Genomic DNA, 72,089 nt, shown 5'->3' with positions numbered 1-72,089 from the left:
GCCTCTCTCACGACCCTTTTAAAATTGCTCACCAAGTTCTTCTGATTCCTCCTAAATATCTCTCAAATTCACTTCCAAGTCACTGCTGAGCTCTCTCTCACCCATACAGCCCTGCCACTGCTTTCTACGTCCGGTCTCAGCATCTCCTCTGTTCCCCTCCTAGTACACCCTCAATGCTGCTCAGTTCTCTTGCGCCCCTCTCCGTCTCTTTTGCTCGTTACCCTACAAAAGTGGATAGGAAGCTAGAGAGCCTTCTTTTCCAACTCAGCGACACTGTCTTTCTTGCACTCTTGGCTTCCATCTTGTCATGTAACTGAACTCCATGGGCTGGGCAGTGATTTTTCTTTTTCTTTTTTTCTTTTTTTTTTTTTTTTGCGGTACGCGGGCCTCTCACTGCCGTGGCCTCTCCCGTTGTGGAGCACAGGCTCCGGACGCGCAGGCTCAGCGGCCATGGCTCACGGGCCCAGCCGCTCCGCGGCACGTGGGATCTTCCCGGACCGGGGCACGAACCCGTATCCCCTACATCGGCAGGCGGACTCTCAACCACTGCGCCACCAGGGAAGCCCCTGATTTTTGTTTCTTGAGCCTACAGTGTGCTCAGCCTTCTCTGTTTAGTGCTCTTTTGAGTTGGTCTCTCACAACCAGCCTGGAAAGTGGGGTTTTTGTTGGTTTGTTTATGGTGGCGGTTGTGTTGTTCTTTCAGATGAGAAAGCAGACTCTGAAAAATAAAGCCACTTCCCAGGGTCACAAAATAAGAGGCAAAGCAGGGTTCAAATCCAATTTTCGTTACTCTAAAACAGAGTTTCTCAACAGTGGCACCATTGACATTTTGGGCTGGATAATTCTTTGTTCCAGCAGCTGTCCTGTGCATTGTAGGCTGTTTAGCAGCGTCCCTGGCTTCTCCCAGCTAGATGTCAGTAGCACCACCTCCCACCCTATTTGTGACAACCAGAAATGTCTCCGGACGATTCCAAATGTACACTGGGGAGATGTAGCAAAATCTCTCCAGTTGAAACCATTGCGTCTCTAGTACAATCAGAAGATGTGGACTGGAGCTCCAGGTCTGCCCCTAAGATACTTCATGATTTCTCAGGTGAGAACCTTGCCATTTCAGGTCCTATCTCCTATTACAAAGATGGATTACATCTTGCCTTCTCTATAGACTCCGCCAGAGGAGCATCATGGAAATGATGATGTGAGGGGAACCAGAAGGTAAAGAAAATGGGGATATTGTGATAGTAGCGTTCCTGCCAGAGCTCGTCACATGATCTCCTCCAGAGGGAACATTATGTAACAAGCTCACATGCTAGAACCCTGACATGTATGAAGGTTAAGAGGTATTTTCAGAGACAACAAAGACACACGTACACAATGCCCTATTCAGCAGGGAATAAATACTTCAATGTCCTTGGTTTTCAGAACACAAACAAAATTGTATTAAATAAAAAGGATTCTCAAATCCACCTGAAAGGTTAACATCTCCATGAATTATTAAAACAAAGCCCCAAAGATTAAAAAGGGGACAAAAGGGTCTTATGTTTCCCTATGACATGTGTCATTGGGCATTTGTCTGTATTATTCAGGAGGATATTTATGTAATGTTGCAAAATATTTAAAAGTACCCTGTTGGACATTTCAGAGAATGGATAAAGGTAAGAGATTTTCTTTTCTTCAAAAAGAAAAGTAGTAAGAAAGTGACTGGTGTTTGAATAGGATCAGAAGACGCCATCAAATGTGTCAGGACTATGAATTTCACCTGACTAATGTCCATCCTATTTTGAAGTTCTCTGCTGATGGAAAGGCAATGGCTTTCCTCAGGAGGGAGGGGTGTTCTAATATGAGTCCACTTTTAACAGGGGTGGTTTACCATAGCGGATAAGAGCCTGAACACAGTGTTGGACTCCTTGGGTTCAAGTCCAAGTTCATCCGTGATAATAATAGTACCTACCTCATGGGGCTCAAAACAGAGACTGACACACGGTAGGTGCTCAGTAAGCATTATCATTATAATTTTTAGTTTTTCCATTAAAAACCTTTTCTTGGTGTCAAAGTGAAGTCTTTCCAATTGCAAGGTAAGTATATATGTTTTTTTTTCTTTTTCTTTTTTCTCTAGCTCTGTTCCTATGAAGGATAATAGTTAGGAATCTCCCAGTAATAGCCCTTTAAGCATTTGAAAGCGGTGAAGTCATCAGCTCAACATTTTTATCTCTTAATAATGTAGATTGTCTCCTTATTTTTAAAAAGGGTCTTTAATTTATCCCTTTTATTAAATTACTAAGGATTACTCCCAATTTTTAGAGTTTCCGTTTACTATTTCTAATGTACAAATTATCCTATGACTCTCTCTTTTCTCTTAAAAAGCAGCAGTTAACTGCATAGGAATTTAGTTTGGAAAACAAATATTTTCAGAAAGTAAAATATTCAATATTCCAATATGAGGAATAATTTTGGAAATTGGAAATTTCCCCCAAACATTTGATCTAAATTAATTTTGTCTGTTATGGATTACAGACAAAATAAGTTGAACAGAGTTCTGTGGAATATAAGTGAAATGTGTATTGGGAAATAATGTGCATGTGTACATTTCTCTAGGGGGAGTGGATTTAAAGAGGTTGGGGAGAAAGTTTGGAACTTATATTCTGGAGGGCTTTGAACACATTTTTTTTTTAACATCTTTATTGGAGTATAATTGCTTTACAATGGGGTGTTAGTTTCTGCTTTGTAACAAAGTGAATCAGCTATACATGTACATATCTCCCCATATCTCCTCCCTCTTGCGTCTCCCTCCCTCCCTCCCTATCCCACCCCTCTAGGTGGTCACAAAGCATGGAGCTGATCTTCCTGTGCTATGTGGCTGCTTCCCACTAGCTATCTATTTTACATTTGGTAGTGCGTGTATGTCCATGCCACTCTCTCACTTTGCCCCAGCTTACCCTTCTCCCTCCCTGTGTCCTCAAGTCCATTCTCTACATCTGCATCTTTATTCCTATCCTGCTCCTAGGTTCTTCAGAACCACTTTTTTTTTTTTTTTTTTTAGGTTCCATATATATGTGTTAGCATACGGTATTTGTTTTGCTCTTTCTGACTTACTTCACTCTGTATGACAGACTCTAGGTCCATCCACCTCACTACAAATAACTCAATTTCGTTTCTTTTTATGGCTGAGTAATGTTCCATTGTATATATGTGCCATATCTTCTTTATCCATTCACCTGTTGATGGACACTTAGGTTGCTTCCATGACCTGACTATTGTAAATAGTGCTACAATGATCATTGTGGTACATGACACTTTTTGAATTATAGTTTTCTCAGGGTATATGCCCAGTAGCGGGATTGCTGGGTCGTATGGTAGTTCTATTTTTAGCTTTTTAAGGAACCTCCATAGTGTTCTCCATAGTGGCTGCTTCAAATTACATTCCTACCAACAGTGCAAGAGGGTTCCCTTTTCTCCACACCCTCTCCAGCCCTTTATTGTTTGTAGATTTTTTTTTTTTTTTGTAGATTTTTTGATGATGGCCATTCTGACTGGTGTGAGGTGATACCTCATTGTAGCCCTGATTTGCATTTCTCTAATGATTGGTGACGTTGAACACATCTTAAAGAAGTTTATTCTTTGTTCTGTGAAAAAAAAATGGGAGTGAGAAGAAGGTGCCGGGACGATCAGATTTCCACATGCAAAAGAATGAAGTTGGATCCCTTCCTCACGCCATTAAAAAAATTTAACTCAAAATGGATCAATGACAAAAATATAAGAGCAAAACCCTTAAAACTCAAAATCCTCCACCAGCTATTCTAAGGTTCTACTAACTGATTAAGAGAAATTAAGAATAGTATCACAGGCCTCCCTAAAACATGACGTCCTGGAGTGAGAGCACTGTCAGGCTAAATTAAGTAACTCAGAATTTGGAGACAAATACCTCCTTTGAGTGTGAAATGAGTAAAAAACATCATGGGATGTTATTTATAGAAGAAACCCACCCCAGAGAGATCATCTGTCCTGTATTCCTGGGATAACCTGGGAAAATACTAGAAAGTTGGTAGGTATGTAGATTTAAGGGTGTAAGATTATGCAAGACTTCGAACATCAAGAAGAGAATTGGAGGGCTTCCCTGGTGGCACAGCGGTTAAGAATCCACCTGCCAGTGCAGGGGACACGGGTTCGAGGCCTGGTCCGGGAAGATCCCACATGCCGCAGAGCAACTAAGCCCGTGCGCCACAACTACTGAGCCTGTGCTCTAGAGCCTGTGAGCCACAACTACTGAGCCCACATGTCACAACTACTGAAGCCCATGGTCCTAGAGCCTGTGCTCCACAACAAAGACAAGCCACCGCAATGAGAAGCCTGCGAGCTGCAATGAAGAGTAGCTCCTGCTTGCTGCAACTAGAGAAAGCCCGTGCGCAGCATCGAAGACCTAATGCAGCCAAAAATAAATAAATACATTTTTTTTTAAAAAAAGGAAGAGAATTGGAAAGGTTTTTCCAATCATAGCAACCAGAAGGTACCTGAGTAAAGTGGGTAGTAAATGAAGAAACAGAGAGAAGACAACCAACCATGTGGTCCTGTGAGCGGCATCAAGACGTGGCAGCAAAGGTTCACAAAAAAGTAGAGGTCTGCGTGAAAGATAGGTGAACAGAAACGACCTAAAATGGCATGGACCTGCTAAGAGTCTACACAGTTCTCCGGGTAGGGAGAACACAGTAATGTGCAGACACCACTCTCTCTTCTGCAACTGAGGATCCTGGGTTTTCTGGGACAACCCCTATTGCAAACATGCTGAGCTATTGTCAGAGCTAGTGAGAATATGCGCAAGTCTTAGGTTTAAAAAATTGAGTCCCGGTAACCATCTGGTAGGACAAGGATAGCTAATGCATCTGGCTCCTATACATCCTGGATTAAATGTCCATTACAATCATTTGATTCTCATGACTCCAAGTGACCAAGCAACCTTCTGAGGAATTGTTTTCTTGCTGAGATTCCTTAAGCTGTGCAATGAAATCCTCTTGAGATTAGATGCTAGACTTCCAGTCCCTGGAGAGGTGCTTTATAAATCAGGCTTCCTGGGGCTTGGCTCATGTGGATGGGTCCCTTAGGGATGACTCCACTCAGGGTGTACTAACTATAAACCTGAGCTTCTGAGCCTTTGGACCTGAGCACCAGCCCGCCCATTCTTCTCTTATTGCAGGATGAGCCTTTGCCATGCCAGCAACTTCTCGCCACACAGGAGGCTGCACTTCTTGTGTGGTTCAGGCATCAGGAAGCAAGTGCCCTCTCTGGGCTCTGAATGGGCACAAACACTGTCCAAGAAACCCTGGCACTGCCAGGAGCAGGGGACCTGCTCTGTCGTTACCAAGGAGTGCTGTTTTGAAGCTTGCATTAGAGGGGCACCAGATATCAAATGCCACACACACCACTGGTGACAAGCCCTGAAAAAGCCATCAGCCTCCATACCCAGCTTCTTTTGCTTCTCAGTAATAATAATACCTTGGATAGTATTATCCCTGGATAGTGCTTGACCGTTTCCGAAACATCTCACAGCCTCTCATCTGACCCCCACCCCATCTTCTGTAGTAGGCAGTGAGCGGTAGGACCCTTAATGCACTGACGAGGAAACCAAAACTCAGGGACATGGCTTGTCCACAACGCGCAGTAATCAGTAGAAAATCCAGCAGCAGAAGCCAGGTCCTGCAGGATGGGTCTCCAGCTCCCCCTGGAGCTAATTTCTGTCCAACCTTGCACACAAATCATTTAACCCCCAAAGAAAACAGTTTCCTCTCGGGGACCTCTTTCCATCTCTGAGGCCCATAGAACATTCTGACACGTGTGAACACTTTAACCCCTTGTTCGATTTTAAGGCATTTTCATTTTTAGAGATGGCCTATTTGGGAAATGCCCAAAGCAGAAAGTTTCTCAACCCAGGACCTGTGGCTCCTGAAGGGCTGTTGTTAGATTCTCAAGGGTCTATGAGAAGAGTACGTGTGTGTGCTTTTGGTCTAGGATCTTCAAACAAGCCAACAGAAGCACCGCTGAATGACCAGCTCATAACAAGGGCAGCCTCAGGATTTCAGCACTCCTATTTATGTGTTTGGCAAACTACACAGCCTTCAGGCCAAATCCAGCCCACCACTTGTTTTGTAAATAACGTTTTTTGGGACACAGCCATGCCCATTCATTTATGATTGTCTTTGGGCGGCTTTTATGCCCAAACAGCAGAGTTGAGTAGTTGCAATAGAGATAAAGCTGCTCTCAAAGCCTAAAATATTAACTATCAGGCCTTCTGCAGAAAATGTTTATTGGCCTCTGATATATAAATCATATTTAAAAGCATCTTGCAGCCAAGTTGCAGAACTTTAATCACCTAGGCCTGTGAGCAGCAGCACAGGATGGGTTGTGCTCAGGAAAAAGCCACACGAAGCCACAGGGAGAGCCGCGGGAGCCAAGGTGCTGGTGGCTGGAACGGGGACGTGTGGTGGATGAAGCAGCCAGGACCAGCCCGGCACGTCAAGCTGGCCCATCACGAGGGCCCCGCAGTCAGAATCTCATTCTCGCCATGAGTAGCGATTTCATTTCAGCAAAACGACATCTTTTGTCTGCTAAACTTTAATTAGTTTAAATTTTATTTATTGGTTTCGCAACATTTGGTTTTTCTTTTGTAAATATAGCCCCATAAAAGCCATAAGTCTAAAGATTAGCCTGTAGATGTAAAATTGTTTTACGCCTAATTTTATGTTTTATACATATCAATAACAGTATACTAAAACTTGAATTGTCAATACTGAGGGTCCATAAGCAGTGCTGAGTAGAACAGTACCCACCCAGGCTGACACGTGTCCATATGTACCACGTGCCTGGTATTTCATTTTCCTGTGTGAATAAAGGCATTGCCATTTTCAGAGGACCCCCTCTTAGGAACAGTGCAAAGGTTGTCCTCAGGCCACACAGAAAAGGCCACTGAAGCGTCCTAGGCTGTGCCTCTGTGCTCCCATCACCTCACTTAAATCAGTCCACACCCTGTGCTCAGGCCAGGCTTCTGTCCTGGTCACAGGCTCCCGAAGCCCTTGTCATCCACACGTTCCAAATGGGCAACTTAACTTAGCGGCAGCTCATCCAGAAAGGGCATCTGTGATGCGGCACAAAACTGAAAAGCAGAATGTCTAAGTCTGTCATAATTAGGATCCCTTCCCTGAGGGAAACTTTTGGGAAAGAGGTAATGACTACCCAATTACAAGAAATGGCATTTTCCCATTAAATAAACAAATCCTACCATAAGAGAAATAAGCTTAACTTACCTCTTGACACAGATGTGAAGATTAGAAAGAAATCCAGTCTGCTGCTCATTCCATTTAAAAAAACATGAGTTGATTATATCATTTCCCTGAGAGGGAACTGGTGTTTTAAGCTGAGGAAAATGGAGTCCAGTGGTTTCCAAGGTAGTGTAAGCAGAACAGGTGTAACCTGATCATTTGTTTTGACTCATAACTTTGATGTGAATTCTTATGTCTCTGCTGTTTAAAATATATGTTAAAAGAGAAGTGAAACTGAAAAACCAATTCAAAGCCACTGACGTACACGCAGTTCATTGAACATGCCTTTTTATAAAACCTTGTCATCATCTAAACAAAGAAGCTGGGACAATGAGGGAGGATGTTTCATCTCTTTAAATGATTTCCCAAGGTTATTTATCAAAAGCCATCTACGGGGAAAAAATAGGCAAAAGAACAATTTAAGTCAATCTATCTTTGATGAGCTTATTTTAACTTCACTTCATGGGTCATAATCTTAGAAGTTCAGAAAGTAAAAGGCATAGTAAAAATCACTTTTCTAAACCCAGGAAGCATTGATAACAGACATTTTCTATGTATATAACAAACAGAGAGAAAGAAAAAGTACTTTTATCTTTTTATGGAGCCATTTCTAGGCATGAGTTTAGCTAAAATTAAAGACGTGCAGAAATGAAAATGAAATCCTTTTCCTCTTGGAATAAGAATAACTTAGAAACAGAATTTTACAGTTGGAAATGATATTAGATGTCATGAAATTGAATGCCTTCATTTTAGAGATGAGAAAACAGAACCACTGAGAGCAGCCTGTTGCAGGTCCCAGAGCCAGTATATGAAGTGTAGAAAAGAGCTGGGCAGGAAACCCAAGTCCCAGACTTTTGCACTGTCATAGCCACCTCCACAGACCAGGTGGATTTCGGTTCTCTCTTACTGCTCTTAACATTCGTGACCTTTATAATTATTCCATATATTCATATATTTAATCCAAAATTCAAAGAGGACTACAGTTTATTTTGAAAAAACATTGATCTACATTATTAATTATATTACTGGATAATTACTGGATAAACCTCTTCCATACCCAATAAAGCAAATCTTGTTTGATTTGGTTTTGTTTTAACAGAGAGATCCCAGGATCCTAGAATACTGACCCAGTTTCCAAAGAGTTGATATTACGATAAAATCCCAAAGCCTTATCTCTGGAATTGATCATCCCTTGTAGTTCCCATTCCTTTGTTTAGCACTTATCAAACTTCATCCATGACCTTAAAAACGTTACCTGATTGTACTGAGACAACTTCTGCCAGGAATAATTGGTCTGAGGTGGTTTGTTGTTAGGGCAACCTTCAGGGTGGCCTTACTGAATCCCCAAGCACTAATGATTCAGAAGATCCCAGCCTTCCAGTAACGTTAGCACTAACCCAAACAAAGGTAGCATACGATGACCCAGTATGGCAGAGGTGTAGTTTTCTAGACGAAGGTCCCTGTCCTCAAGGATCATGTAGCATCTTGCACACCAGCTAGTGGAGGGAGAAATTGCTGGGCTGAGGGGGCTATCAGGAGAGGTTCTATAGAAGAAGAGGATATGGGTTGTATCTTTGTGGAGCAAGAGGCTTGTTCTTACATGGGTGTGTCCTGGACACAGTGCCTCCGATGAACCTGACACCTTCTCAGTTATGCTCACGATGCTTTCAGTGTTTTTGACAAAGAGATTTCATTCTCCCCGCTCCATTTTTTGTTTGGAAGAAGCAAACATAATAAGGACTGCAAAAGGAGTGACGTGTTGTAGTAGAAATAACACCATCTTGAAGTCAGAACGCTAAGGGTGGGGAGAGGTAAGAGAAGCCAGAGCTGGAAAGAGAATGGAATGAATGCTGTTTGTTCACCTTGTTCTCCTCTGCTTTCTCTTCACTGTGAGAATGTGTCCCTGCAGGACGTCAGCATGAGCAGAGCCCAGAACATGGAGGGAGTATAAGTCAGAGCCTTCAAATGTCCAGCGTGGCCCCCTGGATGAACCACACAGGGGTGGACGCTGCAGGAAAACCTGCTTGAGGATCGCTGTGTTAATAAAGACAACAGAGGTGTGTCGAATGCAGAGCCATATGAGAAGAACACGACCAAGGTCTAAGCGTTAACATCACAGCTGGCGGCAGTGATGGACGTGTAAGCACTCCTGTGCATTGGGAACCCTCACGCACAGAGTACTGTGCTCTGAACTTGACTTTTATTGTTTCTTACCATAATGTCTCTTCCGAGGGAGGTCAGGAGTCTTTTCTCCTCACTTTAGACAGAGCTGGAGCACCGCGTTTTTTCTGGCCTCCGTAAGACCTTTGACAAGCTCAAGTAGGTCTAGAAGACAGTGACCAGAGTGGAGAGGGTGTCTCTAAATAAGCCTTGAAAATATGGATTGGAGGTATTTAGCCTGGAGAGGCAAGGTTCAAGGGAGTTACTTATCAGAATTTGTGTCAATTCTCTATTAAAATGTTTTTTTGCAACAGTACAGATCCCACAGACCGGAGTTCAGACAAACCAGGGTTGGAATCCGGACCTGTTTTTTACTTAACTTCATGAACTTGCTCAAGGTGCTTGTGTTTTCTAAGCCTCAATTTCCTTGTCTGCAAAATGGGAAAGGCATTCCCTTTATTGGTTTCCTTATAATGCTTAAATGAAATAATAACTGCTCAATAAATAGTAGCTGTTGTTATCTGTGTCCACTGAAAGCAATGCTGACTTTGGGTTGTGAGATCTCCTGTAAAAACAAAATGGGACCAGAAATGAGAGAAGTATGCATAGACTCGAAAAACAAAAAAATTACCTTTTGCACTGGGCAGCAAAGCACATATGGGGAGAACTGCCTCTGCATCTCCGAACAATTGCTTTCCAGTACAATTTGTGAACACAAGACACTTACATGAAGAAGTAGTACCCATCCCTTTTTTTTTATTTTTTAAAATTTTTATTGGAGTATAGTTGACTTACAATGTTGTGTTAGTTTCTGCTGTACAGCAAAGTGAATCAGTTATACACATATGTATATCCAGTCTTTTTTAGATTCTTTTCCCATATAGGTCATTACGAAGTAATGAGTAGAGTTCCTTGTGCTATACAGTAGGTCCTTATTAGTTATCTATTTTATATATAATGGTGGGTACATGTCAGTCCCAATTCCCAATTTATCCCTCCCCTCTTCCCCCACTGGTAACCATAAGATTGTTTTCTACATCTGTAACTCTATTTCTGTTTTGTAAATAAGTTCATTTGTACCATTTTTTTAGATTCCACATGTAAGCAATATAATACGATATTTGTCCTTCTCTGACTTACTTCACTCAGTATGACAATATCTAGGTCCATCCATGTTGCTGCAAATGGCATTATTTCGTTCTTTTTCACGGCTAATATCCCATTGTATATAGGTACCACATCTTCTTTATTCATTCCTCTGTCGATAGACATTTGGGTTGCTTCCATGTCCTGGCTATGGTAAATAATGCTGCAATGAACACTGGTACATATGTCTTTTTGAATTATGGTTTTCTCAGGGTATTTGCCCAGTAGTGAGATTGCTGGGTCATATGGTAGTTCTATTTTTAGTTTTTTAAGGAACTTCCATACTGTTCTCCAGACTGTATCAATTTACATTCCCACCAACAATGCAAGAGGGTTCCCTTTTCTCCACACCCTCTCCAGCATTTATTGTTTGTAGATTTTTTGATGATGGCCATTCTGACCGGTGTGAGGTGATACCTCATGGTAGTTTTGATTTGCATTTCTCTAATAATTAGTAATATTGAGCATCTTTTCATGTGCTTTTTGGCCATTTGTATTTCTTCTTTGGAGAAATGTTTATTTAGATCTTCTGCCCATTTTTTGATTGGGTTGTTTGTTTTTTTGTTGTTGAGCTGCATGAGCTGTTTGTACAGTTTGGAAATTAATCCCTTGTCAGTCACTTTGTTTGTAAATATTTTCTCCCATTCTGTCGGTTGTCTTTTCATTTTGTTTATGGTTTCCTTTGCTGGGTAAAAGCATTTGAGTTTAAGTAGGTCCCATTTGTTTATTTTTGTTTCTATTTTCATTACTTTAGGAGGAGGGTCAAAAAAGATACTGCTGCGATTTATGTCAGAGAGTGTTCTGCTTATGTTTTCCTCTAAGAGTTTTATAGTATCTGGCCTTACATTTAGGTCTTTAATCCACTTTGAGTTTATTTTTGTGTATGGTGTTAGGGAGTGTTCTAATTTGGTTCTTTTTTTTTTTTCTTTTTTTAAATCAAGTGCTTATTAGGAGGAAAAGGAGTACATGTACAGAGACACACGGGCCGACTCAGGGAGAGAGTCACCTCTAATTTCATTCTTATAATGTGGGATGTTAGTTCCCTGACCAGGGATTGAACCTGCGCCCCCTGCAGTGGAAGCGCAGAGTCTTAACCACTGGACCACCAGGGAAGTCCCTACTCATCTCTTTCTAACATGGCAATTCTCAGTTATACCAGGAGCTCATGGGAGTTTTTAGCATCTAGAGCAACTCCAGGAACACAATAAATATTTCTTATGTATTTATTTATTGGAGTATAGTTGATTTACAATATTGTGTTAGTTTCAGGTGTACAGCACACTGATTCAGTTATACATACGTATTTTTTCAGATTCTTTTCCCTTATAGGTTACTACAAAATATTGAGTATAGCTCCCTGTGCTATACAGTAGGTCCTTGTTGCTTATCTGTTTTACATATAGTAGTGTGTATATGTTAATCCCATACTCCTAATTTATCTGTCCCCTCCCTAAATATTTCTCGGTAATGGTTGATGGGAGCAATATCAAGTGCTTCTGAGGTTTCACATTCTGGTGAGAATAAGCTGAAGGGTTCTGTGGCTGCCTCTTACCCTGGTGCTTCATCTTAACTTCTGACTGATGTAGGGAAGGATTGAGGAAAAATGCTTCGTAGGTACAGAATAGCCGAGGCGTCAGAAAGGTCCCATTTCTATACCTAAAATGAGTTTTCAACATTTTTCAAAGGAAAATGTGAGCATCATTTCCTGATTGTAACCACTCCTAAATCAGCCCTTTCTGGACCCAGTTGCACGATGGGCTTGTCCCACACCAGGCGGCCGTCAGCAGAGACACAGCTCCCGGCCCCATCTAGGCACCGCATCTCCCGCCAGGTCACTGAAAGCACTCGCATTTTCAATATTTGCACTTAAATCATCAAATATTTTCTAAGCATTTTCCACGTCCAGGAAATGTTTGAGAGCTTGTTTTTCCTCAGAAAAAGAAAGTCACATATTCCCTAGCATCAGTCTAGCCACCAGGCTTTCAAAGCTTTCAGGGTTTGAGGGGGCTCTAAGTTAATCAAGCCATGTCCTCTAAACAAATATTACACTTGTATGCCAGATAAGCCTAGGTTTTCATCTCTCTTCCCTTATTATTTGAATTTTCTTTAAGAAAAGCAATAATATGAATGGCTTTGTGTGCATGTAATCGTTAATGCAGATGTTGGAGAATAAACAACAAATGTGTATCTTCTCCATCAATTTTTGCCAAATAGTTCCTAATTTAATCACTTGCATGCCTCCCCACCCTTCCAAAAAATAATATTATTTTAATAGTTAAATTCTAGATTGGAGACACAAATATAGGCAACAAAATCCCATTGTGTATAGAAAATCTATAGAAATCTGTAAATGTACCCTAGAGATTAATAATATGAAATAGAAATAAATACATACATGAGTAAGGATCTCCCACCCCACGGTGGCTGGAATACTCATTGCAACTGTAACTTCATTATGTGCTTGTAATTGTTAGCTCGATTATCTCGCAGCAGTGTGCAAGTATTGGGTAACAGTGTCTGACATGTAATAGGCATTTAATAAATCTTAGTTAAATTTAGGATTGAAAAGGCAAGTAATGAATAATAGTTGATGAAATGATTTGAGATTACCGCATGAAAGGGGATCTCAGTAGGTTAAAAGTAGGAGCTGTTGGTTATTTCAGCTGAATAGATGGGTAAAAATATTAAGACAAACATACATAACTATAGAAGATGAAATAATTAGGTCAAATACTTCCTCCAGTGCTTGACTAAACTTAAAAAAAATCACAACAAAACCCAACGCAGATAAAAAAGTACCTTGGACATATTTTTTTGTGGTTCAGAGAAGTACACACTTTAAATTCCATTCAGGGCTTAATGTCTGTGGATTGACAACCGTTCTAAGTTTTGATGCCTACGTATGCTTACCTTGTGCTCCTTGCAGTATAATAAACACAGTTAATTTTACACACAGCCTGCATATGGTTGTACATAGAAGTAAGACTATGGCACCCAGAGCCAATGCTTCACAGCCACAGCCTGAACCCCAGGGACTGTTCACCATCTCTAGCCTTTCGGAAAATCTGAAAAGGAAACCCAGCATGCGTAATGACCTCTGACAGGCGTTTGAGAACGAGAAGAAAGATTGTTGGGGGAGTACCACTACACACCCGCCAAAATGACTAAAATTAAAAAGACAGACAATATTAAGTTTTGGTAGGAATATGCGTATACTGCTGGTGAGAGTATAAATTGGTGCAATCACTTTGGAAACTGTTAAATGTAATAAAATTGAACATACACCCACTGATGACTCAGCAATTCCAATCCCAGCTGTATACATATGTGCATCAAAATACACTAACATTCATAACAGCATTATTCATCATAGTCTCAAACTGTAAACACCCAAATGGCCACCAACATAAGAATGGGTACATGAATTGTGATGTATTCATATTGTCAACCTCCTTGTTGATCAAGCACAGCTTACAGTCTTGGTAGTGTCTCTAAGTGGGGAAATTAGGGAAGAGTATTTGTAGGATTTGGGATTCTGGGCTCACAAGGTTTATGCCAGGTCTTTCAAGGTGGGAAACTGGTTGGGACTAGGCCAAGTTCATGACACTATATTTTAGGATTGGTGGTCATAGCAAAGCAACATTCTGCAGATGAGTTTTATGAAGAGAAAACAATTGTCCTGATAAGTGAGTTGTTTACCCAGATTGGAAAACTGTTTGCTTATAGAAATCGGTTGGCAAAAATTTCCTGATGCAAACAGTAAACTTCTTTATTGATCTGCTATTGTATCTTCCTAATCTGGCTAATCTCAGCTATCAGTCCCATCAGTTAAGTTCATGCTGAGGCAGGAAATCTCACTTCTCAGGACAATGCAATACTATATAGCAATGGAAATGAACCACAGACTGATAAATGCATCAATATGAATGAATTTTAAAACATAATAGTTAAAAAATTAATATATGGTGATAGAAGTTGAAATAGCGGTTGCCAGAGAAGGGGTTGGATAGTGACAGAGAGGAGGTTTGGTGTGGTTCTGGGATGCTCTTCTGGGATATTCTAGCTCCTATTCTGGGTGGTGGTCACTTGAGTGTGTACACTTTGTGAGTATCCACCAAGCTGTTCACTTAGAATTTGTATACTTTCCTTCAATTAAACAAAAAGATTACTTAAAAAATAGAGGTGAGTAAAGGAAAGGCTTCAATTCTAGCACCAGGTTATATTAAATAATTGGTATTGAAAGTAAGTACAACAACAATATTAAAGAAAATCTGAACAAAAGAAAAGAATTCCTCGTAATTACACAATCCTGTAACCCTGCTTGCCTTGATTCACCTGCTTTCCGTTATTCTGTGCCTGTGTCACTTTGCTTTACTCCATCAGGCCTCCAGGACCTAATGGCAGAGCATGCTTTCCCTGCCTGCCCATCCAATTGTATTGATCAAAGCTCTACACCCCTTCTGCAAACAAACAAACATTGTACAATATGCCGTTCATGATGTTCTGTTAGACTCTGGGGTCTCTCCCTAAATGTTTGTAAGATCTATAATAGGCTGCATTTTACATCTGCATGGCTGGAAGAGAGACAGACACTCTTGGTTGCTTGGAGTGAGAGGTGGAGGCTGACTGATCTAAAAGAGAAATAGAGCGAGCCTCTGGCTCAGATTAGGAAACCCTGACGCCTGTTCACACGGAGGCTGTCCTCTTCTGGAGATTTGCCTTTTCACCGTGGATTTTTACAACTGTTCTCATTAATCCAGAAAAGCACTTAGCTTGTCACCAGGTAACCTTAATTTAGCACATTCACAGCTTTCCTGAGAATAAAAACACTTACTGTAATCCACAAATAATCTGCCCTGCGTGTCATCTGCTGTGTAACAATTTCCACATGACCTGAGGAAAAGCTCCAAGTTTTTTCAAACTAAAGAAAGAACAGAAGAAAAAAGAAAGAAATTATAGAAAATAGAAGACAAGGGAATCTTTCTTATTTGAACTTAAAGAGACGTTTCATTTTTGTTTAAGCCATGACACAACATCCTTTTAGGACCGTTACAATAAAGGACTTTATTACATTTTATGCATCTAAGTAACTCAGTTATTTGTTTTATGCCCTAAAAGGAAGGCATTAAAAATAATTAGAATAGAGTTTCTAATCTTCCTAAAAATCTCTATTTATTTATTTATATTGGATTATAGTTGATTTACAACGTTGTGTTAGTTTCAGATGTACAGCAAAGTGATTCAGCTATACATACATACATATTTTTTTCCAGATTCATTTCCCTTATAGGTTATTACAAAATATTGAGTATAGTTCCCTGTACTATGCAGTAGGTCCAAATCTTTGTATTTTTTGAAACTTAGGAAGCACCTTCTCAGGATAAATGTCATTGCCTCCAAATAAAATTGTCCCACTCACTTGATTAGATTTGCACTGATCCCAAACCATGCAGACCTATGATCAACACTAACTGTATTTAAGTCTCCACCATCTGAGATGATTGTTTTGTCTGATTTTTTTTTTTTTTTTTTTTGTGGTACGCGGGCTTCTCACCGCTGTGGCCTCTCCCGTTGCAGAGCACAGGCTCCGGACGCGCAGGCTCAGGGACCGTGGCTCACGGGCCCAGCCACTCCGCGGCATGTGGGATCTTCCCGGACCGGGGCACGAACCCGTGTCCCCTGCATCGGCAGGCGGACTCTCAACCACTGCGCCACCAGGGAAGCCCTGATTTGCTGGAGGCTTCATTGGGTCAGACATTTAAATCTTCAGAGGAATTTCTTAAGATGAGTTAAAATGTGACACCTCTCTCTCCCCAGGGTAGAAACTATATAACAAAAAGCAGTTATGTCTTATCTGGCAAATGAAGAAGGAAAGTGACCCATCATGAATGTCAGTGGTTCTCAAGGTGAGGTCCAAGGAGCAGCAGTGGCAGCAATGGAATTTCTCAGGCCCCACCCCAGACCTACTTTCTGAAATACGCTGGAGTTGGGGTCCTGTAATTGGTGTTTTAACAAAGGTGAGTCTGACGCATGCTCAAGTTTGCCAACCCTCGATATAGGATAATGCTGAGGGTATGTGAATGTCAGACCAACTGGCAAGACTTCAGAAACACTAAGCCGTCTTGTGAGTTCATCTGTTAGTCTCTGGGACTTCTCTCTAAACGTTTGTAAATTTGGTAATACACTGCATTTTACATCTACGTTAAAATTGTTTTATTTCAAAGGTATGTACAGTGAACAGCAGTTTCTATTCAATTGTACAACCCAAATATCCCCAACTTTCTCTAGCATCTGGATAAAAATAAGGTCACTTGAACATTGATACTGACATTTCACTGACTTATTTGCCTACAGGCGAAAACCTCAGGGCCTATGCCCTCCACACCCCAGAGCGTGGCTATTGAAAACGGGCTGGCCACAAAGCCTTGCTTGGGCCCCCTCTACCTCAGAGGGCTCCCCTCCTCTCTGGAAATTGGGTTTGGGCAAAGGTGGAAGAGTAAGAAAAAGGGTGGGCTTGGGGTTTTTTTGGTGTGTTTTTATCCAATGAGGGGAACAAGTTGATAAAGGAATAAAAGATCTGTGCCTCAGTTGAGAGAAGTTGTTTCTGCAGCCCTGGGTGCCGTCAGAGACAGTTACAGAATTGATGTCCAACAATAATCAGTATCGAGGCTGCAAAGAACTTTTTGGGGGGGTCTTAAAAAATTGCAATTTGGGAGACAGGTAAAACTAAAAGCCTGTTCAGGTAAAACTAAAAGCCTGTTCCGGGGAAGAGAAAGAGTCAGGGGCTTATAAAAGCAAAAGCCACAGGATTGTTCAAGAATTATGACTGACTCTGATACAGGAAAGGAAATATTTGTCCATAAGGGATAGGCTGTCACTGGTTATTTTAGGGTAAGCGTCCAACACATATCTTGAGTTTCTGGAGCACTGGCCAGATGTTCTGAATGCCTGCTTTAGACGGTAAGTGATCAAAGGTCAGGTTCCATCCAGGCTGAGACATGCGTAAGTCACACTTTCTCGTTGGCCTCCAGGCTCGATGTGAGAGAACTCTCTTAGCAACACCAACTCCATTTTGATTTTCCTCTCACAAGCGGGGCCTGCAGCCCCATCGTGGCAGCTCTACCCTCCTGCACTAGGACCCCTTTCACAATATCTCACTTTCACCCCATTGTGGGAAAGTGTCTCTCATGGTCCAGAGGCCCCTATGCATTGGCTGGCTGCTCTTCATCATGGTACCTCCTCCTTAGCATCTCACTTGTCCACTTAACATCCCTTCTATGAATATTTCTGGAGCTCTTCATGTGTCTGGAAATATAGCTACGAGCAAAACGTAGAGCCTTCATGCAGCTTACATGAAGCTCCATGGAGCTTTCATGGCATAGTCATGCCTTCATGGAACTTACATGCTAAAGGAGAAGAAAGACAATAAATAAATTATATGACGGCAGGTAACGACACTATTTGTTCAAGTCCCTCAGGAGTCTCTCCTGTGCATTCAGCACCAGGCCCACCCATTTCCTCCACTCTGGCCACCTCATTTAGTCACCCACCGTGAGTAGAAGGCATCCCTTCACCACCACGTGAGCATGGGAAAGCAGCATCCCTCGGTGGAAAAGCTCTAGTCTATGGTCCCTGCCAGCTGCTGCTTTTCAGTTCTGTGTAACTTCTCAGGAAGCAGGTCTACCTGTGGGGTGGACGTCTGCTTGTTTTGTCTTCCTAGCACCTCTACCCCATCCCAACCCCCAGAGAATGTCTCCTCCACAACTGGGATAACATGACCTTGACCCAGGCTGGGCCAGCCCTGCTATCCCTTCCTCCTGTCCACAACAATTTGTCCTGAGAAAGGGTACATGACCCAAAGGTCATGAAAGCCAGTCACAATTCTTTTATGAGATTTGATAAATGGGTGATTAGAAAAGCTCCCTTTCCACTTGGATGTACCTTAACGTGGTAGGAGGCTGGAACTGCCAGCAGGGATGTACCCAAGACATGCAGTGAGTGTACCTGAGAAGCACATAGAGAAATGAGACAAGAGAGCCCTGTTGGCATCTATGGATGTCCCATATCTCACTGTTCCCCAAACCAGTCCCCTCCCTGTACTTAATTACATGGGGTAATACAGATCCTTTTGCACTCAAGTTACTTTCAGTTATTTGCAGCTGAAATAACAGTTGTATGCTGAACCCACATTAATTATGTCACCTACTTTGACTTGGCGTGATGCCAGCGAAAATAATCCAGCATTCATTTTATAAAAATTACCGCAACAATGTGGTGAAGAATCTGCCTGCCAATGCAGGGGACACAGGTCGAGCCCTGGTGTGGGAAGATCCCACATGCTGCGGAGCAACTAAGCTCGTGTGCCACGACTACTGAAGCCCGCATGCCTAGACCCCGTGCAAAGATTAATACTATTAATTCTTGCCTGAAAAAAAGTACCCTTCCCTTGAGAAGGCTCACAGACCACCACTATTGTCCCTAGAGCAGACTTTGGGAACTTCTGATTACAATAGTTGTCTTTCATAAATCTGAATGCATTTTCACACAGATGAAACTTTGTTTTATGCAGCCAATCCGATCAAATAGAAAAGCTCCTAATCCTAGCAAATACCAGATGTCCTGTTAAATATTATTAAATATTGATGGTGCTATCTTATTATTTTTTAAAATTAATTAATTATTTTTTATCTTTGGCTGTGTTGGTCTTCGTTGCTGAGCGCGGGCTTTCTCTAGTCGCGGTGAGCAGGGGCTATCTTTAATGCGGTGCGTGGGCTTCTCATTGCGGTGGCTTCGCTTGTTGCGGAGCACGTGCTCTAGGCATGCGGGCTTCAGTAGCTGTGGCTGGCGGGCTCTAGAGCGCAAGCTCTGAATTGGCAGGTGGATTCTTAACCACTGTGCCACTGGGGAAGTCCCTCTTGTCTTTTTTTTTTTTTTTTTTGCGGTACGCGGGCCTCTCACTGCCGCGGCCTCTCCCGCCGTGGAGCACAGGTTCTGGACGCGCAGGCCCAGCAGCCATGGCTCACAGGCCCAGTCGCTCTGCGGCACGTGGGATCCTCCCGGACCGGGGCACGAACCCGCATCCCCTGCATCGGCAAGCGGACTCTCAACCACTGCGCCACCAGGGAAGCCCCCTGTTGTCTTTTTGATGATAGCCCTTCTAACAGGCATGAGGCGATATCTCACTATGGTTTTGCATTTCCCTAATGATTAGTGATGTTGAGCACCTTTTCATGTTACAAACAGCTTTTTCATTAAAATTTAACTTATTTGTCAGAAGATTGCCTACTAATACCAGATGTCAGTGAACTTTTAAAAATTAAACCTCAAATTAAAGTCAATTTGGCTTGAGAGAACAAGTTTTAAATTCAAAATCCATTTGCCAAAACTGTACATAAATCCATGCCAAAATCTGGGCACCTGATATTCTATTTTGTTTGTTTTAACACAGCTTTTATCCCAACAAAGTTCAAATCAGCAAAGTACGTGCAAACCGGCATCCATATCTATTCTTATCACCCATAGCCACATGTATCTTGCATCTTAGAATCTCAAGGCACTAACAATGTCAGAGGATTAACTGTACATTTAAATGACTGTGTCCCTGAAATGGCGCTAGGAGGAGACCAGATCCGAGCCTTCTTTCCCAAATCAGAAAGCTTTCCCCTTCCGTTAATAAATTTATGTAATTCTAGGTGATGTCTCCTTTTATTTATACAAAACACACACGCGAAACTGGAAAGTTATTTGAACTCAGTTGGCTGAAAGCTTAAGGTAAAAAAGGAAGAAACCAAAAACGCCCTTTGCAAACTCCATCCCGCGGGCGGGCTGTAGGGCTTGGGAGGTGGAGGAGAGGCCCTAGACTGGTACCCCTCCGCTCCCGCGCCCCTGCGCCGCAGCCTCCGGGCTGTAGGGGCCGCTGCGGCGCCGAGCTTGCCGAGCGCGCTGGGCCGCTCTCTCCTGCAGGGAGAGACGAGGCGCAGGAGGAGAGGCGGAGCGCAGCGGGCGCGGAGCGGAGGTGACCCAGCGGCAGGTGAGGAGCGGCGGGGCCGGGGTGGCTGGACGGAGGGCCGGCGAGTGGGGACAGGGCGGTCGCCCTACAGCGCACTCGACCCTGGCCTTGGAGGGCCCGGCCGCCATGCGGGCCTCGCTCCCAGGTGCGTGGACTCGGCGGCGTTCTCTCAAGCCCCCCGAATCCTCGCCACTCGGTGGGCGCCCTGAGCCGGGTCTTGGAGATCTCTGCGTGTCCCGCCCCTTCCGTGGACACTTCCACCGCCGGAACCCTCCCATTTCCTGGGCAGTTTCTTGGTATCCCAGCTCACCAAACTTCCTAATTAGGGGAAAGTGGTTTTGTAACTGTTTTCACATGAGGTGCCTCTTTCCTTTTTAACTGTTAAGTCGTGTGTTCCCCCTGCAAGACAATGTCTGGAACTTAACTGAATGCAGTTGTGTTGTGTTGTTTTTTTCTGGAGGCTTCAAAGGTATCAGTCTTTGAGTAGGGCCAGAGGTAGTGTGGGTACCACACTATGGGGAGGGCAGCGGACCCAGGTAGTACTTTACACCCCTCAGATTGTAGGCAACAACCGTTGTCAACATCTTTCTCCTTTTTCTAGGTACAGTAAATTTCAAGAGCTGGAAAGAGATATTTTAATAGCGTTTTTTACCTTAAAAACAGCAAATACAGAATTCATCTTTAAAATTTAATTGATTATAATTTTATGTTTCTTAAATCTTGTAATAAATAACTTACAAATGCAGAGTCTTATCAATTTAGGAGTAAGGTGGGGTGAAGTGGTGGACTAGGGGTGGGCTGGAAATTGAGAGACCTGGATTATCTCCCTCTCCCTTGGGCAAAGGCAATCTCTGTGGGTTTAGATTTCTTTGTTTAAAAAAAGGGGACTGGATTCGATGGTGAAGATGACAGTAGCTACCAGTTATTGAACATCTGTTTTGTCCTATAAAAAATGTTACCTCATTTAATCCACATAGTAATTCTATGCATTAGATAATATTATCCCTTTTGTAAAGGTGCAGACTGAGGCTTAGAGAGGTTGTCACTCAAAAACATACACCTAATCTGTAGGAAAGTTGGAATTTGAGGCTATTTACACTCCCTCAAGACAGAAGTCCTCTGATTCTGTCCCAAACTTGCTTATTCTAATTCAAATTTTTTTTTTTTTTTTTTGCTCTACGCGGGCCTCTCACTGCTGCGGCCTCTCCCGTTGCGGAGCACAGGCTCCGGACGTGCAGGCCCAGCGGCCATGGCTCACGGGCCCAGCCGCTCCGCGGCATGTGGGATCCTCCCGGTCCGGGGCACGAACCCGTGTCCCCTGCATCGGCAGGCGGAGCCTCAACCACTGCGCCACCAGGGAAGCCCCTCAAATTATTTTTAAGGTGTCCTACCCCAAACTTCAAGTGATTTTCTTAAGTATTAAAATAGTGTGGTATGTGGAACTAAAATAACAAGTACATTTATATCTCATTAAAGTATTTTGTCCATTGGCTTTGATTATTGCTGACATGCCTTTCACTAATGTTCTATGATTCTGATAATTTTCTAAATTTATCTTCTACTGAGATACTTATTTCAAAAATGAATATCTGAAGATAAAGATTTTCCCCCAAAGTAACTCAGATTCTTTATATATTGGTCTAATTTTCATGTCACGCCAATTTTATTTCACTGAATTGTTTAATGTCAATTGCCAAATATATTCTGGATCATCCTGCAGAGTAAGAATTTTACTAAAGGAGAGAAAATCATTCAAAAATGACTGTTCCTGACTTGGCTTAGGAACATCTTTGTATAGCTTCGCACAGTGTGCATTATTCATTCCAGGGGAGCACCATTCTCACTCACACTTTAGGGTGTGAATGACCCTTGTGGCATTGGTGCAAAGACTCAGTCCTTTACCTCTGCTGCTTCCTTTTCCTATTGCATATCGCCTTCAACAGAGAGTGGGCAGAAGAAAAAGGTAAAGAACTTTTTACCAGGAGGGACATATGAAGTAAAAACAGCTTAGTTTAGATGTTTTTTTAAAATTTTTATTTTATATTGGAGTATAGTTGATTTACAATGTTGTGTTAGTTTCAGGTGTACAGCAAAGTCATTTGGTTATACAAATATATATATCCATTCTTTTTCAGATTCTTTTCCCTTATAGGTTATTACAGACTATTGAGTAGAGTTCCCTGTGCTATATAGTAGGTCCTGGTTGATTATCTATTTTATATATAGTATTGTGTGTATCTTAATCCCAAACTCCTAATTTATCCACACTCCCACCTTTTCCCTTTGGTAACCCTAAGTTCATTTTCTATGTCTGTGAGTCTGTTTCTATTTTGTAAATAAGTTGATTTGTATCATTTTTTTAGATTCCACATATAAGTGATATCATATGGTATTTGTCTTTCTCTTTCTGACTTACTTCGCTTAGTATGATAAGCTCTAGGTCCATCCATGTTACTGCAATTGGCATTATTTCATTCTTTTTTGTGGCTGAGTAATATTCCATTGTGTATATATACCACATCTTCTTTATCCATTCACCTGTTGATGGACATTTAGGTTGCTTCCGTGTCTTGGCTGTTGTAAATAGTGCTGCAATGAACATTGGGATGCATGTATCTTTTCAAATTATTGTTTTCTCCAGATATATGCCCAGGAGTGGGATTGCTGGATCATATGGTAGCTCTATTTTTAAGTTTTTTTTTTTTTTTTTGCGGTACGCGGGCCTCTCACTGTTGTGGCCTCTCCGGTTGCGGAGCACAGGCTCCGGACGCGCAGGCTCAGTGGCCATGGCTCGTGGGCCCAGCCGCTCCGCGGCATGTGGGATCTTCCCGGACCAGGGCACGAACCCATGTCCCCTGCATCGGCAGGCAGACTCTCAACCACTGTTTAACCAGGGAAGCCCCTGTTTTTAGTTTTTTAAGGAAACTCCATACCGTTCTCCATAGTGGCTGTACCAATTTACATTCCCACCAGCAGTGTAGGAAGGTTCCCTTTTCTCCACACCCTCTCCAGTATTTATTGTTTGTAGACTTTTTGATGATGGCCATTCTGACCAGCGTGAGCTGATACCTCATTGTAGCTTTGATTTGCATTTCTCTGAGGATTAGCTATGTTAAACATCTTTTCATGTGCCTATGGGCCATGTGTATGTCTTTTTTGGAGAAATGTCTATTTAGGTCTTCCACCCATTTTTTGATTGGGTTGTTTGTTTTTTTGATATTGAGCTGCATGGGCTGTTTGTATATTTTGGAGATTAATCTCTTGTCAATTGCATCGTTTGCAAATATTTTCCTGTTTTCCGCAACGGGAGAGGCCACAACAGTGAGAGGCCCGCGTGCCGCAAAAGAAAAAACAAAAAAAAAAAACATGAAAAAATGTTCTGCTTTGTTCTGTTCTTATATATCACAAATTCTTACCTACTAAGGCCCTTTTTGGCCTCAGAAATCTGTTTCTTTTTACATAAAGTACAGAAGGTTGTTAAAATTCTTTATTAGTTTTATCAGTGGCATAAACAAGTTATGCAGTTTGGGGAGAACTATTGTAACATCTTCAGTGACTGTGGCTCATTAAAGGAGAAGCAGCAATAGAACTGAGCTGTCTTATTCCAGGCCTAGTAAAAGAATGATATATAATGGAAAATATTATTTTCATACGTTCCCCAAAGTATCGCAAACAATGGAAATTGTGGCATATTAAATCTTTTTAAATATAGTGTAGTAGGTAATTTAAATTGTAAAAGGCCCTTTCAATAAACATTTGCAGTGGTTTCTAGCCCAGGTGTTCTTTAATTGTCATTTCTGGCCAAGAGTTTAACATAAACAGAATGTGGATGTCTAGAGGTTGCAGTATAATAACTACTACCTTGATTGCTTATTTGCTTGATTCGTCACAAAGCAAATGTAGGTTCGGCTTAGGAAAGAGGAGACCAAAGAATCTTGCATGTGTATATATATAAATATTAATATATCTGAGAGGCTTGAGAGGCTGTCTTCCAGGTTATAGTCCTCAGTAAGGTCCCCAAATGAAACTTAACTTGCAACTTGTAGCTTGCCCGTTTTTCTTCACTTGACAGTTTCAGGAAGTTCACGTAAGAGTCGGGCATATGAGTGGACCCCTGGTTCTGCAGAAAATGTTGGATTTTTTTGCCAACCTTGGGCATGACGAGTTTCAAGCAAGTGTGTGCTGGCTGAAAAAATTTCAGGCATGTCATGGAATGATTCAGAAGTTGTCTGTAGTGAAAAAAACACTGTTCAGTAGAGAAAACTAGTAACTTGAATGCAGTTGAAATTTTAAAAAAATTGCTCGTTACAGCTTGAATGACGTTTTAAATGCTGATGAAATAAGTGTTTTATGAGTTGTTACCTCATATACTTCGTGTCCAAGGTAGACTTCGCAGAAGAGGTAAACAGAGGTTGATGATTGCTCTATTCTGCTGTAATGCATCGTGGTCGGAAGAGATGAGACCACTTGTCATTGGCAAGTCAGCTAACCCCCAGGGCTGCAGAAATGTTTATTTGCTCCCCAGTGATTATGAAACCAATACACATGCCCAAAGTATGGGAGGTTTATTTAATGAATGGCTGAGAATGGTTAGCAAAGGGATGGAAGGAGTGAAACCAAGATCCTCTTGCTAATGGCCACCTGCTGTGCCTATAGCACACTCCTGTGTTTGGATCACACATGTGTTGGGCTTTCCCATTGAATAATCAGTATGTTTTGAAAAAACTGAACTAACTTTCTCCATAAGTAATAAAGTTGCAAAAATACTGCTTTTATAAAGACTATAAAATGGAAGACTTAAAGAATACTTGAATAAACAAAGCCCCAATGAGTGTTTAAATGTGAGTGTTTGACTCTCATTTCATAACATTTACTATATGAGAGGGTTCAACATTTCCCCTGAAGAATTTTATTATATTGTCATCAAGTTCAGCCTTTCTTTGGAAGGTGTCTTTCCCTACCTTCTCCCTTGCAATTCTGCCCCCCGCCCCCAAGCATTCCGTGGCAGGAATGGTAGGAATAAGCTTTTGCCTAATAGTATCTAGAAGAGAAAAATATTCACAACATGATGACATTCCAGCTGGGAGAACCAGAAGCCAAAAGACATACTCGGATCTAATAGGATAAATTCTGAGTAATTAAGAGAAAAAAGGGTATTCAGATTAAGGAGGTAGCATAGTGGTTGTTTCCAGAGAGTGGCTGATAGGCAGAGAGGAAGTGAGGACTGACAGCTGCTCACCCTTCTGTCTGGTGCTGGTGCTGGGGTGGCCGGTGGAGGAAGGCAGAGGGGGTGGGAGCAGTGGAGCAATGGAATGCTCCTGTCCTGAAGGGCTATTGGAAGGTGAGGAAGAGTGAAAATGGAAGGAAATTAAGAAGGTGTGGATAACCCACAGGCCACTTCCACCCTCAGCACCCCCTTCATATAACAAGATACAGTGTGACTCAGACCAACAAACAAATTATCTAGCCTCCTGGAAAAGTAGGAAGACAATTTTTGCATACCTCACTAGTTTGGTCTAAGAGATGAAAAATAAAATAGCCATTTTGCCAAGCAAAACCTGAAGTTCCATTTACAAAGTATGTGTTATACAAAGGAAGAAAATAATTGACCATCACTTTGGTGGAAAAGTGGACTGGAATTCAAAAAAGAATGAATACGGAATCCGTTTCTTAAAGAGCATTATCAAAAGAACATAATCTGGAAGGGAAAAAAAGTCTCTCATTTTATTTTTAGGTACTAAATCATCATTAGTCAAGATGTCTTCAGCACCTGAGCCTCCAGCCTTTAAAAAGGAGCCACCCAAGGAAAAAGACCTGGGAAACCCAGGGCTCAGAGGGGTCCGCTCCACAACCTTATTTCGAGCTGTGAATCCAGAGCTCTTCATTAAACCTGTAAGAAATACATCCATGATAAGACTTTTTTTTTAAATATTTATTTATTTATTTGGCTGTGCTGGGTGCCAGTTGCAGCATGTGGGACCTTTAGTTGCTGCATGTGGGATTCAGCTCCCCGACCAGGGATCGAACCAGGCCCCCTGCACTGGGAGCGCGGAGTCCCAGCCACTAGACCACCAGGGAAGTTCCCAGGATAAGACTTTATGTTCAATTTAACTAGGCTGTCAGAAATAGAAAGTTCTTATTATTTGATTTTATCTTGGAAGACCTCTCTGTGAATAAAAAGCAGGTGGAAGGGAGATCTTAAATGCTGTTTCACTTAATACACATATAAAACTAATTATTTTGAGCACATTTGGAGAATTTTAATGGAAAATGGTTGGATTTTAATGGATTGACTTCAAATTCCCATTTAAAATTTTATTTTAATATCTGCATTAATTTTAAGGAAATTTTTATTGTTTGATCAAGTATTATTAAGTAAATAAGATCTTCCATTGAAACAAAGAAAACAGACTGAAAATCTGATCATTCTTATAGTCTACAGTTCCAGGCTTTATTAATATTTTAACCTAGGGGGATAGTGCAAACATATCTTGAAAAATTTCAAAACATGCATTTGTACACTGTTAGGGAGTTAGCTAATCATTCATATTTTTGTAGCAAGTTATTGAATATATTTGATATGATAAATTTTACTTTTTTTAAAACTCAGATCATACAAGTACTTAAATGTATTGAATGTGATTAGAATTTTAATAACATAGTTGCCAGTATAAGCTGTTTGAAAGTTAAATAGGTCAATTTAACAATCAAATCATTAAATCAAAGTAGAATGTTTTGAAAACGTTGAACTAATGTATTCTTTTTTGTATATATATATATTTATTTACTTATTTATTGGCTGCGTTGGGTCTTCGTTGCTGCACGTGGACTTTCGCTAGTTGCAGGGAGCGGGGGCTACTCTTCGTTGCAGTTCGTGGGCTACTCTTTGTTGCTGTGCCTGGGCTTCTCATTGCAGTGGCTTCTCTTGTTGTGGAGCACGGGCTCTAGGTGCACGGGCTTCAGTAGTTGTGGCACGCAGGCTCAGTAATTGTGGCTCCTAGGCTCTAGAGCACAGGCTCAGTAGTTGTGGCTCGCGGGCTCTAGAGTCCAGGCTCAGTAGTTATGGCTCACGGGCTCAGTTGCTCCGCAGCATGTGGGATATTCCCGGACCAGGGCTCGAACCCGTGTCCCCTGTATTGGCAGGTGGATTCTTAACCACTGCGCCACCAGGGAAGTCCCTAATGTATTCTTTTAATTGCCAAATACATTTCAAGAATTGCAAATTTAGGGCTTCCCTGGTGGCGCAGTGGTTAAGAATCCGCCTGCCAGGGCAGGGAACACGGGTTCGAGCCCTGGTCCGGGAAGATCCCACATGCTGCGGAGCAACTGAGCCCGTGTGCCACAACTACTGAGCCTGCGCTCTAGAGCCCGCGAGCCACAACTGCTGAGCCCGTGTGCCACAACTACTGAAGCCCATGCGCCTAGAGCCCGTGCTCCACAACAAGAGAAGCCACCGCAATGAGAAGCCCACACATCGCAATGAAGAGTAGCCCTCGCCGCAACTAGAGAAAGCCCGTGCGCAGAAACAAAGACCCAACGCAGCCATAAATGAACAAATGAATGAATAAATAAATAAATAAAATAAGAAATATTTTTAAAAGAATTGTAAATTTAAACTGCTCTGAAGCTTGACCTTTATTTTTTTTGATGATTAAGATTTGAAATAATAGTAGTACAACAGGTATGGTGACAGAAGCAGAAAATACAAATTTAAAAAGCTTTTTTAAAAAAAAATATTCAAAGCTGCATCACTTTGCCTCTTAGGGTCTTGGATTTTACAGCAGCAAATCAAGGTTATTATAATAGCATTTCTCTTCCAATCACTAAATTTCTTGAGGTAATAGAATAAGTTCCCAGAGAAGAGCGTGTATATTTTGCTGTACCTGGTATATGACATGAAAGGGTTTCTGCCAGTTATCCATGAACTCAGGTGAGAAGAATAGCATGTATACTTCATTCCTCACTTCCTAATAAAATTAACTAATTTAAGGTTTGCAAGTGGGAAGCTTGGGCCCAGAGAAGTTAAGCAACTTTTCCACATCACACAGATAACACTGAAAACTCTGAGCACTGGACCAGTTTTCATGCCTCTCGTTTCCCTCGCACCTCTTCCAGCCTCACCTTCCTAAAGGTGAAGGTTGGAGATGTCCCAGCTGTGGAGAGAAGAAGCAAGAGTCTTCTATAGTCTCTAAATTATCAGGAGTTGAGTTAATTGAATAAAGAACTGGGTAAATTTTTATAAATGAAATTAATACCATAGGAATGTGGTGTGGTACTAAAGCCTTGGCATGTCAAGAGAAAAGTGCAAGAGATACTTGAGTCTCCTCAAATGACGAGTCTTAATGAGGTCTTATAATTTTTTTCCTTTGACAGAACAAACCTGTAATGGCTTTCGGATTGATAACCCTTTCACTTTGTGTGGCTTATATCGGTTATCTACATGCGACACAGGAGAATAAGAAGGACCTCTATGAAGCTATTGATAGTGAGGGACACAGTTATATGAGGAGGAAAACATCTAAGTGGGATTAACAGTGCTGGTTACTGCAGATGGAGCTTTACTGGGGACTCTGAAATCTTCAGGTGAAGATTAGCACCAAACAGTATCTTGTTTCTTGTTCTAGAAGATGCTGCTGAGGAAGAAGGATGACGGTTGCAGCCAGGCCACTATAGTGAATGTTGTCCTTTCAAAACTGTAGCCATTATCGCATTCTTTTTCCACAGAAAGAGCTGCTCAATATTTTTTCTTGACTAAATCCTCTTGTAAAAGTGCCATGAGAATGGAAGTCACTTTTGTGAGTTAAGTTCTATATAATAAAAAGTACCGATGCTCTTAAATTTACATGGTATTTTTAACATTTTAAGGGGAATTGTGCATTTACAACTGTTGTGTTTAGTTTGTTTTGCTGTTTGCAAGGACAGTGTTCATTTTCTACCTGGCATAGAACCTATATTTGTAAAGAAAAAAACAATTGTAAATTATCGTAAAGCCTGCAGTTAAAAACAAATAGTTTTTACAGAGTCACAGATGGGTCTTATATTTCGATTTTCCATTTCAGCTAATTTTGGTCCAGAATTTTAATTGAAAAGATACTCCCATTCAACTACTAAAATAAAGATTAAATGAGAGAATAACCCAAAGTAATTGGAGTTTTTCTTTTTTTAAAAAGAAAGTATGTTATACTGAGTATGATGTTTTTATTTGACTACAACCATTATCTGTTTTGGTTTTTGTAAATGTTACAGTGATATTATAAATGTAGACCAAATGTTCTTACAGTTATTTAAAAACTAGAACTACTCAATAGATAAGAAAAGAAGGTCTACTTTTAAAATAACCATAAGAACATGGGTTTACCTTATATATATATACCTTTCTGATGAGTGTTCTAGACCTGTTTCATTTCTAGATATTTACCGCATTCTCCAAATCATTGGAATTGGAGCTCAGTAATAAATCTCATCTCTGAAATTTTGTTTCATTTATTATTAACAAGTAAAATAATTGCATAGGCAGAGTTTATCATCATAATGTAATATTTAATTTCCAGTGCTTTATTGTGGTTTTGCAAGATACATGAAAATGTAATTATGTCTGATTTGTAAATATTAAAGAGCTTAGCTAATTATCTACATGCAACTAAATTAAGTCTTTACTACTGAGCCCTAAATATTTCTTTGCTAGGTGTCTCTGTATAGTACACTTAAAGTAGTTTAAAATGCACTTAGGAGGTATAAAATGCCTTTTAATTTAAAGTATTATCTTCTGCTGTTGGTTATTAAAGAACTAGAGGTCTTCTGTTTTCAACTTATGCATTTAATGTCACATCATTGTCTTTAGAGTTCTTCTAGTAGTCAACAAAATAAGTTGCTATTTGGTGAGGGAGTTATTAGTTAGGTGAGCTATCAGGAGATATTGCAGCAAAGAAGGGCATCCAGAACTGGACAGAGGGCGGCCTTAGCCATGTGACGTGTGTGAATGAACCAGGGTAGCAGTAGATTCCGCAAGGCACACAGCTGTGAAAACTAGTGCAAGGGAAGAAACCCATTGAATTTTAGGAGCAAGTAACTGTGATACTATTTACAGGGTGGTTACAAGTTCTGTAGCACAGTCTTTCTGTGTGCAGTGTCAAAGGCTGCCTGGCTGTGTGTTGATGTTTTCATTCCTTCTCTAAAGGAAAATGCCACTTTGACAGAGTCAGTTGTCTAAGGAGGGAATGCTCAGGGCAAGATAATTACAGCCTTTTGTAGTCTGGGTTCAGGTGGTAGGAGGAATGTTTTCCAGTGCAGGAATCTGATTGAGATTGGGCAAACTCAGTAACATAAGAGATTCAGTCTTGAAGCAAGTCTTGGTAAGTGAACCTTTGATAAGGTGTAAGCGACCTCTTTGCCCAGGGAAGCAGTCTCTTCTGATAGAAGAGCTATTTGCCCAGAGGAGCGAGCAGTTCAACTGACAAGTTGATAAGAATTTCCTGACGTAAACAGTGAAGTTACTTATTATTTTATACCCTTATCTGGTGACCAATCTGTCCCAGTTTGCCAGGCATCAAGGGGGTTCTTGAGATGTAGGACTTTCCATTTTAAAACAAGGACAACAAATTAGTTAACTCTGATTTTTAAAACCAAGCTTAGTAATTTTGAGTGCTTGCTTAATGAAAGTAAATTTTCCTTTAAGACACTTGTGATATTTCCCAGTTTTATTGCCATGGCACAAAAACATATTTATAGATAACCTGAAAAAAATTAAACTCCCTCCTTTTCTGGCCTAAAAAATCACTTCTTTTTTTTAAATTTTTTTTTGGTACGCGGGCCTCTCCCGCTGCCGAGCACAGGCTGTGGACGCGCAGGCTCAGCAGCCATGGCTCACGGGCCCAGCCGCTCTGCGGCATGTGGGATCTTCCCGGACCGGGGCACGAACCTGTGTCCCCTGAGTCGGCAGGCGGACTCTCAACCGCTGTGCCACCAGGGAAGCCCCAAAAGTCAATTCTTTAAAACAAACCATTTAACAGAAAGTATAGCAGGCTGAATAATACTCCTTTTCCCCCAGCTACCCCAGAGATGTTTGGATACTAATCCCTAGAACCTGTGAATATGTTCCATTATATGGCAGAAGGGTCTTGACAGATGTGATTAAGTTCAGGATTTTGAGATGGGGAAATTATCCTTTATTATCTGGGTGGACTTGATAGAATCACAGAAGTCCTTATAAGAGGGAGGCAGATGATCAGAGGAAGAAGCAATGTCACCCTGCAAACAGGAAGAGAAAAGGCTATATTGATGTGAGTCCATGGGCCAAGGAATGTGGGTGGCCTCTGGAAGCTGGAAAAGGCAAGGAAACAGATTCTCCCCTAAAGCCTCCAGAAGGACCAGTGCTGCTAACATCTTAATTTTAGCCCCATAAGACTCATTTTGGACTTCTGACCTCCGGAAGTGCAAGAGAATAAATTTGTGTGGTTTTAAGCTACTAAATATGTGGTAATTTGTTACAACCCCAGAAGGAAACTAATACAGAAGGTATCTGGGAAATGAACAGCTGTACCATGTTCCCTTTAGTCATTATTTCTAGTCGCTTTTATGAGCAAAGCTTGTCTTACCTAGCAACAGTTGCTAAGTAAGTTAACAGTTTAATCTAGAGTCTAGGAGGGAGCAACTGCTTAAATCTTCCCAAATCCAGTGCCCAGACGTTATAATGGCAGAGGCTTTCATTACCATTCTTTACCATTAGGCACATAACCACTACCTAATCATGGCAAATCATTTAATCCTTGCAGGCCTCTAGCATTATCTTCAAACCTTGAACCTCTTCCAGCTTTCTCAAACATCTAGCTTTTCTTAAAATTACTTTTTCTGATCCTAAAAGAGTGTTTTGGCTGTACGTAGTAAAAGACAAATTTAATTATGATCAGAAATCCGAATTACACAAACTTTGTTTGCTGTGCTGTATGTAATAAGATAATTCCACCAGCCCCCTTTGGGAAAATCTTCAAACAGATCCATGAGTACAAGCCATTTAAGACACGCTTTTACACTCACAAAGATATACTGGGTAAGTGACTTTGCTGTTTCTCTTTGTTCTAATGTTTCATAGCATTATATGACATTCTTCCTGATGTGTAGACTTCGATCAGCCCTCCTGATCAAAGTTGCTTGTCCTGCAGGGGTGTCTGTTTGGCATGAGAAGAATGTGGGTTGAAATCCAGTTCTCCACTTCCCAGTTGTGTGCCTTGACAGTATGCTTAGTCTCTCAGTCTGTCTCCTTATATGTAAATAGGTATGTTAATACTTATCTTGCAGATTTGTCTTGAGGCTTTAATGAAATATTTGTACCTATTCTAAAGTCTGGCACATAATAGTAACTGAGAGTTCTTTTTGCCCTTCCTCATAATTGGGCACCTTCCATACACATAGGAGAGGCAATATCTCTAAGTAATACCTTAATACATGGGTGAAAGAAACTATATTTTTTTAATACATCTTTATTGGAGTATAATGCTTCACAATGGTGTGTTAGTTCCTGCTGTATAACAAAGTGAATCAGCTGTACGTATACTTATATCCCCATATCCCCTCCCTCTTGGCGTCTCCCTTCCACCCTCCCTATCCCACCCCTCTAGGTGGTCACAAAGCACCGAACTGACCTCCCTGTGCTATGCGGCTGCTTCCCACTTGTTATCTATTTTACATTTGGTAGTATATATATGTCCATCCCACTCTCTCACCTCCTCCCAGCTTACCCTTCCCCCTCCCCGCCCTCAAGTCCATTCTCTATGTCTGCGTCTTTATTCCTGTCCTGCCACTAGGTTCATCAGAACCATTTTTTTTTAGATTCCATATATATGCGTTCGCATATGGTAAAACTATATTAGTAGCTGGTGACATAAAAGTAGGTAGATCTGGGTAACAGAATATGTACTATATATACACTTCTTTTTCTTCCTCTTTTAAATCCTTTTGTATTTTTAAAAAATTTTTATTGAAATATAGTTGATTTACCATGTTTCAGGTATATAGCAAAGTGATTCATTATATATATATAAATATAAAAATTTATATAAATATTTTAAATTTTTATATAAAATATTTTATATAAAATATATATAAAATATATATTCTTTTATATAAATATATGTTCTTTTTCAGCTTGTTTTCCATCATAGGTTATTACAAGATACTGAGTATAATTCCTTGTGCTATACAGTAGGTCCTTGTTTATCTATTTTATATATAGTAGTGTGTATCTGTTAATCCCAAATTCCCAATTTATCCCTCCCCCCCATATATACACTTCTAGTAAGCAAATCAAGTTGTAATTACAGGTTTCCTTCTCTCCTCATCTCCGTCAGATTTTTCAGTCTGACTTTAAGCCTTAAAAGTGTTTTCCTAAGAACTCTCAAAATACTTCTCATATCCTCTCTTCCTTAATATGTTAAATTAGTGGTGATTAAATTTCACTCCTGATCTTTGAACATGTAAGAAGCTAGAGAATGGACGGTGTTTTGAAAAAGCTAAAATGTAGCGGGAGATCAAATTAGGATCATCCTCTAAAAATATCAATACCAAAACTGATAACTGCTTTTAACTTTTAGTAACTGTTTAGTATGACTTATTAATTATTATTTCTATAATGATTTGACCTTTTACACCCAGAGCAGTGGATATCTATTCTTAATATGCTTTTATTGGTTGATTCCTTATGCCTCCTAGGATATTTGAATCCAAACATTAAGTGAATAAATTAAAGCATGTTGAAATGTCTGTATAAATGCTAATGGGTATTGCATAGGGTAGTTCTCAACCCTGGCAGTGTCCTACAGAACTTTTAAATCCAAACACAGACTCATTGGATTTAATACTGTTACCGAGCTCTTGGGCGGCTCTGGCCGGGGAAGAGGAGTCTCATGTGTCACTTCAGCTGGTGGTAGTGGCGAGCGTGGAGATGGCGGAGACTGTGCGACCACCAGGGTTTTGAAATGGCTGCTGACATTTCTGAATCCGGTGGGCATGATTGCAAAGGAGACCCGAGGAGCAATACCAAGTTAGATGCAGCTTACCCACTTGGAATCCTTTACTGGGGAGTCTATTCATTACCAACAGAGTACTGTGAATATATGTCTGATGTTGCTAAATGTCGACAATGGTTAGAGAAGAATTTTTCAGATGAGTTTGCAAAACTTACTGTAGAAAATTCACCCGAATGAGAAGCTGGAACAAGAATTGAGGGTCAAGGAACAGCAGGGGAAGAGGAAGAGAAGAAAAAACAAAAGAGGTGGAAGGGGTCAAACAAAACAAAAAAAGAAGACTGTACTACAAAAGGTTACGATAGCCAAAATTCCCAGAGCAAAGAAGAAATATGTAACAAGAGTGTGTGGCCTTGCAACTTTTGAAATCGATCTTGAAGAAGCACAAAGGATTTTTGCTCAGAAATTCTCCTGAGTGCCTCAGTAATAGGGGAGGATGAAATCAGCATTCAGGGAGACTTTACAGATGACATAAGTGATGGCATTCAGGAAAAATGGCCAGAAGTGGATGATAATAGCATTGAAGATCGTGGAGAAGTGAAGAAGCAATTTTGAAAATTTGTCTGTATTTAATGATCTGAACTGATTGTTGATATGGCCAAAGGGAAAGAGGTCTTTAAAAAAAAAAAATTATATATATATATATATATATATATATATATTTATCCTACAGTAAAACTGTAGCCTACCCTCACCCCTGGCATTTTCACTGTTCTGTACAAGGCTGCTTTTTTTTTTTTTTTATTGCCAAAGTCTAATAAACAGGAGAGGGTGTCATGCTTATGCATGAAATAGAATTTAGTCAAATAAAAAATTTTGGTCATTTGGTACTGACGTTTTCTTTTTAACTTTTTTTTTTTTTTTTTTTTTTTTTTTTGCGGTACGCGGGCCCCTCACTGCTGTGGCTTCTCCCGCTGCGGAGCACAGGCTCCGGACGCATAGGCCCAGCGGCCATGGCTCACGGACCCAGCCGCTCTGCGGCATGTGGGATCTTCCCGGACCGGGACATGAACCCGTGTCCCCTGCATCGGGGGGACATTTTTGAAAAAACGACTTTCTGTGGAAAGCTTTTCTGTTGATTATTTTTAAATAATCATGATTTAATCAAATCTTGATTTTTTTGTTGTTAAGCTGAGTGATATTTTGAAGAATTTGAATTTGGCTTCATCACCAGTGATAACTGTCTCCTTGCTCCTTTGGTATGATAGTTTTGAGATGCTTGAGCATCTCATGGATCTGTAGTTGAATTTGCTTCACTGTTACCAGCCAAGTTCACTTTGTGGGCCTATTAACATATTGTTGGTAATAGTTGTTCAAGCTGTTCTGGAGATTATTTGGTAAAGTATATTAAAAGCCTTAAAACCATCTGCACTGTTTGACCCACTTTTTTTTGCGGTACGCGGGCCTCTCACTGTTGTGGCCTCTCCCGTTGCGGAGCACAGGCTCTGGACGCGCAGGCTCAGCGGCCATGGCTCATGGACGCGGCATGTGGGATACTCCCAGACCGGGGCACAAACCCGCGTCCCCTGCATCGGCAGGCGGACTCCCAACCACTGCGCCACCAGGGAAGCCTATGACCCACTTCTTGACATTATCCTAAAGATATAATGTCTGGCTTAAAGCTATGGTTGAGGGTGCTCTTCAAAGTGCTATTCATGATGTAAAAAAATTACAAATGATAAAGATGAACAGTTGGGAAATAGTTAAAGAAATGATGGTTTGTCATATGGTAGAATATTTGCATATATTTTAAAATATTTTCTAGGAATACTCGGAAAGTTTGATAATGTTAAATAGGAGGTCAGACCCTCAAATCCATTTTATACATTATTTTCATTGTTTTGAGTGGATAGGCATTCAGAGAAGCTGAGTTCTTTTTCTGGCTATAAATTTATGTGAGTAAAATTCTGCTAACTATTTGAAAATAATATACACCATTGCTCAATATAGTCTGGGAAATAGCAATTGAAATTTGTTTTCCTTACAAGAGAAACAGTGATAATGAATCTTAATGAGTACATTAAATGAATTTAAAATCTGTTTTTATAAAGGTCTTAAGTCAGGTGCTACAAACTGAAAAGAAGACTCACTGTATTTTAAATTGCTATACACACCTTTAAGAAAGTTAGAACTCATTGTTTATTGTCATGCAAATTGCAATATTAAGTGAATTAGTGGGTTTTAAAATAATTGAAATCTTAGTATGTATAATAAAGATACATTATCTTTAATCTTTAATATAAATTAAGAAAGTGAAATTCTGCATTAACTGTGAATTTATCTGATAAAGCAAATTTACCCATTAAAAAAAAAAAATACTGTTACCGAGTCCAAACCTGTTCTGCTCACCATACTACAGGCCCGTAAATCAAGTGACTCAGGGCAAGGAATAACGACTTTATTTGGAAAGCCAGCAGACCCAGAAGATTGCAGACTAACGTCCTAGAGAACCATGGTACCCCATTCAGAAATCAGGCTTCTTTTATATTAAAAGGGGCGGTGGGGGGTGGCTGGTTGTTGCAGACTTCTTGGTGCAGGAATCCTTTGTTCTTGCAGCTGTCTGGGTAGGTCAGGTCATGATGTTACTGTAACCTCCAACAAGACAAATTTTATTCTCTGTTCTGCAACTTTTTATCTCTATATGAATGGGGAAGTGTTAACACCTTTAAAGGTCAGAACCTTGAGAATGGGCTATCCTGTAAATTTCAGGCTATAGGCAACATTCTTAACTCTAAGCAAAACAATAGAATACAAAGGTTAAAGTAAAAGAAACAGATCTAATATGGAGTCAGATTTGTTCTTCCCTATTACAATACTAATCCAACACAGACCCGGTAAATTAGAACCTTCAGAATCGGCCCTCAGCTTGTGGGGTTTTCTTTTAAGTTTTAAAATATTTTTTACATATTTTATTAGTTTTTTATTTGGAAATAGTTGAAGACTGATAAGTTTTAAAAATAGAACAGAGAGTTCCCATCCAGCTTCTCTCATTGATGCCTTACATAATGCTGCTACACTGTCAAAACCAGGAAATTGGTGTTGGATCAATACTGTTAATTCAGGTGCAGACCTTACATGTACTTTTTTTCTTTGGTGTGTAGTTTTATTTTACTTTTTTTTTTACTTTTTATTTTACTTCCCCAGTTGCCTCCCTGTGGAGTGGGTCTGATACACAGTGCTGTGAGTTCCCTCTTAATCAGTTAGAAAAGAACTTACCCCTTTCATGGGTATCTTTAAAGACTGACATTTCCTGAAAGGATATATTTCTTAGATAACTCTAATAAATAACTCGATAACAGTGAAAAGGAAAGCCAAGAAACAGTCTGTGGATATTTGTGATTTCTTTTTTCTCTTCAAACACACAGATATTGGGACAGATATTCTGAATAAAGGAGAGCAGTTTCAAGAAGCTTTACTCAAAGAACGTATTGCAAAAGCAGAAGCTGCCGTATGGGCTAAGGTAAAGGAAGTTGGAAATCAACCTGAATGCATCTTTGTGGTTCTTTCACGTTTTGGATTTGTATGAAAGAGTGGAGTCAGGCAGAACCGACTTGAATGCTGGCGTCTGTGGGACCAGGGTAGCAAGTTCTTCAATTCCGTAGTCTTGGCGTCTTCAAATGTAAAAGAGGAACAGTAATACTCACTCTGTAGGATTATTGAGAGAGTTCAATGAAATAATGTGCCCGGCACACAGTAGGTGCTCAGTAAGAAGTAGAAATCATCAGGAGCTTCCTTCTGTCTAAATTGCCCCTCTGTGTGGATGACTTCTGCCTGCTCCCTTTATTCTCATGGGATTAAAACCTTTTTAAAAAGACATTCTTGTTGTAGTTGTTTATTATTGCTTAATATTTAATATATAGTAGATCATTCGTTTGTGCAGTGTGTAATGCCCCTAAGTGCCTGTTTTTTCCAAATGCTGCGTCATAGCTGACTCTCCTTTTCACCCCCTCTCCCAGCACCCCTTCGCTCCAAAGTCCTTGACACCTTGTCCATGCGACTGCCGAGGGCCGTGGAGGCAATTTGAGGGTCTTGGGGCTCACGGTCAGATCCCAGACACTTCAGCAAAGCAGAATCTCAATCCTCCAGCTCCCACTTCTTCCAGTTAGAGAGAAAATGCCATACGTGACTTCCTAAAGAAAACTAGCGCTCCTTGAGAGCAGGACAACCCACAGTGCTAGAACATTATTTCTCGGTTTCTCTATAAAGTAAACATCATAGCAAAGAGTGTTGGAATTGCCCAGCATTAGTCCCAGCAAAAGCTTGGTATTAAAGTACTTCGAAAGTATAAAATGCTCCAGTGCAAAGGGTAATAGAAATAAAAATCTTACTAGATATGTATCCTTATCAATAATAATAAAATTTAAATTGATTGTGAGCCATTAATTAACTACCCTAACACAAGAGAATGCTTTTGTGAATAATGTACAATTTAAATATAAGTATTACAATATACAATTTAAATATAACTAATGTTCTGGGCATTCTCTTGAAATAAAATAATGAAACCTCTTCCTGAAGACCCTGATGCAGGGGATCTGGGATGGTACTCAGCCTCCCTTCTCAGTAATTTCAGGCTTTGTGCATTTTTCCACTTCTCTGTATTTTCCAGATTTTCTGCGATGAGCATACATGACTTTGATAGTCAATCAAGCAAGAAATAAAGTGCCAAAGAAAAAAGACAACCCAGCAGGCTGCAGTAAAGCTCTCCTTAGCAATTCCTGAAACAGTGATTTTAGCCACGGTTTGGGCCGTGTTAGGGCATCTCTGGCTGAGGCCTAGTTTGCTATGGGAGGTTTGAGATGGGAACAGAGCCAGTAGTCAGGGGCCCCAGGGTGGTTGCTAGTTTTCATTAAACATGAAAACCTGATACATATTAATAAATAAATGAACTCTTTCAAAGGCAGATGAACGCCAAAGAGAAGCAGTGAAGAAAGCCCTTGAAGAAGCAAATGACATGCACAAAATGAAAATCCAGATTCTGAAAGAGGAACATCAAAAAGATTTACAGGTTTTTATAGTGGCTTGTTTGTTGTCTTTTTAGCGGTACTTTAGTGAAAAGCTCTGGCGTGTTCCATGGAGGTTGGTTGGGAGGCCCAGGATTTTCACAGAAGATATGCTGGACTCCATGGCAACAGTGATGCATGGGTGCAAGAGAATCCCTTTGGCATAATGAAGCATAATGAATGGCCTTTGATATAATGAACCCAAACCTTTATGGGGTTAAGGTATGAAGGAGGCACCCCTGCCTGCACTCTACATCCCTTGCCACTGGCTCTCTTTCCTCCTCTCAGTGCCCTTCTCCTGGACCCTCAAACCTGTATGCACCACACTCTTTCCCACCTTGGGGACTTTGCCAGAATGTTCTTCCTGCACTTCATCAGACATCACTGGTCAAGGGAGACCTTACCTGATCAGCTCTGTCCTGCTACCCATACACTGTCCTGGTCACTCCGCCCTCTTTAACAGCATCACCACCTAGCACTGGTGTAAGTAAATAGATTGGAGGATTGATTACTTGTTGAATATGTGATCGCCATCTGCCTGCAGCCTTCATAAGGGTGTGTCTGCCTCACTACCACCCTTGTCCCGGTGCCAGGACGGTGCCTTGACTTTGTAAGTGTGAAAACGGGCTGAACAGAGGAAGCAGGCACTTCTCTCCCTTCTCCTGAGCTCTCTGATTGCATCCTTTTTCCTAAGTTTGCGTTTACCGCAATGCCAAGAGGGACCTCTGTTTCTCAGGTATTTCCTGCAGGACCAGAGGTCACACAATAAGGGGAACTCTTTCCAGCCTGTAACTTGTTCCAGTACACGACTCTGGGTAGTCAGTAAACTGTCCAGGCAGAGACCCAGGGGTTCCTCACACAGTTCAGTCCCAAACTCTGCTCAAAGGAAAAAACAGAACTATTTTCACATGTGGGTCACAGGAGGGACAGAACAGGGCACGATGCAGGTGTAATGATTCCTGGGCAGAGGCTGGAGGGAAAGTGGCAGAAGTGTGGACCCAGGTTTGGCCTAATTCAATAAGAACATAACGAATAAACAGTTCAGGGACCATGGGCCCTTTTGTCTCTCGTTTCGGCCGTGAGCACCTGCCATGTGTCAGCTCTGTACCAGGTGAGATTAAATAGACTGTCCTCAGAAAACTTTCTGGCAGGAAAGGGAGCTCCACCCCAGGGCTCCTAAGGGACGGTTGACCCTCCCTGCTTGGCTCCAGTGGCCATCCCTGATTTCACTCCGAAACAGGAGGAGCGTTTATAGCATGTCCAGATAGACCTGCTGCTCAGCTAGCTGGGACTGGAATGGCCACACTGGTTCTTGAATAGTGAAATACTCCTCTATCAATTGGTAAATCACCACTCCCCGGGCCCCTAACACCTTCACCACCCTGGACCTCCCGCAGCCCAGCAATTTGAAGGGGCAACCGTTTCCATGGGTGTGGGCCTCTAGGACCCTGTCCTGTGCTGCAGCCAGAGGATCCACATTTTAAATATCCCTCCTGGCATTAGGGTGTGATGAGGCAAGGGTAGCTTAGAAGTGATGCCTGTTGCAAGGAGCCTGCCTCCTAGTCTTGCTCTAGGTAGTTTGATTGTACCACATATAGTCTTTGTGTTGAGTTGATGCACTTAGTGTTAAAATAGAAGAAGTCCTAAAAAAGTTTAAAGAGGGAGGTTGACCTTTCCAAATTATTCTAAAAAAGTCTCAGGGGCTTTTTTTTTTATTATTATTATGATGAATGAGTGATTTGTCTAAGAGGGATGTGGAGGGTTGTTTCAGCTGTAGGGTCCTCAGACAGACATCGCTATTGCTCCTCAGGGGGTGTCTCTGAACCACCTCCTTAGAGCCTACTTACCTGCAGATTCCTGGGCTCCACCTGACCTACAGAGTCATTGGCAGCGTATTTACCCAGCAGCCCATGTGGTTCTCACATATATTAAAGTTGGATATAAACACATATAAAGTCACACATATTCTCTCATATTAAAGTTTGAGATTACCCGTATAGAGAGCAGAAAACCAAATTCTTCTAGAACCAAACAGCATTACATTCTGGGACGTAGGAATCACCAGGTATTGCTCTTCTGTGATGTTAAGAATTTGGGTGTCAGATGCTTGCTGTTAAATAAAATTTCCAGGTCTTGTCCAATGGATAGATAGGATTTTGAAAAGGTGCTAATATTATCTTATTCAAATACAATAATATTAAAAAGTAAATAATAAAATGGAAGCTAAGGGAAAATGAGAGTAGGAAATAGAATGAAGTCAGGTGTGAATCCGAAACTTAGAAATGTCTGTATGCCACGAGGTCCTGTGCAGTTACCATAGCTGGCCCTTGAGCTTTCTGACAGTCAATGCACAGAGGAAAGTGCTATGAATCACCATGTCCATGAGGTAAAAACAAATCCGGTACTCAGATGGCCCAGATCTTCCTCCATGTGATACCTGAGAGAAACTTCTCATGAGGGAGGCATTGTGTAATAAAGGAAGGTCTGTCAAACATCTGCACAGTGAAGAGCATGGATTTCATGAGGCTGTCTCTTATCTCCAGGTGGAGGCTGATCACTCAAAATGCATTTCAGTAAAAGTAATTTAACTGGAAGGCTTTCCATTGAGTAAGAACACCGCCAAACAGTAGGTCATTGAATTATTTTTTCGTAGCTTTAAATAGGTATTGGACATGCTGTATGAGGCAGTAAAATGATTTTGATTTTATTAAACCATTACATAAAAGAGGGACAGGGTTTAATTCTCTGAATCCTTGTTCAGAACCCAGTCAAAATAAAGGGCTGGTGTGTCATTTTTAAATTCTATGATTCAAATAGAAATGTATTATGATAATACTTCATCTATCTAAGGTTCAACCATTCAGCAATCTCAGTTACTGAAACTGTACTTGAAAACCCAGAAATAGTCCCTAAGAAGTTGAAATATCCCGTAAGGCGTTAAACAACGGCCTCTGACTACAAGATAGAGACTCAGGCTTATTACCTGTAGCAGAACCTTCCATTCCCTGCTCAGTGATTGTCTCTGGGAGACAGGGAGGAGGAGGGAGGGAGGAACCTCACTGTCTTATAAGCCCGGATGGCGTTTCTGGAAGGAAAATAAACTGATGAATCTCTGGAAAGACCCCAGCATCACAGCCAGCAATGAAACGAGTAGCTGGTGGGCGAGAATCCTGCTTTTGTTCCTAGTTCTTCCACTGACTCACTCTGTGAAATAACTTAGTTTCTTTTGTTTTTATTCTTTTTTTTTTTTTCCGGTACGCGGGCCTCTCAACTGTTGTGGCCTCTCCCGTTGCGGAGCACAGGCTCCGGATGCACAGGCCCAGCGGCCATGGCTCACGGGCCCAGCCGCTCCGTGGCATGTGGGATCTTCCCGGACCGGGACACGAACCCGCGTCCCCCGCATCAGCAGGCGGACTCCCAACCACTGCGCCACCAGGGAAGCCCCTATTCTCTTTTTTTTTTTTTAATTTTGTTTAATATTGGAGCAGAGTTGATTTATAATGTTGTGTTAGTTTCAGGTATACAACAAAGTGATTCAGTTATACATGTTTCTGTACTTTATGAAATCCTTTTCCCATTTAGGTTATCACAGAATATTGAGCACCTTTATTTCTTTATGTTCTCTCTTATCTCTGAAACAGATACAAACTGACCTTTAAATGAAAGTTTTGAAACTCCTGGATGGAATTAATTGCCCCTCCTTTCTGGCATGTGTTTCTGTTAAACCACTGGTTGCAGGATGGGGTCTGGGTCTCCTCTGCTAGGCAGTGAGTCCCGAGGAGGATTCCAGCCTCCTTCTGTCTGTAGCATCGGTCCTAGCACTGTGCCTGTCACACTGTGCTGTCAGTGGACATTTCCAGGGATACAGGGTTTTCCTTGGGAGCCTGTTTCCCTCAGGTCCTGGTTTGGCAAGTGCCTCCTCTTTTTACTCGGCTGAAGGCTCCACAGGTCCTTCTACCTTGGCGCAGTGGAGCCCTTGCTCCCGTCCCCTTTGTGAACGAGGAAGAGCCCCTCAGCTCGAATGAGCTGGAATGCTCCAGAACGACAGTGGGGACTGGCAGGCAGCTTCCTGTGACTGCGGTCGTGTGCGGTGCTTGCTGCCCGGGCCTCAGGTGTCCTCCTACCCGGGAGACTCTCATAGTCATTATTTCTGCCATTTTCCAGGACTGACTTCCTAAAGCAGTATCATGTTCTGTATTTCTAATCATGGATAAAGGTAATAGGACATTATAGAATATTTGGACAATCAAGAAAAAATACCTGTGACCCAATTACTTTTCTTTTTGCAATTCCTTTCCAATATTATCTATATACGTATTTTATGCTAGTTTGTGCATTTCTGATTTTACTTAACATCATTATAAATGAAACTTTTCCATATAGTATACACTCTTCTTTATTTTTTCCTTTTAATAGCCATGTAATATTCCATGGTATGGATATACCATTCCAGTTTTTTTTCTTTTTCCATTTTTTCTTCTGTATTCCTTTACTTTTTTAAAAAAATATTTTTTTATTGAATGAAAGATTTTAAATTCTATGGTGCTTTACAATATTCAGAAGTTTCACACACATGATTTCATACAAGCCCATAATCCCCTTTTTTTCCCCACCCCCTGTATTGCCCCTCCCCCTTCCCTCTCCCCACTGGTAAACATTAGTTAGATCTATATCTGTGAGTCTGCTTCTTTTTTAAATACACTCTTCTTTTAAATCATTAGGCTTAACTGGTGTACATTCCATCGGGCAGATGAATTATGATTTGAATAACGTTTTTAAACATCAAAGCTGTAACACCTAAACCTAGTTTTTCTGTTGCTTAAGGAAATGGTATCTAAGACCAAGATGGAGTTGCATCAAAACATGGAGCAAGAACTGCAGCGAGAACGCCTGGCTGCCGAGCAACGCATGGTCCGCAAGATCCAGAGGATCATGATGGAGTGCCACCAGGAGAAAGTCCAGGCTGTGGAGGAAGCCCGGGCCCAGGAGAGGCACATAGCCCAGGAGGAGATCCAGGCCCAGAGAAGGTACTCCAGGGGGCACCCCTGCAAATCAGTGTCTTACTCTGTCAGAATCAACTTGGAGAAAGGGATAAGGTTGAAGCACATAGGTGGATATTTCCCAGATTTTGCGTTTTTACATTTTTTTTTAAATTTACTTATTTTTTATTTTTATTTTTGGCTGCATTGTGTCTCTGTTGCTGTGCACGGGCTTTCTCTGGTTGCGGTGAGCAGGGGCTACTCTTTAATGCGGCGCGCGGGCTTCTCATTGCAGTGGCTTCTCTTGTTGTGGAGCACGGGCTCTAGGCGCATGGGCTTCAGTAGTTGTGGTTTGCAGACTCTAGAGCGCAGGCTCAGTAGTTGTGGCACACGGGCTTAGTTGCTCCACGGCATGTGGGATCTTCCTGGGCCAGGGATCGAACCCGTGTCCCCTGCATTGGCAGGTGGATTCTTAACCACTGCACCACCAAGGAAGCCCTGTTTTTACATTTTTATTATGGAATATATCAAACATAGAGAACAATATATAGTGTATTGTAGAATATGTGTGTGTGTGTGTGGTTTAAAGAAAAATAACACGAATACTCAAGGGCCTACCAGCCATCTGAAGGGATTAAAAAGTCCCATGTTCTTCCTCAACCTCATTTCCTTCCTTTCCCCCCTCTCGCGAGATAACTACTGTTGTAAAAATTGTGTTTTTCATTCTATATCTCCAGTTTTAGGGACGGAGAGGAATCAAGAAATACTTTTCCACAGACACATATAAGTCAGTCTTCACATTCTCTAGCCCATACCATACACTACTGTGGATGGGTTACTTTTGGTCTTTTTCTTATTACACAAGTCATAATGCTGTAAACAAAGTTGACCTTATGGAAATATAGAGAGCAAAAATTGCAAAGTCCCAACTCACTGCTTCCTACCCCGTCCCTGTCCCCCAGAGACGATCATTTTAAAGAACGGGGTCTGTATCCTTCTGTGCCCTTTTGATGTATTTACAGCCTTATATATGTGCATAATCTGAAATAATTTTTACATAAATTGGATCATATATATATGTGTGAAAAATACCAAAGGAACCATTTTATAATATGTAATGAACATTTGATGGAATTGGCCAGTTTGAACAGGACAGCAATCCGGAGCCCTAGTGGCCAAGAGAGAACCTCGGTCTCCAGGTGTTCAGCAACCTGACCAAGCTCATGTAGCTGAAGCAGCAGGACCAAAACTGAAACCTTTGTATTCCATCTCCTGGGCTAGGACTTGTCTCTTGCTTTGCTGCTTGAGTTAACAGATCTGTTTGTATATAATTAATGGGTAAAATCGTCCTTGTTAGAACTGTTTAGAATAGGGCCAAAGGTAAAATTCTGTAGGGGGTGCAGATAAATAGGAATGAAGGCTGCAGCCGCGGCTTCTTCGGTGGTCCCCGCTTCTTGCACAGGCTGTAAGTCACTGTGAGGCAGAGGAGGAAGAGGAAAGAGGATTTCAGGAGAAAGTTAGAGAAGGTGGTTACTCCTGAGTGAGTTGTGGTCCAAAGCAGTGGAAGGTGGCTCTCCTCTCCCTCTGCTTCCCACCCTCCATCTGCAGGAGCTCTGTCCATCCTGAAGAAGCCTCTGGGTCCTCTCTTCACACACACCGGCAGCTTCCTGCTTCCTCCTTCCCTCTTTCGCTTTTGTCCCCCTTTGGCTCTTTTCTCTGTTAGGTTCAACAGCCACCTTTCATTAAGCCAGTTGACTAAGATTAGGGAACTGCCATGCCTGTTATTTTAAGTATATCCATCTAGAATGTCCATTTTGTTATTGATGTGTTCCAGGTGCCTGGCAGAGAACCTCGCGCATGGTGGGTGTTCTTTAAATAGTTATCAGAGGTTCAAGCTTGTTCCAGTCAGCTGAACCCACTTTGCAGCACACCAGGTCTTATTTCGAGACATTGCTAGATTCCAGCGTTCTTTAGAGCATTTGCAGAAATTAATATATGGAGAAGGGCCACTGTTGAGAATTCCACTGTGGATCTCTTACTTGGCTATAAACTTTCACTCAAGACTTCAGAATACTTACATATTGTGACAAATTTGTTAAATGCTCAGAAAACTTTCTTTGTGGGTTGAGGTGATTGAGTTCTAAACAGATTATCTAGGAGACACTGTACTCTTTCTCTTAAAGGTAAAAAAAAAAAGAAAAAAGAAATAAACATCTTGCTCGGAAAAGTTCTAAGTATTTACTTGCCCAAGGCAAAGGCATGACTGAAATGACTGCTCAGGAATGTGTGTGGTGATGGCTGTAATTCCTGGTGACAGCTGCCCTTTATTCCACACTAGAACATGCAAGGCCCTTTGTATGCTTCTCGTTGAATCCTCATATCCCTTCCTGGGGGATTCAGTCATCTTTCGTATCTTCAGATGAACACGCTGAGTCTTAGAGAGAGACTAAGCAACTGCCCAAGGTCACCTGGAGAAGATACAAACCCTGGTGTGTATGATACCGAAGTTTGTGACCTTGCCTTACGCCACCCTGCTCACTTCACCAGAGTTCATCAAGTGCCTTCTGGGGCTGTGGTTCTGAGCTCGGGCACTGAGGAATAAGGCTCTTGCCTCAACATTATGTGAAGTAAGTAAAGCATAGCTGTCCCCTTTGAGCAAGGCTAGAGGGACTTGTGCAAAGAACACATGGGTGCTGGAGGAGTTCTCGGTCCTGGAAAGATCAAGCAAAGAGTGTGTGGGCTGTGGTGAGGCGGGTTTCTTGGAGGAAGTTAGTCTTGGTTTGGGCCCTAGAGAGAAGGGAGGAGGTCCCATTTGTGAAGGACTGAAAAGAGTGGGGACAGCATGAGCAAACACATGGAGGGGAAGGTGGGGAGTTTAACGAGGCGGAGCTAAGGGAAGTTGGGAGCATTAATACCCCAGAGATAGAAACGCGCTGCTGAAGGTTGGACTCTGGAGATGCCTCCTCTCCTCCCCGCCCCGTCTGATGTCTGCAGCCCCAGCATGGGTAGCACTAATCCTCCTGCAGACCAGGTGCAATAGGTTCCCAGCGTCTCAGGTGGAACATCAGAATATATTTTCCTTATAAGGACACTGGTTATGGCTAATTAAAATAGTGCTAAGAGCCCTGTAGTTCAAGTGAAATAGCTCATTGTGGGCTCACCTGGCAAATGATCTGCTACGTTCAGTGTTTCTCCAAACATTGGATGCACAAATGAATTTTGCAAACAGATCCCTGCGTAACTTAGGAATTGCCTATGGAGAAATGAAGTGTTGGTTTTTGCTGTACCAACACTGGGAAAATAACTGGCGAAAGTTGGAAAGGACATTTAAAAAAATATCAGATCCCTTTAAGCGAGAACAGATTTTGGTAGTAAGGAGTTTAAAGGGGGCTGTCATGGAGGGTGGGAGCTGGTGTCATCTAAGGTACAGTTTGAGCAGATGTACCTGAGATCAGCTCTGGTGGAGCTTTTTAGTCAGCCTCTTAGATGGACACCACCTCTGTGTGGGTCCAGAGAAAGCCAGGCTGACCTAGTAGGAAGCTCACACCTGCTTGTGATGGAGCCGTGGTTCTGGAGAAGGGGTGTAACTTCCTCCTTGGGGATTTGGGGCCGGCTCAAGGAAATGCCTTCCAGTGCCTTCTGATCTAAGCCCCATGGGCTCTGATCATCATCTCCACAATCTCACCAACATCCTAAAGTTATAAATCATCAGCCTGAATCCTTTTGTGTAGACGCACCTTCTGAACACTATCTATGCCTCTATTGTCCTGTGACCTGGGCTGAGAATCAGGAAGTTGGTTTTGATTCCTCTTCTTTCTGTAGCCCCTAAATCCTAGCAATAATGGATTCTGGCACTTGTGACTTTGTAATATTTCTTGGATTTCCCCCTTTCTCTCCTTCTTCCTATCCCTTTCTCTTTCATCATTAATTTAGATCATTGTACACTCAGAATGTTACAAACTAGTACAAATTGGTCTCTCTACTTCACCCAACTCGGATTCAGTTTACCTGATATTATCAGAATAACAATTCTAAAATGTTATTTTCAGTGTGTTGCCCTCCTGATAAGAAATGTATAGTGATCTCTTATGCTATTGAAGCAGGCAATGTGTTCTACCGAAGGGCGGGAACTCTCCAATTTGCTGCATTGTGTCACATTGAACAATAACTATCTCCCCAAGCCTCACTTTCTTCACCTGTTACACGGGAATAATAAGAGATAATAAATACAAATAGAACCGGCTTCAGTGGGTGAAAATTAAATGAGATATAGTGCATGTAAATTGCTTAGCACAGTCCCTGGGACACAGTAAGTACTCAATAAATGGTGACCCTTTTTATTAATAACGGATATAGCCTAGTTGGTGGGAGAGGGAATGAGAAAAATAGCATAGCAGCTGGAGGCTCAGGACAAATGATGTTTACCTCCAGATTGGGAAAATCTGTCAGGTTTGACAGTCAAGTAGAAAGAATCAGAGACAATGAGAAAACTGCACCTTGGAGGGTAGAAGCTGGGGTAAGTCTTGGAAGGACTGTATTAGACTAGGAGGCAGAGAGGGGAGGGTTTTTATTAACAACATAAATACTCGAATTCAACATTTGTAGGTTTTTTAATCCTCAAATCTTTAGAGGTTCTATTCCAACTAGGTATCAGGAGATATCCACAGAAGTGTATCTCAGTGGCTAAGAGATTTGCCCTGAACCCAGACTGCCTGGGTTGTAGCACTTGTTTTGCCACTTTTTCTAATTAAGTGAAATTGAGCAAGTTGCTTGACCTCTCTGAGCCACAGTTCCTCATCTATAAAATAGGCCTCATAGACTGAACTGCCTCATAGACTTGTTTGAGTAATCCTTGAGTTAATATATTAACCATTGAGTTACTATTGAGTTTATAGTTGGCTGCTATAAATTCTATATAATTGTATACATTATAACCAGAGGCCTATGAATTCATTCAGCAGTGGTTCTCAAAGTATGGGCCCAGACCCTTTCAGCAGGTCCCCAAGGTCAAAGCTATTTTCTTAATAATACTAAGATGTGATTTGCCTTTTCACTCTATCTCATGAGTATGTAGTGGTGTTTTCCAGGGTTTTATGTGTGATTTCTCAACAGATTGAAATGAAACGAAAATCTAGCTTTTTTTTCTATTAAGCCAGACAGTAAAGAGTTTTGCCACAAATATAAAATGATGCCACTTTTCTCACCAAAAGTTTTTTATTTTTTTAAATTTTTATTATTTATTTATTTTTTAATTTTTGGCTGTGTTGGGTCTTCGTTTCTGTGCAAGGGCTTTCTCTAGTTGTGGCGAGCGGGGGCCACTCTTCATTGCGGTGCACGGGCCTCTCACTGTCGTGGCCTCTCTTGTTGCGGAGCACAGGCTCCAGACGCGCAGGCTCAGTAGTTGTGGCTCACGGGCTTAGTTGCTCCGCGGCATGTGGGATCTTCCCAGACCAGGGCTCGAACCCATGTCTCCGGCATTAGCAGGCAGATTCCCAACCACTGTGCCACCAGGGAAGCCCTCACCAAAAGTTTTTTGATTTAGAAAAAATATTTTTCCTACGAGGTAAGTGTTTTATGTTAATGTTTAATGGATTTATCGATACTTCACATGAATTTATAAATGTTTGTTAAATGTCTGACATTTAACTTTTAAAACTGTTAGGGTCACTAGATATAACCCATATGAACAAAAGTTCTTTGAGTTTCTTGGTCATTTTAAGACTGAAAAGTGATCTTGAGACCAAAAAGTTTGAGACTTCTGTCTTAGAGTATTGCTCAGATAGAATCAAGAATAGGGCTAAACTCACCCTGTGAGACAGTTTCCTCCCCTCTGGCTAAAGGTGAGTAGCTGGGTTGATATATAGAAATACTTTCTCTAGGGGTTTGGAAATCTGAGGCTATTTCTTCATTTGTTTTTAGATCTCTGCATTCATATTTTTCTGACTACAGTGGACTCGAGTCCCTAAAGTTAGCGTTAGACGCTAGACTAGTGGCCTCGCCCTAGCCCACAGTGGGGAAATCAATGTGCACCTTCCCTGCTCTGAAAAATATTTTTTTATTGTTAACATCTAATCAAAGCTCATCTCTACCAGCCTGTCTCAGACTGGTGACTCATGTAAACCATGAAAGCCTTTCTCCTACATCTGCGGTGAAAGACAAAATCTTTTTTTTTTTGTGGCTAATCCATCTAACTATTAATATTCAACCCTTGTTCCTTTCTGTAGAAAGGCCATGGAGGAACTTTTGAGAGCTGGTGTCACAGTTATGAAGGATCAAGAGAACAATGTGAGCCAACTGATAAAGGAAAAAGAACATAAAATGAGCGTCTACTATTGCATGGCTCAGAAACAGAAGCAAGAAGAGGTTCAGAAAGTGCTTCAAGAAGCGGAGAAAACACATCAGGCCACGCTTAGAAATGTGATGGACAAACTGCTTAACACTCAGCGGGAGCTGCTGTCTATGGCGAAGCAACTGGAAATCATGACAAATTGGAAAGATTTCCTGGAGGAGGAGTTACAGGAAACCAGGGTAGCGTTTCAAAAATACATCAATTATACGTTTCCGCAGCTCTCACCGGGACATGCAGATTTTATTCTGCCAGAAAGAAAGAAAATGCCTTCCGGTCTTATTACTCTGGAGAGCCAAGCAACTCTTGATTAGAAGTCTTCATCTGAAATGGCACTACAAAAGACATTGTTCTAAAGACTAAATAAATCCACTCAAAAACCATTTATTGATCCCCGGTTATGTGCAGCGGACTAGTGAGCTGTGAGCATTTTGATGGAAAACCAAAATATGCAAAAGCACATTCCAGGCTACGATGAGGTTCCAAGTCTGATGGAGGAGAGATAACAGTGAGAGGGGTCAAAACTGACTAGGAGGGAAAAAGATTTCTTGGAAGAAGTCTAAACATACTTCTGTATCTGGCTTTACTCACGTTTACATCAGACATTTAACTATTTTAGTATTTGTTGCAGTTAAAAAACAGTAAAGGGACATGTTCTTAGATGGTTTCCGTTGTGGAGAGGTGTGTCTAGTAATCCAGTATGTCTAGTAATCTAGTCTAAAGATTATTATTTTGTGAACTGCAATAGCTTTGTAGGAAAAAAAAAGCAGTGTTTCTCAGATTCAATAGGATAAAACTTAAATTCTGGGAAGCCTATATAAAATAATTCAGAAAGGACTCTCTTATATTTGCCATTTGTGAAAGAAAAATATGTCTTTAGAGGTCAGATTCCTTGCCTCAGGGATGGGAAGTCCCCTTATGTTTATACCCAAGCCCAGGAGTGCTTGGAACTCATCTCCTTTAGGTCAAAATGCAGAAAAGCATTCTGTACCGCAATGCTCAGGACCAACAAATGTCAACATCTACTGAATTAAACTGGAAGAAAACCCAAGCCATAAAGACTGCTCCAAAAAAATCTATCCACTTTAATGTAGCATCCTTAAATTATTAATCACCAACTTATATTGGTGGCTTTAAAATTAAGTACCTGGAAAGCCGTTTTCAGTAAATTAAAAAGTGCTATCGTCAAGCAGGCCTTAGGTGGGTTTGTTTACATTGACTGGTCTGGGATTTCCTAATGATAAAAGTAGTGATGTGTTTACAACTGCATAATGGACTACACTCTCCTAGTGCTTAGCTTCCTGATTCTGCAGGACTACTGCGGTCCATACTAATCGATTGCCTAGGGGCTGGAAGTCAGAACATTTATACAGTACTTTACACTGCCTTTTCCAGCACGTTCTTCTCATAGCAGTCAATGGGATAGGCAGGACAGGGGTGGTGGTTAGCCCATTTTGACAAATGATAACATGAAAACTACTATGTACGTATTTACATGCGTGAAGTACTTTTTTTAAGTTGAAGTATAGTTGATTTACAATATTGTGTTAGTTTCAGGTATACAGCAAAGTGATTCAGTTATATATATATATTTTTTCAGATTATTTTCCATTATAGGTTTTTACAAGATATTGAATACAGTTCCCTGAGCTATATGGTAATTCCTTATTGTTTATTTTATATACAGTAGTGTGTATATGTTAATCCCATACTCCTAATTTATCCCTCCCCCCACCTCTTTCCCCTTTGGTAACCATAAGTTTGTTTTCTATGTGAGTCTGTTTCTGTTTTGTATATAGCTTCATTTGTATTATTTTTTAGATTCCACATATAAGTGATATCATATAATATTTGTCTTTCTCTGTCTGACTTACTTCACTCAGTGTGATATTCTCTAGGTCCATCCATGTTGCTGCAAATGGCAATATTTCATTCTTTTTATGGCTGAGTAATATTCCATTGTGTATATACCACATCTTCTTAAACCAATTGTCTGTTGATGGGCACCTGGGTTGTTTCCATGTCTTGGCTATTGTAAATAGTGCTGCAGTGAACATTGGGATGCATGTATCTTTTCAAATTAGGCTTTTCATCTTTTCCAGTTATATGCCCAGGAGTGGAATTGCTGGATCATATGGTGATTGTATTTTTAGTTTTTTAAGGAACCTCCATACTGTTTCCATAGTGGCTGCATCAATTTACATTCCCAACAGTGTAGGAGGGTTTCCTTTTCTCTACATGGGAAGCACTTTAAAAACCTTAATATTTAATCCTCACAATGACTTTTGAAAGTAATTATAACTGCCCCCAATTTATAGGGAGGGAAACCAAGACTCAGGGAGATTAAGTAACTTTCTCCAGGGCACACAGCTAGTGACAGAGAGGGAATTCAAAATATCACAAGGCACAGGCAGATGGTTACATGAGAGAGACCTGGGTTTTGCAGACTTGAATAGATAAGAACAGCAGCTGGCACTGGGGAGTGCTAGCATGTGCCAGCCATGCGTGCACAAGTGGACTCATTCATGTTCGCAGCAGGCTGTGAAAGGTAGGAACCATTAACACAGGCACAGACAGGTCAAGTCACTTTCTCAATGTCATACAGCGAGGAAGGGTCAGAGCCATTTTCAAATCCACAGAGTCAGTCTTCAGCCCACGCCTTCCGTCATTATTTTTGTTCAGATGTAAAGGCCTTGGTGCCTGGTTGGTTGACTCTGCAGGTGTGTGTCTTCGTGGCTTCTCTAATGAGGACTGGAAGGACGTGGTCTGTCCTCTATGTCAGGCATCGTTTTTGTCCCTTCTAGAAGTGAAAGGAAGTTGTACCTAGGATTGTGTGTCTGAGTTATTGGAGTCATTCACCAGATTCGCAGCTGAGCACAAGGAAGGAAAGCAGAAGGAAAGCGTCTTCTGAAGACATTCACTTCATGGCCACAGTGAAGGTGTGTCTTTTGGTATCAGTGATACAGTGCGTAACATAAAAAGAAAGCAGGCGACTTACTTTTGGTTTGGAAAAAGGAATCTAGTTTCTCAGGCTTCAACCAGATTGGAATAAATTATCCGTGTTTTTAGTATTTTCCTTGTTTATATTGATACTTCACCCTCAGCTCCCACCCCAATCCCAACCGTTAGCTCCCTTAGGGTTTTTAAAGTAATGTGGATGCTTCCAATAAGGGCAGAGTTAGAGATCTTGTTACTGTCCTGATCCCAGCTTGACCTGCCCACCAGAGGACTCCTCCCTCCGCTTCCCCACAGTGCTATTCAGCCCTCCTGTTGTAGGGGTGATCACAGGGGGTTCTGTCAGGTCAGATTGACCTGATCCCAGAACCCCACTTGCTTTTCGCCTTAGAGCCTGGAGTCAGCACGAACCACGGAGGGGAGGGGACCTCTTCTGTCCTCTGTTCTCATTCTGCTCTGCCTGCCCCAAGGCCAATTTGAAGAAACGGTATCTTTACTCTTACCCAAATCCTTCACCTTGATCACTTCAAGGCACAGTTCTTTCTAGCTTGAATATCTCCAAGATGATATACCCCTGAGAATTAAAGTTCAAAGTGAGTGGCTAATCTGCTCTGAAGGGCAGAAAAAGCTGATAGTAAACTAAAAATGAGACCTCTCTCGTATTTCCACAGTCCCATCTACGGAACCTCTCAGCAGTCTCTCTTATTTTTTGTTTTTAAAATAAATTTATTTATTTATTTATTTTTGGCTGCATTGGGTCTTCGTTGCTGCGCGCAGGCTTTCTCTAGTTGCGGTGAGTGGGGGCTACTCTTCGTCGCGATGCGCGGGCTTCTCATTGCAGTGGTTTCACTTGTTGCGGAGCGCAAGCTCTAGGCGCAGAGGCTCAGTAGTTGTGGCTCGCGGGCCCTAGAACTCAGGCTCAGTAGTTGTGGCGCATGGGCTTAGTTGCTCCGTGGCATGTGGGGTCTTCCCGGACCAGGGCTCGAACCAGTGTCCCCTGCATTGGCAGGCGGATTCTTAACCACTGCGCCACCAGGGAAGCCCTCAGCAGTCTCTTGTTTCCATGACACTGATAAGGATGATCCTTGTGGATAAAAAAAAGAAACAATGGAAAATACAGCAACAACCACTGACTGAGCATCTGCTATGGATCAGCTATGGTACTAAATTCCTTACTAAACCTTGTCTTACTGAAATCTCACAGCAACCCTGTAAGATGCCTCCCATTACCCCCATTTTGAAAATTAGGAAACTGAGACTCAGAGAAGGAAAGTCGCTTGTTGAAAAATGACAAATTGTTTGACTGCAGAGCCATGTGTTTTCCACAGTTACAGCACAGAGCCTAATTTAGTGCCTGTGTAAACACTGAGTAGGCGTCAGGGGTGCACTGCTTTCAAAACACATTGGAATTGTAGCGGGCAAGTCTGAATTACTGTGCAGTACCCTTGCTCTTCCAGTGGGCATGGGCTGGGAGCCAAGAATTGATCAGCCTTCCCTGAATGTGCTTGAGGAACCCTCCTGATGCGGAGCCCAGGGAAGAATTTATGGAGGGGCATAACCCAGAGCTCCCTCTCACCACGCAGGTGTCAAGAAGGGCAGAGTCCCTGGTGGGTTCTGGAGACAGAAGCTCAAAGGTGAGAATTGCAATGTCAAGTGAAAAATTGAAAGTGAGGTATGTCTTTGAAATCTCAGTGGGACACTTACATTTTCTAACAAAATCTGATTGAGACTAAGTCAGGCTATTTTCAAAAAGAAAGATTCCCTGAGTGAACCAGTTTTTAGTACAACTTGTCTTGAGAACACTTAGTAACTCTCCTGGTACCAATTACTGAGTACAATACCTAGAAAAGCCACTCTAGATCTTAGATACTAAGCCCCATGCAAGTTATTAAAATTGTAACCATTTTGGAAAGTTACTTTTAAAAGAGCTTAGGGAATTCCCTGGCGGTCCAGTGGTTAGAACTCGGCGCTTTCACTGCTGGGGCCTGGGTTCGATCCCTGGTCAGGGAACTAAGATCCCGTAAGCTGCGAGGCGCGGCCAAAAACAAACAAAGAGCTTAAAGTGCATTTTTCTTAGTTGTCTTAGAGGCTTCCTGTACAGTAGGAGTCTATGCAGCTCCCATGGTTTCTGATATTTAGGAAGCTATGTTAATTCCTGGAGGCCATCTGGGAACTTAATTTGAGGACCCTAAGAAATTACTGTAGTTAAATTTTATAGAAGTCATTCCACCAAGAAAAGAACCTTGTTTTTAGAGACAGGAGACCTGTGGGCTGGGAAACGGGTGCCTAGCGTCCCTAGGAGAGATGGAGAAGCTACCTCACCCCCAGAGCAGTCACAAAGCACAGGGGTCGGGCTATTTAGTAATCACTGGACCTTTATGTGACAAAGAAGGCACTCTGGTACTGTCTCTAACCTTGATTCCATTTGACCTATTTATAGCCTGCATATTCTAGCTTTGGGGGCCTTTTTTTCACTGACATCATGTAGACACTATTTGACAAAACACGTTTGTTTACAGAACAGAGGGTTTTGACATTCTGCTGCCTCTAATAAGCTCTCCTTTCTGCTTGGCTGAGATCACTCAGAAGAAGAAAGAAGAAACCGTTGCCTTTTGCTGTCCAGTTATTGGAAGCCAGGCCATGCGTGGGTGCTTCACCTGCGTTCATTCAGCTCCTGCCTCACAGCAGCCAAGTATCATATTCTCACAAAACAAGGAGGAAGCAGAAAAAGAGCCCAAATGGTCATTTTCCTAATGCATATTTATCTTTTTTCAGAGAAAAATATTCTCATAAGCACAATAACAGCCTTCCCCTAATTACTCATTGGCCAAAACAGATTGATATGACCATTCATAAGACAATTCATGGCAAAGAGGGATATGATAATGACCGTCTTAGCCTAACAAGGATTTATCCACTAAAGCTGAATGCTTCACTCCTCAAAAAAATCATAAAGTTCTACGAACAAGGAAGAACTACTAAGTGACTGTTAAGTAAACCATCAGAATTGTTTGTCCAAGACCATATGATTCCTTTTTTCCACTGGAAATGGAATTCATTGCCTTAGGTCTTTTTAAATAGTGTACTATTACTGTTGGGGCTGGCTCTGTGCTTGAAAACCAGTTTATTTATAACCTGTTACAAGTGCTATATCTGTTTGCAGTTAAGACATGCAGAATTCAAAGTGATCTCCTAGCTTGTAAGCAAGCTGAGATTCATTGTCCCTCTTCTCTAAAAAAAATGAGTTAATGTGTCCAGAAACTAACTCTAGTAAAGTGGGGTTTAACATTAAAAAAAAAAAAAAAATTCAAGCACATCGAGGTTGGGTATTCTGCATCCTCACTCCATTTGAAAAGTGCAGACGCATTCAACGCATTACCATCTGATTCCAACTAGCAGGATTGAAAACAAATGGTTTTACTCTAGTTAGTTCTAAATAGAAACACTTTAATATTGAATTGAATGAGGTTCAAATTATCCTTTTCTACATAGCAACTGCATGTTAGGTCTTAAAATTAGCAAGGATTCAAGTTTAGCGATCTGCCTTTCCTTACTTTTAACCATATGTGATATTTCCTATTTCTCATAGCACTCTTTCCATCTGCTTTGGCTGTCTATTTCCTACCACTGGACTTTAAGATCCACTGGACTCTCTCTGCTGAGGACCCATAACAAACTCCAGGACCAGGTAGTATTCTTGACATATCACTCTGTGCATAAGTATTTCCCATCCCCTCTCCCCCCACTCAATATTCCCAAGGAAAGCTATTTCTATTATTGGTCCATTTGAAGGATTATGAGTTAATTACATAATAGAATGTATCCATAGAGTTATGCATTTCAGCTAGAAATCTACATATCTCTAGAAGCTCTACAATCTGTTCTAAAGAATCTACATCTCTAGAAATCATAGAGATGTATGGGATATGAATTATTGATTTTGTTTATTCAACATGCAGTAGGAAGCAACCTACTGTATACCAGGTGCCGTGTTAGATGCTCAGGTTCTTGGTACATGAGATAGGTGGTGGTCCTTACTCTTAGAGAAGTCAGCTAAGTGGGTAGAAGGATAGTGAGTACATGCATTATAACACTGTCGAGGGCTGGAGAAGAAGCAATAATGGGCTCACAGATCATTTTCTAACTCATGTCATGTTGTACTGCCAAGGCAGTAATATCTGCCATCAGTAGCCTGCTGGTATTCTTGCTTTGTGCTCAGTCCTGTCCACATTTGTGAAGGAGCAGCTTCATTTCAATTCTGTTTTCAGCAAAGTGGATTCTACAATTTCGAAGATACATTTTCCTAGTTCTCATATGGTTTTGTTCTTCTAGAGGTTGTTAGTAGATGGTTGTTTCCCCTGTCAGTTCAGGCCAACAGCTTCCTACCTGACAAAATACCATCTCTGAGTTTTCTGGAATACAAGGAAATTCCAGCCTCTTTGTCAGAGGCCTCAGGAAGACACAAAAGACAATGCTACAACTGCTGTCACCCATTCCAGGGAGTCCAGAGTCATGGTCTGGCTTCATACTCTCTGGTCTCGCAGATACACTCAGTGGACTTTGGCCAGGGAGCATCCCCCAAGTAATGGGCGCGTTGTGGGAATAAACCCCCCTGTTCTATTGCTGAGGAATTTAGGCAAGCTGCTCAGGGAGAATGACCCTCTAGAAGGGTGTGACCAAGTCACTCCTTGGGTCTCATCTCTAGGCCTTTTCTTTGCCTCTTTCAGTCATCAACATGAGACTGATTGCCTGAAAAGACTTCTTGACAAACAAGTAGTATTTGGTAACTGTTAGTTATTTTTATTTTTCATCCCTACAGAAATGAGATCACAAGTCATATATGGCTCTGCATTTTTCATGCAGATCCTATAGCCACTGATTCTAATTTTTAGAATGTACCAATTTTATTAATTTTTATTTCTTCAGTATTTTATGGATATATATATATATATATATATATATATATATATATACACGGGGATGTGAATTGTAGTCTACTGCTTGTAGATTTTAAAGTATATTTAGTCAGTGGTGAGTAGAACTTTATTTTAGCTTTAAAATTTAATCTTATGAGAGGCCTGCTGACATTTATTTTAAAGTTGTTTTATTCAGTTCCTTTTTTCTCTTGCACCCTGTGGAGTATGTTTATTGACTACAGATGTTAAGCACTTTGCTAAGGAACAGAAAGCTGCAAGATAGAATATGTACTTCACCTGAGTGGGTGCATAGAAACCGGCCGTGTGTCTGAATCTTTAAGAACTCAAGTGGAAGGTATGCTTACAAGTTTAAAGGTCAGAATCACAACATACAGACTTGAATTGGAATGACTGCAAGACAGTTTCAGGATTATAAAACTTCTATGTAAAAGAAGTTAATAAAAGGCGTATTAAGGTAAGTCCCTTATAATTATGATTTTGAACAAACTGCTTTAAATTATGCTATAGCATGAAAAAAACAAATAAAGGGATATAAGGGTCGTGGGGCTCAGAGCCTAGGACAACAGCCCAGGGCAGCCATAAAGATGAAACTATGCGTGCTCCTGCAACCAGAAGTCCAGCAAGAATTAGCTCAGAGACAAAACAGGAAAAGACTTTTTCAATGATTTCAGTACAGTAATGGTAATAGCTAGGATTGGAATTGGAGAGTGTGAATTTAATCGGAACCCACCGAAATACTTCAGGGTTGCTGTTGTTACTGTTGTTTTTGACCTTGGTCTTGGCATTGTTTGAGAGGTAGTAGACAAGCTGATTCTAAATTTCAGGTGGAGGGATATATGTATACATATAGCTGATTCACTTTGTTGTACAGCAGAAACTAACACAACATTGTAAAGCAATTATACTCCAATAAAGATATTTAAAAAAATAAATTTCAGGTGTAAAAATAAGCAGCAAGAATTTTTAGGGATATTCTGACAATAAATGCAATGATGGGGCACTAGCCGTTTCACTCTATGCCATTAGAAACTGAAAAAGTAGTCCTGGGGCATGAACAGACACAAGAATCAATGGCACAGAATACAATTTAAGAATAAAATGTAAAGGTATAGGGAAGACTTAGGGGTGCTGTTCCAAAATATGGAACATTCAATTTCAAATCTCTTTAATGTCACTTATTAATTTAACATAAGACAAAAATGGCATCTTGAAATAGTAAAGAAAAGATGCCTTATTTAAATAATGGTTTGGAGGTAACTAGATAGTCATTGAGGGCAGAGATGATTGAATCCTATCTTACAATTCGTCAAAATATATTCTAGGTGGACCAAAGGTTTAAAAGTAAAAGCAAAACTGCAAAAATATTAGAAGTCATTTGAGAATGTTTAAATAAATCAGATGGAGGATAGCCTTTTATGTTTGTCATAAAGCCCAGAAGAAAGAAGTATTAATAAAAATGATAAATTCAACTTCGTTAAAAACTTTTTAAAAATCTGCTAGGCCAAAAATCATAAGCAGTGTCAAAAGACAAACCACAAACAAGAGAAAAATATTTCCATTTCCTATTTAGGCAAAGGGCTAATTTCTCTACTATATAGATAACTTCTAGGAATCAATAAGGAATGGGTCAACAATCCAATAGAAAAATAGATGAAAAATATAACTAGAAACTAGAAAAAGAATCAAACATCATTTAAACCTATGAAGAAATGTTCCAATCACTCAAAATAAGAGGAATGCAAATTAAAACTTCATTAAAAATTCATTTTCTACCTATCAGACTAGCAAAGATAAGAAATTATAAAACTTTGCTGGTAAAAGTGTGAGAAAACAAACACTCTCGTACATGGCTGGAGGGAACATAAATTAGTACAAGTTCTATGGAATTCAATTTGGCAATACCTATTATAATTAAAAAGCATATACCCTTTGACCCAGCAATTCCACTTCCAGGAATTTATCCTACAGATACTCTTATACATGTAAAATAATATATGGACCAGATTGTCATTACAGTATTATCTGTAAAAACAAAAGACTAGAAACAATAGAACTGGTTATGTAAATTATGGTACATCTTTCCAGTGCTGCAATTCCAATGAAATAATAAGCTTCCATAAAAAAGGAGAAAAAAGTGTATGTGCTGATAAAATCTTCCTAGACTTCCAAGATATATTTGTCGAATGAATGTATATGTCATTAAGTGAAAAGTCAAGGTTCTAATGATATGCATAGTATACATCTATGTATACATTCACCTGTTCAACAAATATCTTTGAGCATCTGCTGTGTCAGGCATCACACTCCACACTTGGGATGTGTCCATAGCAAAACAGACAAAGATCTCAACCGTAGTGGAGCTTACAATCTGTTAAAGGGGACCATCAGTAAATGACAAATGTGAACATAATATAGTATATCCGAAACTGGTAAGTTCTATGGGTAAAAATAGAGCAGAGCGTGGGAGATCGGGGTGGGGGCTGGGGGAGGGGAAGAAGATAACGTGCATTGTTACAAACAGCGTGGTCAAGTTGGGCCTTAGAAGGCAAAATTTGAAGAGACTTGAAGGAGGTGAGGGGGTCTGTGGAGAGGATCTATGAGAAGAGTGAGGAAAAGGCCCTAAGTCAGGACTGTGTCTGCTGTGCGCTGGGAGCAGCAGAGAGACTGGGCAGAGTGAGCTGGAAAGAAGAGGAGGAAAAGGTTCAGAAGATGACGGGAGGCTGGTCCACGCAGGGCCTTGTAAGGAGGTTGCCTTTTATTCTGCATGAACAGGGAACCATGCAGGGTTTGGAGGTACAGTGTGGCATTTTATGGCTTACAGTGTAAACGGATTCCTCTTGTGCTCTGTAGAGACTAGGCCGTGGGAGAGCCGGATGGAGGCAGCAAGAGCATCGGGAGCCCTGGAGGGCAGTGATCCCGCCGAGAGGGGCCGTTAGCTGCCACCTGGGAGACAGCAGAGGAGGTGGTGGCAAGAGGCCAGATTCTGGAAACATTTTCAAAGCAGTGAGTAGGCTTTCCTGACAGACTGGATGTGGCTGTAAAAGAGAGGGATTAGGGACGACTGAGCAGCCCGAAGGCTGGGGTCGTGATGGACTGGATGGGAAAGCTGCAGGGGAAGCTTTCTGGGGGGAAAAGAGCAGGAATTCAGTTTGAACATGTTGAATTTGAAACATCTGTTAGACATCCAAATGACTGTTTAATCAATGTCAGCTCTAGATGGTACATAGAGCCATGAGTACGGATATGTTATTATGTGTTTGCTTGTGTATGTATAAAATACCTCTTTTCTAGACATATACAAAAATCTGGTCATTCTGGTTGCCTGTTTCGGAGAGAATTGAGTGGCTGGGGATCAAGTGTTGAATGGAGCCTTAGCTTTCATTGTACATCAATTTAAACCTTTTAATTTTGAACCATATGAATATGTTATAGTAACAATTAATATAATGTTTAAAAATAATAAAAATTACAAGCCATATTATAAAACTCCTACATAATGTTGCCTAAATGTTTTTTTCCTCGTTGTTAAAAAAAATTTTTTTTAATGCTGAGAAAAGGATAGGTTAGTTTTACTGATTCCAAAGACATTTATTGAACCTCTATTATATATGATACTGAAATTTTAAAATTTTATTTATTTATTTTTGGCTGTGTTGGGTCTTCGTTGCTGCACGCAGGCTTTCTCTAGTTGCAGCTAGCAGGGGTTACTCTTCCTTGCGGTGCACAGGCTTCTCATTGTAGTGGCTTCTCTTGTTGCGGAGCATGGGCTCTAGGCGCTCGGGCTTCAGTAGTTGTGGCACTTGGGCTCAGTAGTTGTGGCGCACGGGCTTAGTTGCTCTGCAGCATGTGGGATCTTCCCAGACCAGGGCTCAAACCTGTGTCTGCTGCATTGGCAGGCGTATTCTTAACCACTGCACCATCAGGGAAGTCCTAAGATACTGAAATTTTAAAAAAATTAACAAGATATGGTCTCTTTTTAAACCCAATAATGTGTTAAATTTGAATGGAAATCTGCCTGTCTGTTGGAACTAATTAGTAGCAAAAGCTACAACTTATTAGGAGTAGCAAACAGCTGATTTATAAAGCACAGCTGCTGGGTTTTTTTTAATACAATAGAGTCAATAAGTATCACATGGTTATTTTGACCCTCAGAAAAGATTCAGAATTATTTTATGATCCAAAACTAAATTAAATAGCTAAAGATAAGAGTTGATCATAGATTTTCTAGAAAAATAATACTTGATCTACCTCTTTTAATTCTTGCTCAGTACTTTCTGATTTGTGTGTGTGTTTGGTTTGTTTTGTTTTGATACAGAAAAGTACAGAGAATCATATAAGAAACACCTATATGGTCCACTATCCAGAATTAACAAATATCAACATTTGGTCATTGTTTTAATCAACTCAAGGTGCTATAACAAATTTTCATAGTCTGGGTGGCTTAAACAACAAACATTTATTTCTCATAGTTCTGGAGGCTGGGAAGTCCAAGATCAAGGTACCAGCAGATCTGGTGTCTGATGAAAGCCTACTTCCTGGCTTGTAGATGGCTATCTTCTCATTGTATTCTCACATGGCAGAGAGCAGAGAGAGGAAGCAAACTCTTATGTCTCTCTGTTATAAAGGCACTAATTTTATTCATGAGGGCTCCATCCTTTTGACCTAATTACCTGTCAAAGGCCCCACCTCCTAACACCATCACCTTGTGGATTAGGATTCCAAAATGTGAATTTGGGGGAGCACATTCAATCCATAGTTTGCTTTATATGCCACATTCATGCCACAGTCATGTTTGCCTTATATATTTAATAGCACATATAAAATATTACAAATAAAATCTGAGTCTTCTTTGTTCTTCTTTCAATCCCATTCCCTTTCCTCCTTAGAAATAACCAGCCTCCTAAATGAGTGTGCATCCTTCCAGTCCTGATTTTACTACACACTTGTATTCATAAATAACATATAAACTTTAAATAGATACTACTATTTTGTATACATTATTCTGCAACTTGCCTATTTTCACCTAACATAATGTTTTTGAGATCTATCCATGTGGATACATGTCACTGTCTTATTATCTAGAGAGAAGTGAAATCATGGCAATTTTTATTTGGTTATTTTTCATAAGGAAACCATACAGGAACTGGAATTGGGTTAATTGCTAAATGCCCTAAAGCATTAAGACTGTATTCCCTAAAGACACAGACTTACTAGAGAATGGACTTGAGGCTATGGGGAGGGGGAAGGGTAAACGGTGACAAAGCGATAAAGAGGCATGGACATATATACACTACCAAACGTAAGGTAGATAGCTAGTGGGAAGCAGCCGCATAGCACAGAGAGATCAGCTCGGTGCTTTGTGACCGCCAGGAGGGGTGGGATAGGGAGGGTGGGAGGGAGGGAGACGCAAGCGGGAAGAGATATGGGAATATATGTATATATATAACTGATTCATTTTGTTGTGAAGCTGAAACTAACATACCATTGTAAAGCAATTATACTCCAATAAAGATGTTAAAAAAAAAAAAAAAAGAAAAGACTGTATTCCCAAACTGTATGCCAAGTTGCCCCAGGCGCTGTAGCAAACTCACTGGGGGTGAAGCAGGATATTTTTAAATTTCAAGGAAAACACAGTGACGTTTGTCAGATACCACACAAACTACTACTATTAGTTGTTTAGACCTATTAGGTACTTGATTTAGCCTAGGTCCAGATAGTTAGGCACTTCTTTTGGCCTAGGGAATGCCATGAAGAATTATTGAGACACTAAGTTCATTAGGAACTGAGAAGGTTCCAGAATCTCTACATTAAGAATAAGAAACCCAGGAACCTGTGTTCTGTATCTGGCCCCACTACCTGGTGTAAAACTACAGCAATTACAGGCAGAGTGCCTCTGAGAAACTGACCAGCCCAGCCTCGCAAACCTCAGTCTACTTCATTAATAAAAAGCACCTAGGAGGAATAGTTTAGTGTTTTAAATCTTTGGCAAACTGTCTAAGATGAGTATCTAAATTACTTCAAATATATGGTTTTCACCAAAAATGCCCCTCAGACTATGATAAAGCTTAAATGTGCATTTAGCTATTTTCTTGTGCTAGGAGTGGGGCAAGCACTGAGGAGGGTCAGGGAGGGGTACGGGTGTTGAAGAGGAGAAGACTTTGGGCATGGTTTTTAGTGAATAACAAATCAGCCAGCTTTTACTCATAAGCCTATTTCTAAAGATTTAACCTATGAGTCATTCCTTCTGAGAGACCAGGAACTCAGCTTGAGGAATATTATTGAATACTACTTAACCCCCATTTCATCTCAAAGGATGGCATTAAGGACCCTGATTTAAGAATGCTTGCATTCCTACTTAGTACCACTAGGGGAGCTGTCAGGGACACTCAGGTTTTCTGCAGAGGGAGAAGGTGATTGAGAAGACAGGAAAGGTGACAATGTCCTTGTCCTCCACCACGGACACATCACATCCTCCGTAATCCTAGGACCAAGGCCACCTACCTTGCTTCACTGCTCCCTATTTTCTATGAACTCAATGTAGTATTTCTGCCACCATATACATTTATTTCTATTTAAATATAAAGAGCCTGTAAGAGAAAAAAAGAATTGTTTATAAAAGGTCATAAGGATAGGTTGTAACAGTCTTCAAAAGGAAACATGAAAAAGGCTGGGTTTGAAAGGAAATTGCTGAACTTGAAAAGAGAAAAAAGAAGCAGTAGATTTTTGAGAGAATGACTTTTGATTTTAACAAAGTTAATTTCTTATGTTGCTAAGAAATCTGAACCAAAAATATACTGCCTTTTTTTCCTGAGTAAATGATATCCGTCTCCCAAAGGACCGTCTGTGGTCATTATGATGTCACCTTCGCAGAAACCTGAGGACATTAGTGGATCAGATGTCTTGAGTCTTAATAAAGCACCGATAACATTTAAAAATAAATGATTGTATAACCTATTCTTACTTTCTTTGTAGAGAGGGGCACTTCCAAGAAATATGATCAACCATATTCTCTTTCAATTATAAACAGATTCAAATGTAATTTTTTCCAGGATGTTAACATCACATTTTAAGACCCATTACAGAGAAATAAATAATTCAGAGTGTTTTCTGGCTTACTGGAATCTAAAAGTAAAGCCAGCTTTGAGGTCATGTAATAGTTTTACCAAGCCTAAAGCCGTCCTAAAGGTCAGCCTCAGATTCACAGTCATGTTTGCCCAGCCCTTCTGTGGTTACAGGCACTTGAATAAGGGCCTATAGCAGATATTTTTATTTTTCCCAGAGCTAGGATTTTAGGTAGAGAAGCACCTGGCAGTGGCATATCAGACATCATGTCAGAAATGCTAAGATACAATCTGGTATTAAATAAGGATTTGACTCCTAAATGGAATGGAAATATAAAGGAAAAAAAATTTTAATCAAAATTTTTTCAGATCTTAGATAGGAACTCTAGGCTGGAGGTGATAGGTTTGGTCATTCATTAAGCACTCATGGAAAACCTGTTGTGTAAGTTCATAGGGACTACAGAGATATATCGGGCAGTAGTGGGAGAGGATGGGTTCATAAACAATGATAAGAAAAATGCAGTTCCAAATCTGGGGAGTACCCCAATGGAGGCATTAACAAAGGGGTGCAGGAGTTCAGAGAAATGTAATGGCTAGTTTTGATCTGGGCCTTGAAGGACCAGTCCAATCTCAGTTGGCAGATTTGGTGAGAAGCTGGCTAATCCAAACAGAGAGAAGTTTAGGAGGAAAGGCAGAGACAGGACAATGTCATCTAATATGGTCCATAAAGTGTGGGTTGTGAGAAATAAGACTGGAGAGAGGTCAGGGTTAACCACGGAGGCTCTCGAACACCATGCTAGAGAACTGGAATTTATTTGCTAGGCAATAGCATGATTATGAACATCTTCAAAACGGATCAGAGAAAGATGTCCCCGGTAAAGATAAAGAGCTAAAGCAACTAGGTGATCCTCCAAGTTCACAATGCAGGAAACTCTTTTGTTGTCAAGAGACACTTTCCTATTTAGAAAAAAAAAGAGTGAAAGCTTTTGCTATCATTTTTCACTTTTGTAACTCAGAACACTGTTTTCTAACGGGGTTTTGAGAAGACCCAGGGAGTAACAGAATGACACATTTGCAAACAGTGAAGTCCTATTTATTTAATTTTTTCTTCTCAAGTAATAAGAACAACAATTTACATGAGTGGGAGAATAATATAACATTAAGAACATGGAATAGAAGCGTTTTATCCTATAAGAACTAATGATAAATAACATTCTCCAGACAAAGTGAGAAAGAAGGAGAGGCAGGATGGAGTGGGGGAAAAGAGATAGAAGAAAGAAACAGGGAAGACAAGAGGAGAAAGAAAGATGAGGAAGAAGGAAGGCAGATTGATGGAGGTAAAGAGGGTCCTTAGGAGAGAGACACATGGTGAGTAGGTGAGTAAGGCTTAGGTACATAGACGGCAGGAAGCTTCAGGAGATCCCTGATCTGTTCACTTCCCTCTGCTGACCACTTTCTCTCTTCTTCCATCACTGACACCCTCTCCAAAGTTCTGAGCTGGGTACTGCTTGCTGCTCTCCGAATCAAGGAATAAAGAGAACCTAAGCATTATATTTAGGTCATAGATCACAAGATGACAAGCCTCCTGATGGCCAATGAATGGATAATGATCTTAGGAATTGTCTACTTTTGCAGAAGACTTCATAGATGTATAATTTTACTGCAAAGACATTTCACTTTTCAAAGCGCCTTCATATTTCTTATCTCCTTTGAGCTTTCAGTTATATAGAACAAGCATTCTCCTCCTTTTACAGATCAGAAGAGGTAAAATGATTGTAGATCTTCCTGAGTAAGTGCTATTCATCTCCCCAAAGACCATCTGTGGCCGCTATGATGTCACCTTGGTAGAAACTTGAGGATATGAGTGGATCAGATGTCTGGGGAGTGAGTGAAACTATCTCAAGTCTCGATAAAACACCAGAAACATTTTAAAACCAATGATTATATAACCTATTGCTTTTTTTCTTTTTTCTTTTTTTTGAGGGGAGTATAGTTTATGGTAGTGAAAAAGGTACTAGGCTGAATCAGAAGATCTGAGTTTTAATAGTAATAATGATATTATTAGCTAATAAAAATAGCTGTTTAGTGTTTAGTAAGCACTTATGGCAGACGCTGTGCTAAACCCCATATATGCATTATTCCCTTCTACCTCCACCACCGCTGTATGAGGTCAATGCTGTTTTTTGATAAGTGATGCAACTAAGATTTAGAGGGCTTAAACAATCTGGCCAAATGTCTTAGTTCAGGCTCTGCATCATTCTGTTAATAACCTTTTTGGGCCTCTCATTTCTTCATCTGTAAAATAAGGCCACTGAGATGATCTGAAAAAGAATGAAGATGTAGTTTATGCATCAAAGTAAGAGTGCCTGTTACACTACGTCAGGAACTGCTAAACTTTTTCTGTTAAGGATCAAATATGAAATATTTAGGCTTTGCAGGTCCTACCATCTCTGTTGCAACTACTCAACTCCGTTGTTGTGGAGCAAAAGCAGCCTTAGACAGTGCTTAGGATGAGCATGGCTGTGTCCCAGTCAAACTTTATTACGGACACTGACACTTGAATTTCACGTCACAAAATGTTATTGTTCTTTGTTTTTTCAACGGTTTAAGAAAGTATAAAAATCCTTCTTAGCTTGCAAGCAGTACATAAACAGGTCAGGGGATGGAGTTGGCCTGCGAGCTGTCATTTGCGGACCTTTACTTTACGTGAAGATCTCATAGATATCTGTGTCTACAGAAGATTTTCTTAGAAAACAGTTGCACCTAAAAAATAGACATGACGGATAACATTATTTCTACATGATCAGGAAGGAAATGCTTTTCAAGCAAAAGAAACTATTCCATCTATTCTCGTCAGTAACCACTGACCCTGCAGAGCCTTGTACTTCTGGTGTGCACCATAGTAGAAGGAATTTCTGGACCACGGTGAACGTCTATCTATTTATGTATCTGTCTATCTATTCTGACCTAGATGGGGTGGATTGTAGAGGCAAATAACCAAATTTATTCCGGAGGTAAGCTCCAGAGAAAAATCTTCTAGGTAAAGCATTGTTGCCAGATTCAGAAATAGTTGGTTTTTAAAAAAATAAGGGCTTCTCTGGTGGTACAGTGGTTAAGAATCCACCTGCCAATGCAGGGGACACAGGTTCGAGCCCTGGTCCAGGACGATCCCACATGCCGCGGAGCAACTAAGCCCATGCGCCACAACTACTGAGCCTGTGCCCTAGAGTCTGTGAGCCACAACTACTGAGCCTGTGCGCCTAGAGCCCGTGCTCCACAACAAGAGAAGCCACCGCAATGAGAAGCCCGCGTACCACAACGAAGAGTAGCCCCTGCTCACCGCAACTAGAGAAAGCCCGCGCACAGCAACGAAGATCCAATGTAGCCAAAAATAAATAAATTTATAAATAAATAAAAAAATAAAAGCATTACATAGGCAGTTGGTGAAATTAACGAATAGCTTTTTGAGCATCTACAGTTATGGGTCTGGTTCTCCTCAAGGTAGCCAGGCTCCTGGCAGGTTTGGAGGCAGCATTAGCAGGAGTGGTCACGAGTGTACTGTCCTCGGTTTTGTCTCCACATGCAGTCTTCCTGGTGGTTATTAGCACCCCAAATTACAGTATCTGGAAACAAAATGTGCATCCCTGCCCCCTAGTCCGTGCTCGGGGGCGCATTTGCACATGCACACTGGCTCGTCCGGCTGTGTTCCTTCCAGACTCCATTCATTTTGCTGGCTTCTCTAATCTCTCAGGCATCCCGGTGTGAGGATTCCTTTAATCTCTTGATATCCTGACCAAAGGAGTTAGTGTGTGACCATCTACTACCGTATCAGTAAATATCTTATACAGACATTCAATTTGGGATGCTGTCTGCTGAGGCTTAAGAACAGGTCTCATTCCTGGAGGAGTGGCTGAAGGGGAGGCACCTCCCCTTCATCTCCAATGTCCATCATCTGTGGAAAAGGCAGGCCCTCATAAAGGAAACAGGAATTCTGAATTATGTCTCACCCCACGGGAAAGTCCCACCTCCTCCTGGACCCAGCCCTCTAAGGGCCTGACTTTGAAGAGGAAAGGTGCCAGCTGAGTGCTTTTGAGTGGTAGACACAAGGATGGACAGCAGGAAGGAAAGTCAAGTCTCCACTTTGTTCAAAGCTTGGAGAGCAGGCCACACCTTGGAACCAGATTATGGGACTTTTTGTTAATGATTTCTTTATTTGTGTTATTACCCTGGACTTTGGTAGATTCTGGTTTAAATGTTCCAGCCTTGCTTCAAGATTGCCGCAGTTTTAAAGGCAAGCGTATAAAAGCTGAGGTGTTAAAAGGGGAGCAGTGCCCCCCTGAGGCCAGCTCAGTGCTGGCAGCAGTAACCGGAGGGATCCCCAAGGGCCTGTGCAATCCTACTGGGAGATTACAGGATTAGGAGTCCGTGTTCTCTAAGGAAGGCCATCTTCATCACTGTGTGTTCTCCACAATTTCTAAATCCCTTTGCAGATAAACATCCTTTTACAGTAAGTGTGAGACGATAGCATATAGGTTAGGCTTAGGCTGGAGTCTGTGTGACCTCAAGTAAGTTACTTCATCTCTCTGTGCTTCAGTTTCCTCACCCATAAAATATGTATAATAGTACCTCTCTGAAATGACTTACTAAAAGGATTCAATGTGTTAATATATAAAAATACTTAGCGCAGTGCCAGGCTCATAGTACAGCCTCAGTATAAGTTCTCTTATTATTACTATAGTCTCTTGCCAGACTTGTTTTATATCAGGCTGATTAATGGGACCAAGCAATCCTCTTCCTTGTGTATTCTGATTTCCTGGACGATTAGTAAACTGTAGTAAAACTATAAACATGAGCTCCTAAGATTCTAGCACCAGGCTAAGCACTATAAGAACTCAAAAGAATTTTGCAACATAGTTCTTGTCCTCTGGGTGCTTACAAACAAGTTGGAAAGGCAGATGCATGGGTTTAATTTTGGCTTCACTGCTTAATAACCTTGATGATATTGGACAAAGTCTTTTTTTAAGCTCTCTAGGCCTCAGTTTCCTCTTTTACAAAATGCAGATTATGATAGTGATAGGGTTACTATGAGAACTAAATAAGTTCATAAAGGTAAAGTGCTTGCAACAAAGTGCTGGCATATGGTAAATGTTAGTTTCCTAGTATATATCACCATGAAGCAGTGCATGTGTGATGAAGTACCAAGAAGAGGGGTGCCTCGGGGATAGAGCAGAAGTCCACGCAGCTTCATGGACCTTCATGGAGGAGGTAAGAGTTGAGCTGAGGTTGCAGGTTGGGTAGCATTGGGACAGGCAAAGACAATTTCAGGGAAGGAGTAGTATTCCCAAAAACACTAAGAAGGAAATTGGCAGGGACATTTGTTATTACAGACCGCTTCACTAATTCCTGTGTAACAGAAACTTCTTTGAGAATTGCAATGTGTAACAAATGGATATAAATGCTTATATCTGACTTGCAAAAGAGACAAGGAGCGTACTGTGGGTTACTTCTCACTTAAAGTTATGTCGGCTTCTTAAATTCTATAAAATTCTTAGTCTAGATTATTGGAGCTAAGCATATGCAGTTATGTAGTTGGAAAAAAATGGAAGAAATTGTAGCCGTAGGATCCTATTTTGACAGCAGGTGGCTCCCTAGCATATAGGTAAGAAAAGTGGCCCTGTGGTCTACATAGGGATCATTTAAGTCATTTGAGTAGTTGTCACATATTGTATATCATTGAGGCTGAATTTGGAAGCAGTTCTTTGCATCGATTTTTTTGCATTGATTTTTGTATGAAAGATGACATTCATGCCGCAGGAGGGAATTTCTTCCTTCTTGGGAGCTATGCTTACCTCTGAGGATCACAATCTGATTATTGTTCTTTCTGGGAATGAAAGTCGGATACTTGGCAGTATACATTCCCTCAATTCCATCATTGAAGGACTTTAATAGCACCTCACTTACACATGCTGGGAGCATCACAAATTTGGACTTCCCACCCTTCCAACATTAGACTACAATTTCTGTAACAGCACCGATGACCCACCACTCACCTTTCATCACTTTTTTTTTAAATTAATTTTTATTGGAATATAGTTGATTTACAATGTTGTGTTTGTTTCTGCTGTACAGCAGACTGAGTCAGTTATACATATACACATATCCACTCTTTTT

At 41.0% G+C, this 72,089-nt stretch overlaps 2 protein-coding genes and 1 pseudogene across 2 annotated transcripts; all 3 read left to right on the top strand.

Moving 5' to 3' along the window:
- Nucleotides 1-20,641: 20,641 nt before the first annotated feature.
- SMIM8 (small integral membrane protein 8) lies at nucleotides 20,642-29,754 on the top strand. The gene is made up of 3 exons (XM_067702628.1): nucleotides 20,642-20,764; nucleotides 26,354-26,511; nucleotides 28,993-29,754. The coding sequence occupies exons 1-3, from the start codon at nucleotides 20,746-20,748 to the stop codon at nucleotides 29,149-29,151; spliced, it is 336 nt and encodes a 111-aa protein (XP_067558729.1). The 5' UTR covers nucleotides 20,642-20,745; the 3' UTR covers nucleotides 29,152-29,754.
- Nucleotides 29,755-31,518: 1,764 nt separating this feature from the next.
- Nucleotides 31,519-52,813, top strand: C13H6orf163 (chromosome 13 C6orf163 homolog). Its single transcript, XM_067702629.1, has 5 exons — nucleotides 31,519-32,665; nucleotides 38,003-38,097; nucleotides 39,538-39,645; nucleotides 44,465-44,667; nucleotides 50,844-52,813. The coding sequence occupies exons 1-5, from the start codon at nucleotides 32,518-32,520 to the stop codon at nucleotides 51,277-51,279; spliced, it is 990 nt and encodes a 329-aa protein (XP_067558730.1). The 5' UTR covers nucleotides 31,519-32,517; the 3' UTR covers nucleotides 51,280-52,813.
- On the top strand, nucleotides 32,681-35,460 carry LOC137204757 (density-regulated protein pseudogene; annotated as a pseudogene).
- Nucleotides 52,814-72,089: the final 19,276 nt, after the last annotated feature.

Source organism: Pseudorca crassidens, chromosome 13 (genome assembly GCF_039906515.1).
Source record: "Pseudorca crassidens isolate mPseCra1 chromosome 13, mPseCra1.hap1, whole genome shotgun sequence".
Classification (NCBI taxonomy): Eukaryota; Metazoa; Chordata; class Mammalia; order Artiodactyla; family Delphinidae; genus Pseudorca; species Pseudorca crassidens.
Note: the sequence above shows the minus strand (reverse complement) of the source record. Positions and strands in the feature narration are given on the sequence as shown.

Excerpts from the sequence above, each read along its gene's own strand:
- SMIM8 (XM_067702628.1), top strand. Across the intron at positions 26,512-28,992 it reads CAGAGCTCTTCATTAAACCT|AACAAACCTGTAATGGCTTT; the intron begins GTAAGAAATACA and ends TTCCTTTGACAG.
- C13H6orf163 (XM_067702629.1), top strand. The coding sequence starts at position 32,518 with ATGATCAGAAATCCGAATTACACAAACTTTGTTTGCTGTGCTGTATGT. Across the intron at positions 32,666-38,002 it reads CACTCACAAAGATATACTGG|ATATTGGGACAGATATTCTG; the intron begins GTAAGTGACTTT and ends TCAAACACACAG. Across the intron at positions 44,668-50,843 it reads GAGATCCAGGCCCAGAGAAG|AAAGGCCATGGAGGAACTTT; the intron begins GTACTCCAGGGG and ends TCCTTTCTGTAG.